The 72089-nt window shown below is 42.7% G+C and overlaps 2 protein-coding genes and 2 long non-coding RNA genes across 5 annotated transcripts; 3 read left to right on the top strand and 1 right to left on the bottom strand.

The window, feature by feature from the left end:
• Nucleotides 1-826: 826 nt before the first annotated feature.
• On the top strand, nt 827-5295 carry LOC138756823 (serine/threonine-protein kinase NIM1-like). Its single transcript, XM_069923213.1, has 3 exons — nt 827-1328; nt 2918-3186; nt 4549-5295. Exons 1-3 carry the CDS (start codon nt 1040-1042, stop codon nt 5293-5295), a joined length of 1305 nt encoding a protein of 434 aa, XP_069779314.1. The 5' UTR covers nt 827-1039.
• Nucleotides 5296-12750: 7455 nt separating this feature from the next.
• Nucleotides 12751-27078, top strand: ndufa11 (NADH:ubiquinone oxidoreductase subunit A11). Its single transcript, XM_069927942.1, has 4 exons — nt 12751-12923; nt 22650-22742; nt 24185-24307; nt 26911-27078. The coding sequence occupies exons 1-4, from the start codon at nt 12845-12847 to the stop codon at nt 27021-27023; spliced, it is 408 nt and encodes a 135-aa protein (XP_069784043.1). The 5' UTR covers nt 12751-12844; the 3' UTR covers nt 27024-27078.
• Nucleotides 27079-38802: 11724 nt separating this feature from the next.
• Nucleotides 38803-47619, top strand: LOC138758665 (uncharacterized). Of its 2 annotated transcripts, XR_011354384.1 has the most exons (3): nt 38803-41460; nt 42760-43022; nt 46303-47619. It is a non-coding gene; the product is annotated as an uncharacterized lncRNA (long non-coding RNA). The 2 variants fall into 2 exon arrangements; XR_011354383.1 differs by lacking the exon at nt 46303-47619 and having other exon boundaries at nt 42760-45041.
• Nucleotides 42791-46704, bottom strand: LOC138758664 (uncharacterized). The gene is made up of 3 exons (XR_011354382.1): nt 46509-46704; nt 43966-44927; nt 42791-43063 (listed from the first exon to the last, which is right to left on the bottom strand). It is a non-coding gene; the product is annotated as an uncharacterized lncRNA (long non-coding RNA).
• Nucleotides 47620-72089: the final 24470 nt, after the last annotated feature.

Genomic DNA, 72089 nt, shown 5'->3' with positions numbered 1-72089 from the left:
CTAAACATCCCAAACTTCAAATTTAACTCCCTGCCCTCAGCTCTATTGTTTTCCATGTGATCTTCCATTCTGCCCTGGTCCTGATCCAATGATGCCCTAATCAGTGACTCCTGATCAATGTTCTGATATCAACCACTATCCCAACCCCTACCCCAACACCCGTCCCCCCCCTCGACCATTGACCAGATCCTAGACTGGAGTTGAGCTGATGATTTCCAGTTTTATTCACCCAAAATGAAAGATCTAGCTGAGGTGTAAGCAGAATATTTTAATTCCTAAAATTTTAATGGATGGTCAATGTGTCTTGAGACTGAAGTTGTAGCAGTGATTGTCATAGAGTTGTCTGAAAATGCACGATATTGTGTGAGGAATCTCACATTCCATTTTTGTTCCCCAATTTCGGTTCAATTTAAAATGTGACTAATTTTTATATAAGGAGACTTAAGTGGGCATCCAATCTATTTAATTTCCAGGTAAGTCATTTCAGTTTACCAGTAACAAAAAACAAACTATATGCAAAATGGTTTTGGCTGTAGCCAATCACTTAATATTTTATAAGTGGTAGCATATATTTGCATGATTCTTTTCATATCTACTTCATGGAAATTATGGCACATGGCACAAATCTGCTCACCAATCATACTGAAATTAAGCTTATTTTTCTCTACAGAGCAATCTCAGTGAGTCTTCAGGTTTGGTCTAGCAGCAGACGAAGATGCTTCTACCATCTAGAGTCAACAGTCAATAAATAGAAGCTTAACTGAAAGTTATTCCAGCTGATTACTAACAGAAAGTAACAATAATTCACCCCATTGACAATGGGCAGTTTCTGAGCAGAAATTGTTTTGGAGTCTTTGAAGTGACTTTAAGAAGAGAGACTATTGGCTGATAAGATTGAAGATCATATTTCAATTAGCTTTTCAAATAAAAGGCCATAGCTTTGAAGCAGAGGTTTCTCCTTATGAGCTCCAAAGTGGGAATTGTTTTGAAGGAAATGGTTAAGGTGAACTGGTCACTCAAATATAAGAGGTGAATCTCAATGATGGCTGCACCACTTTCCATTCACAGTGAAGGATGGAGGGGGTACTTCAGCCCCATTCAAGGTATTCAACAGCAGATACAACACAAGATGGATGAAGATGAACTGGGGGAGAGGGAAAATACAGGACTCACACTATTTGAAAAAGTCATTAATGATATGAGGAACAATGAAAAAGTGAAAAATGAATTGATACTCAGAAAACGAGTTGGATTTTACCAGCTCCGTGGTGAGATTGGCATTGGGAACTTCTCGAAGGTGAAGCTTGGAATACATTCCTTGACTAAAGGTATGTATAACCTTACAAATTGCACCTAGAATATTTGAGTTCAGCCTCATATTATTAATAACTGTATGATCAATTGAGATTATGTAAGCAGGTTGCTTACATTTGGAGAAGAGGAAGTACTCAATGACATAAGGCTCGGGGAATAATGATATTGAGATTAGAAAAAAACTGTTGGCTTGCCATTTGATTCTGTGGTTAGGTAATGATGTAGTGGTGAAATTATATTTGAAACTAGCCATTAGGAAATAGAACAATGTTTAATAACTTGAGAAATGTATCTGAAAACTAAAAGATTATCAGATTTTGTAATTGATCACCTTTGAGGTTATCAAACAGACAGTTTGAAACCATTGACAATATTATAAACTAGTATGGAGAAAAAAGCCAAGGATTTATCAAAGCAAAAAGCCACTCTCAATGGGATTGGAATATTGATATTTAACAAAGTGATTAATTAATTGCAGATTGAGTAAGTTTAGTTTTTACTCACTTACTTTTAGTGATTCTGAATCATGGTGGCACTTTCACATTTAGTTATATTTGGAACTATTTTATTTACCTAAATTAAACATTGAACATTTTCAGCTGAAGATATAAATTAAATATATTCTATAAAATCAAAGCACTAATTTGCCTGATCTTTTATTGGTCTGTACAATATGAGTTGGTGCAAAATAATGCTATTTTAATTTTTTAAAAATTTATAGATACAGCACAGTAACCGGCCCTCTTGAGTCACCTAAATACATCCAATATGACCAATTAACTTTCTAACCCCATAAGTCTTTGGAACATGGGAGGAAACCAGAACACCCAGAGGAAACCCAAAGGACACAGGGAAAACTCCGTAGACAGTGCCAATTTAAAACCGGGTCACTGGCACCATAATAACTTTGTGATAACCGCTATACTAATCACACTGCCCCAAATATCCAAGTTATTAATGCATATTTGATAAATGGGCTGGAAGAAAGCAGTCAACACCATAACCTTTTTAATCTAATATTATATAAAATTAATTACAATTAAAAATAATTATAAAATAATGAGGCCTTGTGAAGGTTATTTTGATCAAACTGAGTATTATCGCATTACAGCAGCTTAAAGTAGTAAAACATGAAAGTCTTCAGACGCTGTGATTGTAATAAAAACAAAGAAATGCTAGATGAACTCAGCATCCACAGGAGGTTAAAAAAAATTATAAATATAAAAGCTCACAAATCGGAGGAACAACACCTCATATTCCATCTGGGCACCCTCCAATGGCATTAACATTGAATTCTCCAGTTTCTATTACCCACTCCCACCACCACCACCCCCCTCCCATTTTTCCTAATGTCTCTTTTCCTCTAGCTCTCTCTCTAGGTGTTTTTATGCACAAAATCCAATTATTGCCTACTCGTTTTTTTTTGAAAGTCAAATTTACCTTTTATGCAGAGGATGGAAAAGGCAAATAGTGCCGTGCCTCTGGCTGACAGCCCCCCTTCCCACTCCATTTCATTGACTCTCTTCTAGAAGTTAAGAAATCACATCCTTTAAATTGTTTGTTTGACAGAATGTAACTAATGTCTTTTACCTTCCCCTTGTAGAAAGGGTTGCAATTAAAATAATGGATAAAGCGCATCTAACCCACAAGAAATGGGACTTGTTCATTCATGAAGTTCTATGTATGGAGCAACTTCATCATCCAAATATCATCCGTTTATATGAGGTGCTGGAGACTCAAACTAAATTACATCTGGTGTTGGAATATGCAGTAGGAGGGGATCTGTTCACCAAGATCTGCACTCACGGACGACTCTTAGAACATGAAAGTAAATTTATATTTGTTCAGATTGTATCAGCTGTCAAACATATGGTAAGTGGTAAATATAATCCTGGCTTAAAAAATTGTATATCTCCACAGAATTGGACCAATATTACAAAGATTGTTCATGTGATCTTTCCATTGCTGTGATATTAGTTGCACCTGGCACATCCAAAAAATTCCCCAAATAATATAACCTTCCCTAATGCTGTTTTAACACATGTTATAACAGTAAGCTTCCTATTTCATACAAATTGTCAAGGTAAATTATTGTCAACATGGATTTACTTGGTGGATAGAATCTTGAAAAATTTGATTAAAGTCCTTTGTTTTTACCTTGAAAGACCTCTTAAAGGACATAGGTTTGTAATCTTGAGATGGAGATTAATTATCCAAAATAGAATGACTCTACAATTTTAATGCAATTCCAAATACTCTAAGTTAAAAATAAGCAGTACAGCAGGGGGTTTTAAGAGCAGCACCATTCTTATCTAAAAATGAGGTACCAACCTGTTGAAGATATAACACAAGACAACATGCATGCTATACCACAGAAACAGCATGCATTATGTAGAGTTAAATGCAGGAAAATAAAGATATATTCAGGCCATTTGGATAAAAGGCCCACATTGGTACAAAAGCAATAAATGCTCAAGACAGGATATATAATTGAGGAGGGAGACCGACAAGACAGCGACTGGAGGGGTCAATATTGATATTTATTTTCTATATAAACTCATTTACCACTCTTCACTTAATCATTGCTTTCATTACATGTCCACCTAGTTTTTTATTTACGATATCCTGGTCCACATTCTAAACCTTCCCTGGGTATTATTTTCCCCTGCATTCCTTGCTGTATTTCATAGGGACCATCTTCCATCATCTATCTCTAGTTTTGGTGTTCTCCAACCGCTGAAATATTTTGAGGTCCATCCTATGGAAAACTATCATAATTTTAAAGTCACTATCAATTATCCTTCAAACTTCTCATTTTTGGAGAATAGATCACCAGGTCCAATATTTTTTCCTGATGGGAATTATCTCTCTTTCTGGTGTTATCCTTAAAAATATTTTTCAAAGACTTGAGCTCTGTTGTCATCATTTTTACAATTATTTCAAATTATTACATGCCATGTCCAACCTGCCAGTTAGTAGTTACATGTGTTGATAAAGCATTACTGCAGTGTTGATAAAAGCGTTAAGCGTAGAAGTGTTAGACAAATTAAAATAAATTGATGGTGTTATCAAGTATATTGATCCTAAGCATATTTTGGAGAAAATTTATTACTATGATTGAGCAATGTAAATGGTATTAGCGGTAGCCCTGACATTTGTTGTTTTAGTGCTTTCGAGTTTATGTCTTGATTGCTTTTGATTTTTTCCAGCTTACCTTTCTACTTACTTTTACAGCATGAGAACAATGTTGTGCATCGGGACCTTAAAGCAGAAAATGTGTTTTATTCAGCTAATAACCACGTAAAGGTGGGTGACTTTGGCTTCAGTGTCCTGTGTCCTGTGAATGAACCACTACATCTTTGCTGTGGCTCCCCTCCTTATGCAGCACCAGAGTTATTTAGAGAGAAAGGTTACTTTGGAATCCATGTGGACATCTGGGCTTTGGGCATCCTATTATACTTCATGGTGACAGCAACCTTGCCTTTCTGTGCCGACACTGTCAGGAAGTTAAAAAAACGCATTTTATTGGGATCATATGCAATTCCACTTTATGTATCAGATCTGTGCCAGAAGCTAATCCATGGAATTTTACAACCCATCCCAACAAACCGCTATACCATAGCCAATATTATGGACTCTGCATGGCTGAGGGGAATGCAATTTCCAGAGCCCTACCAACCATTTCCAATGAACCCAGATCACTTAGCTGGTCATCTGCCTCTAAGTAGAGAGGAAAGGGAAGTAAAGAAAGCATTGACTGACCTAGGGATCACAGAGGAACACATCTACAATAACCACAATTGGGAGATTTACAATGCTATTATGGGAACTTATCGCATTATTCTTCACCAGAGCCAAAAAGGATATTATCCAGATTTTGCCATGGTGAGCAATGTCCCTGGTACCAAAAGGATGAATGAAAGGAGAAATCACCAGTTGAGAGCACGCGTACTAAACTCAAGAATGTGTTTGATTCTATAAAACCTGTCAACACATCAATAACATTGCAGCAAAGTAGCGAAAAGTGCAGCATTAGATGTTGTCAAAGCCAAAGGTACAGTGGCTAATGAGACAGTAAGCATGAAGAAATGTCTCCAGATTTCACTTACTCAGCAGCCAAGGAATTCTATCATTTCAGCATTAGCCTAAACAGATATTGCGTTTAATGAATCAATGAGAAAGCAAGGAATTTTTTTTTCCTACTCATATGCAAGAGGAATTCCAATAAATAGATAAAGATATGACTAAATTGACACATTATTGAATAAGTTGATTTAAAAGTAAGAATATGATTAGGCATGGGCATTTCCCCATTTGCACTAGGATCTTTGTTAAAGATAAATAAATATTTTATTCTTAATGAATAATGGGATAAAAAAATGATGGGTTTATGATACACAGCTGAAATACATGCCACCTGATGCATCAGACCTCTGCCAGAAAACAATCTGTGGAATTATGCTGATAATATCAACAAAGGAAGAAAAGTAATTTGTACTGAGACCATAAGAAGGCTTCGAAGGAACTTAGGGAAAACAACGAGAAGCTGAAGGGATTCAGCAGGTCAGGCAGGATCCATGAAGCTAAACGGACAGCTAACGTTTCAAATTGGGACCTTTATACATGATTGTAAAGTAATAAAGAAAGAATATAGATTGTTTAAAAGTGTGGGCAAATATAGGTGTGGCAAGAGAAAGTTTAAAAAAATATATCTTAGTTAAATAGCAAGAGATTCCAGAATCTGAAATGCAGAGGATCAGGGTGCCCTAGTTCATAATTTACATCTATTTAATTTTTTTTAAGGTTTAAAATTTTAGACAAACATCATGGTAACAGGCCCTTATGGCCCATGCTGCCCCAAAACAGCAATTAATCTACAAACCCCGTACATTTTCATAAAAACATATTATGTAGTTCAGCAAGTAATTAGGAAAATGATCAGAATCTCACTGTTTATTGGTTAGGGAAATTAACACAAAAGTAGGGGGGGGCTTGTGCTTCTTTGATAGAGGGCATCGGTCAGACCACATCAGGAGTACTGAGTACAGCACCGATCTCCTTATTTAAGGAAGGATGTTAAGGCATTTAGAACTATTTAGAGATTAATGTCTGGAATGGGCAAGTTGGACAGGCTACACGTGCTCTGGATTTTAAAAGAATTAAAAGAATTTACTGAACAACCTGGAGGAGTTTTGATGGCAGGTGTGGACTGGACGTCTCCTCTTGCAGGGGAATCTAAAATAGGGGTGATTGTTTAAAATATGGGTTACTAGTTAAGACAGATAAAGTGATACTATTTTTCTCAAACAGCCATGAGTCGTGGGAACTTTCTTCATCAACTGATGGTAGAAATAGTTTTTGAGTATTTTAGAGACAAAAAAATAGACAGGTTCTTGAAAAGCAAATGTGAAAATATACTGTAGATAGATTGGTGTTGTAAGTGATGGCATTGGGGGAGATCCTTGACTTGCAATCACCTACAAGCAGAAAGTGTTGCAATAAGTAATTCTCACATGGTTGAATTTTTTTGAAATACCTTCCTTTAGGGAAGATTCTTATATCCTGGAGAGATTGAATGTCGCTAGCTCTTTCCATAGGATTATCATTTGAGAACTAGCAGTGAATATATTTGTTTCTTATGGCTGCGATACCCACGGTTCTGCGGAAGGTTAGGTGCTAGCCCTTTGGATATGTCACTTTGAGTGACAAATCTTGCAGAAGCCTGAGCTAATGCTTTCACTTTAGCCATATTCATAGCACATTGTTCCTCAAGTTCTAATCTTTTCTTTTCTCTATTCAATGATCTATTTTGTTCTTCTTGCTATTTCTTGATTTGAATGCCCTTATCTTCTAAAGCACATCTTTTCTCCAACCACTGTTGTGCATAGACAGTAGTTTGTGTCTTAGCATGCATAGCTGATATGCTTCAACCACACAAAACTGTACTTGCTCTAGATACCTTGAAGACTTTGATGATTTTACTGCACTTATTACCTTGGAAATACTATTATCCGGATTCACATCTGAACTTTCAGATACCGTTGATTGAATCTCTATATTCTGCATTTCGCTTGGTACAGCACCAATGGGACTTTGCAACATACATTCATCTCTTCCAGTTCCACTAACTTTTAAACCAGTGAAAGAGGCCTGCAGTGTCTTGACAGTCTTATTCTTACCTGTTAGTTGAAGTCACTTCTTCTTTGGCTACTGACTCCAACCTCTTACCAAGTGTTGTTGGTCTACCTTGCTGGCTCAACTCATGATCAAACAATTCTTTGAGAGGAGCTGTTTGCTTGAGGCCTTTAGCTTGACAAGACTTCTTCTTATCCATCTTGGGTTCTTCACACTGCAACCTGGCTTCTGACCTTTCTTCTGGTTCCTAGGAACTGTAAACAAATTTTGCATCTTACTTGGTCCCTTTAAGAGAGTTGCTGCTGGATGAATTGTCTCTGTGGTTCTACACATAAGCGTTCTTATTTCAATGTTTACAACATCATATTCTGGGCTTCCTGCCAATTCTGCTACTATAGCTGGTTTATCTTTTTCAAGGATGCAGGTGTCTGGCCAGAGCTTGGGTCAATTTCAAACTGTGCAATTCACAGACAGGTTCTCACAGACTTCTGGAATATTCTATTAGTACAGTGTGGATGTCTCTTGATTTAAATCAAATTGTTAATTCTTTTAGACAAATTTTATTAGCTTTTCTTCCAACCAAAGTTCACAATTGAATATTTCTTTGATGCCACTTTCCTTATTCTTATCCTAATTTCAGAGTATCATCTTCCAAAGTATAAGCTATAATACCCCAAATTTAGATCTCTTTAATCCAACAAATCAAACTCTGTTGCTGTTACTTTATGTAGTTTTACCCATAGAATGGATAAACATTTTGCATAGCTTCACAATAAGACTTTTATAACAGTGAATAATAAAGCATTTACTGTGTGATAGAGGTACAAATGGTATTTAAAGAGATACAAAGATTTCTTGTAATCACGCTTCCATCACATCTTGTAAAATGCGAGACAAGTCGTTAGCCTGGGCAGATATTATGACATATTACATCATAGTCACTATGGTAACACTACAAACAACAATTCTCTTACAGAGACAGGCACAAAATTAACTAAGAATCAAAACACAAGGTTTTAACCTTTACAGTGACCTTAAATGTATTGTTGAATTAATTACACTGGTGTTAGTTGGTACATCCATTCATTCAAATGTTTAGCATTATGTTTGAATTCATTCAGTTTTCTGGTTGTGATGAATTTGGGCTCATGTGCTTATTCAAGAAATTATGGCTGAAGAGCATATAATAATTCAAACCCTAATGTGAAAACACTGAGTAAGAGAAATGAAGCAGCCAGCATCCCTCGGCTGCTCAAAGTGGTCCCTGACTTTCGATCATAATTGGGACTGATGAACTGGTCATAACTTGGATTGGTTGTAAGTTGGGTTTGCCCACCACGCATGATTAATTGAGATTACAAATAAAATTTTTAAAAGATTTTTAACAAATGAATCTTTAATGAAAAATATAAACATATGTACAGTACAGTACCTTCAATAAAGATACTCTCCAATCCTTATAAATTTCTGGTATATAATAGTCATTGGACTCAGGCGTTGGGCTGCTGTGGGGAGCAGGGACTTTAGAACTACCACAGAGGGCAAGGACTTTGGGCTGCCATGGGGAGTGGGGACCACTGTATACAGTAATTTTAATATAAAATATATACTTGTACAGTAGTTTTAATATAGATTTTTAAAAATTGGTTGTATGCAGGTGGATGAAACTTGTGTAGGTTGGAAATCGAGGACTACTTGTACAATAAAACCCCTGGTATCCAGCACCTATGGGGATTGGTAGGTGCCAGATAAGTTAATTTTCTGGTTGCTTGAGATTGAGTTTTGCGTGGATTGGAAAACTAACCGATTTTAAATTTCTGTATTTTTTCACCTGTTTAATTTATTTGATTTTTTTGCTTGTTGCTTGAATTTCACATGACAGGAGTTTTACTGTATTTGAGATATATTATTCAATTGATTTACAATTAATAAATAACAATTTAGTAAACATTTGATCATTTTCATAAAATAATATCTCAAGTACAAGTAAACTAGGATCAAGAAAAAGCTGCAACTGCTGGAAAACTGCAGCAACACACACAGTGCTGGAGGAAGTCAGCTGGTCAAGTAACACCCATAGAAAGCAAGAGGCATTGATGTTTGGGTTGAAAACTCTTCATCAGGAATACCAACTGGGTGGATGCCTGAATAGGAGGGGAGAAGCCCAGGCTGATAAGTGATAGGTGAATACAGGTGGAAGGGAAAGAAAATAAAGCAGCTAAGAGGTGATGAGAGGAAGAAGTACTCTGATAGGAAGAAGAAAGGGAAGGAGTTGGGACTGGAGGAAGATAGAGTTGGTGACAGGCAGGAAGGGAAGGGAAAAGGAAAAAAAAAGAGGAATCAGGTCAGAGATAAGAGAAGACAGGGAGAAATATGAAAAAGGGGACAGAGAGGGTGCTACTGGAAATTGGAGGTCAACAGTGATGCCATCTGGTTGGAGAATGCCAAGACAGAATACAAGATGATGTCCTGCTAATTTACACATGGTCTTACCCTGGCAGTCCATTAGGTAATGAACAGATGGAGTGGAATTGGTCCATGGCCACTAGGAGAAGCAATCTGGGTCCCATCTCCCCAAAGTACAGGAGGCTGGACCAGGAGCACTAGATACAGTTAAATGACTCCCTAGGGATTCACAAGTGGAATGTTGCCTCACTTGGAAGGACTATTTAAGGAGCCGAATAGTGGTGAAGTGGAAGGTGTAGCATTTTTTTTTTGCGGTCACAAGGAGGCAATTAACTGGAAGGGATGAATAGACAATGAAGTTGCAGAGAGAGGGATATTAGTTAGAAAACATCTATTAAGGAGCCTCTGTTATAAAAGGATTTCAGTACAAGAGAAAAGATATTTTGGTGAAATTATATTTGGCCCTGAAACAATGGGTCTCAGGTATGGTGTTCTGTACAGGTCTGTTCTTAATACATAACGGATAAACTTGCAATAAAGAGAGTGAAGCAATGAGTTCAACAGATCAATTTCTAGGATAGGAATATTGCCCCAGAGCAGACTGGGCTTACATTCTTCCCAGTTCAGATGCTGAATCATACAAAATTTTCACAGGGCTTGACTGAGCAACTCCAGGGATGATCTTATCCTGCTTGGCTTTAGTATTTATAACTGAAGATCAGCTTCCAAATAAATTAGTTGCTCAGAATCGGAATGAGTTTATTTTCTTCCAAAGAACTGTAAACCCACCAAAGTTGGTTGTGGGTGTTGGGATACCAAATAACTATATGTACCTTACGTGCAGATCAATGACCCTTTCCATCCATCTTCAACCCACTACAATCAAGAAGGTGGTATAGGAGCATCAAAGTCAGGAGTGCCAGGTTGAGGAATAGCTTCTTCCCACAGGCTGTGAGACTGATGACATGATCATAAAAACCATCCCAAAATATTGCTATATTTAAATTTAGACACACAGCACGGTAAATGACCCTTCTAGCCCATGCTGCTAAAATACCCCAATTAACCTACAACCCCTGTACTTATTGAAGGTGGGAGCAACCCGGAACGCCCAGAGACACGGGGAGAACGTGCAAACTCCTTACTGACATGAAACACCTGACAGAAATATATTTATTTTGATTATTTACATGATCATTATGTATGGTGAGGCCTTTCAATGGTGCCAACAACCAACAAGGTCTGGTCAGATACAGCAATGAGCTCTCCGAACCCTTCTCCATTGACAACGGCGTGAAGCAAGGCTGCGTCCTCGCACCAACCCTCTTTACTATCTTCTTCAGCATGATGCTGAAGCAAGCCATGAAGGACCTCAACAATGAAGACAGTGTTTACATCTGGTACCGCACGGATGGCAGTCTCTTCAATCTGAGGCCCCTGCAAGCTCACACTAAGACACAAGAGCAACTTGTCCATGAACTACACTTTGCAGACGATGCCGATTTAGTTGCCCATTCAGAGCCAGCTCTCCAGCGCATGACGTCCTGTTTTGCGGAAACTGCTAAAATGTTTGGCCTGGAAGTCAGCCTGAAGAAAACTGAGGTCCTCCATCAGCCAGCTCCCCACCATGACTACCAGACCCCCACATCTCCATCGGACACACAGAACTCAAAACGGTCAACCAGTTTACCTACCTTGGCTGCACCATTTCATCTGATGCAAGGATCGACAATGAGATAGACAACAGACTCGCCAAGGCAAATAGCGCCTTTGGAAGACTACACAGAGTCTGGAAGAACAACCACCTGAAGAAACACACAAAGATCAGCGTGTACAGAAACGTTGTCATACCCACGCTCCTGTTCGGCTCCGAATCATGGGTCCTCTACCGGCATCACCTACGGCTCTTAGAACGCTTCCATCAGCGCTGTCTCCGCTCTATCCTCAACAATCATTGGAGTGACTTCATCACCAACATCGAAGTACTCGAGTTGGCAGAGTCAGCAAGCATCGAATCCATGCTGCTGAAGATCCAACTGCGCTGGGTGGGTCACGTCTCCAGAATGGAGGACCATCGCCTTCCCAAGATCGTGTTATATGGCGAGCTCTCCACTTGCCACCGAGACAGAGGTGCACCAAAGAAGAGGTACAAGGACTGCTTAAAGAAATCTCTTAGTGCCTGCCAAATTGACCACCACCAGTGGGCTGATATCGCCTCAAACCGTGCATCTTGGCGCCTCACAGTTCGGCGGGCAGCAACCTCCTTTGAAGAAGACCACAGAGCCCACCTCACTGACAAAAGAGGAGAAACCCAACACCCAACCCCAACCAACCAATTTTCCCTTGCAACCGTGTCTGCCTGTCCCGCATCGGACTTGTCAGCTACAAACGAGCCTGCAGCTCATTTACCCCTCCATAAATCTTCGTCCGCGAAGCCAAGCCAAAGAAAGAAAAAAGAAAAATGTATGGTGAATGGTGGGTCTTTGTGTGTGCACCGTGGTCTTTCGTCAGGTTTACAATAAGATGATAATAACCTTGAACCTGAAATATAAAAGTGAGGTTAAAAACTGCATGATTTTATTGAAGGGCTTCAGTTTCTTGTGTTCTTATCTGCCACTCACTGTCCCCTGCACCACGGTTTTGAATTGACAGGTAATTCCAGATAAAGTCAGTGACAGACATGGCTGGAATTGAGGCAGGGCCACAACGTTTGCTTCAGTCGTGAAACACTCATGCGACTTGCCAGTCAAAAGGCACCCAATTCATCTGATGAGCCAACGCCACATATTCACCCGGCGCGCCGCATGCGCTTCGGTCCGCCCACGCGCCCATTCCGAGAGGTTGGACTGCGCACGCGCCTATCCCGAGGGCCTGGACTGCGCACGCGCCCTGCGGGTGACGCGGAACAGATCACGTGCCTCCAATCCCGCGGGGTCTCGCGGTGTTTTGGCTGGTTTCCCGAGTGACCGGTGTCCTTGAGGGCGCGGCGATGGGGTTTTGGGATTCGCCCGACGGCGAAGACTGTCCGAAGAAGCTGTGGGAGACGACGCGGCTTGGTGCTGGCCTCGGTAAGGTACAGGCCCCGGCCTGGCGAGAGTGGAGGCGGCGGCGGCCTGAGGAGAGAGGTGGGGTGGGGGGGAAGGAGGGAGGGAGCTGGAGAGAGGAGGGGGCGGAGCCGGAGAGAGGAGGGTGGGGGGAGGGAGCCGAGAGAGGAGGGTGGGGGGAGGGAGCCGGAGAGAGGAGGGTGGGGGGAGGGAGCCGGAGAGAGGAGGGTGGGGGGAGGGAGCCGGAGAGAGGAGGGTGGGGGGAGGGAGCCGGAGAGAGGAGGGTGGGGGGAGGGAGCCGGAGAGAGGAGGGTGGGGGGAGGGAGCCGGAGAGAGGAGGGTGGGGGGAGGGAGCCGGAGAGAGGAGGGTGGGGGGAGGGAGCCGGAGAGAGGAGGGTGGGGGGAGGGAGCCGGAGAGAGGAGGGGGGGGGAGGGAGCCGGAGAGAGGAGGGGGGGGGGAGGGAGCCGGAGAGAGGAGGGGGGGGGAGGGAGCCGGAGAGAGGAGGGGGGGGGAGGGAGCCGAGAGAGGAGGGGGGGGGGAGGGAGCCGGAGAGAGGAGGGGGGGGGGGAGGGAGCCGGAGAGAGGAGGGGGGGGGGAGGGAGCCGGAGAGAGGAGGGGGGGGGGAGGGAGCCGGAGAGAGGAGGGGGGGGGGGGAGGGAGCCGGAGAGAGGAGGGGGGGGGAGGGTGCCGGAGAGAGGAGGGGGGGGGAGGGAGCCGGAGAGAGGAGGGGGGGGGGAGGGAGCCGGAGAGAGGAGGGGGGGGGGAGGGAGCCGAGAGAGGAGGGTGGGGGAGGGAGCCGGAGAGAGGAGGGGGGGGGAGGGAGCCGGAGAGAGGAGGGTGGGGGGAGGGAGCCGGAGAGAGGAGGGTGGGGGGAGGGAGCCGGAGAGAGGAGGGTGGGGGAGGGAGCCGGAGAGAGGAGGGTGGGGGGAGGGAGCCGGAGAGAGGAGGGTGGGGGGAGGGAGCCGGAGAGAGGAGGGTGGGGGGAGGGAGCCGGAGAGAGGAGGGTGGGGGGAGGGAGCCGGAGAGAGGAGGGTGGGGGGAGGGAGCCGGAGAGAGGAGGGTGGGGGGAGGGAGCCGGAGAGAGGAGGGTGGGGGGAGGGAGCCGGAGAGAGGAGGGTGGGGGGAGGGAGCCGGAGAGAGGAGGGTGGGGGAGGGAGCCGGAGAGAGGAGGGTGGGGGGAGGGAGCCGGAGAGAGAGGAGGGTGGGGGGAGGGAGCCGGAGAGAGGAGGGTGGGGGGAGGGAGCCGGAGAGAGGAGGGTGGGGGGAGGGAGCCGGAGAGAGGAGGGTGGGGGGAGGGAGCCGGAGAGAGGAGGGTGGGGGGAGGGAGCCGGAGAGAGGAGGGTGGGGGGAGGAGCCGGAGAGAGGAGGGTGGGGGGAGGGAGCCGGAGAGAGGAGGGTGGGGGGAGGGAGCCGGAGAGAGGAGGGTGGGGGGAGGGAGCCGGAGAGAGGAGGGTGGGGGGAGGGAGCCGGAGAGAGGAGGGTGGGGGAGGGAGCCGGAGAGAGGAGGGTGGGGGGAGGGAGCCGGAGAGAGGAGGGTGGGGGGAGGGAGCCGGAGAGAGGAGGGTGGGGGGAGGGAGCCGGAGAGAGGAGGGTGGGGGGAGGGAGCCGGAGAGAGGAGGGTGGGGGGAGGGAGCCGGAGAGAGGAGGGTGGGGGGAGGGAGCCGGAGAGAGGAGGGTGGGGGGAGGGAGCCGGAGAGAGGAGGGTGGGGGGAGGGAGCGGAGAGAGGAGGGTGGGGGGAGGGAGCCGGAGAGAGGAGGGTGGGGGGAGGGAGCCGGAGAGAGGAGGGTGGGGGGAGGGAGCCGGAGAGAGGAGGGTGGGGGGAGGGAGCCGGAGAGAGGAGGGTGGGGGGAGGGAGCCGGAGAGAGGAGGGTGGGGGGAGGGAGCCGGAGAGAGGAGGGTGGGGGGAGGGAGCCGGAGAGAGGAGGGTGGGGGGAGGGAGCCGAGAGAGGCGGGTGGGGGGAGGGAGCCGGAGAGAGGAGGGTGGGGGAGGGAGCCGGAGAGAGGAGGGTGGGGGGAGGGAGCCGGAGAGAGGAGGGTGGGGGGAGGGAGCCGGAGAGAGGAGGGTGGGGGGAGGGAGCCGGAGAGAGGAGGGTGGGGGGAGGGAGCCGGAGAGAGGAGGGTGGGGGGAGGGAGCCGGAGAGAGGAGGGTGGGGGGAGGGAGCCGGAGAGAGGAGGGTGGGGGGAGGGAGCCGGAGAGAGGAGGGTGGGGGGAGGGAGCCGGAGAGAGGAGGGTGGGGGGAGGGAGCCGGAGAGAGGAGGGTGGGGGGGAGGGAGCCGGAGAGAGGAGGGTGGGGGGAGGGAGCCGGAGAGAGGAGGGTGGGGGGAGGGAGCCGGAGAGAGGAGGGTGGGGGGAGGGAGCCGGAGAGAGGAGGGTGGGGGGAGGGAGCCGGAGAGAGGAGGGTGGGGGGAGGGAGCCGGAGAGAGGAGGGTGGGGGGAGGGAGCCGGAGAGAGGAGGGTGGGGGGAGGGAGCCGGAGAGAGGAGGGTGGGGGGAGGGAGCCGGAGAGAGGAGGGTGGGGGGAGGGAGCCGGAGAGAGGAGGGTGGGGGGAGGGAGCCGGAGAGAGGAGGGTGGGGGGAGGGAGCCGGAGAGAGGAGGGTGGGGGGAGGGAGCCGGAGAGAGGAGGGTGGGGGAGGGAGCCGGAGAGAGGAGGGTGGGGGGAGGGAGCCGGAGAGAGGAGGGTGGGGGGAGGGAGCCGGAGAGAGGAGGGTGGGGGGAGGGAGCCGGAGAGAGGAGGGTGGGGGGAGGGAGCCGAGAGAGGAGGTGGGGGGAGGGAGCCGAGAGAGGAGGGTGGGGGGAGGGAGCCGGAGAGAGGAGGGTGGGGGGAGGGAGCCGGAGAGAGGAGGGTGGGGGGAGGGAGCCGGAGAGAGGAGGGTGGGGGGAGGGAGCCGGAGAGAGGAGGGTGGGGGGAGGGAGCCGGAGAGAGGAGGGTGGGGGGAGGGAGCCGGAGAGAGGAGGGTGGGGGGAGGGAGCCGAGAGAGGAGGGTGGGGGGAGGGAGCCGGAGAGAGGAGGGTGGGGGGAGGGAGCCGGAGAGAGGAGGGTGGGGGGAGGGAGCCGGAGAGAGGAGGGTGGGGGGAGGGAGCCGGAGAGAGGAGGGTGGGGGGAGGGAGCCGAGAGAGGAGGGTGGGGGGAGGGAGCCGGAGAGAGGCGGGTGGGGGGAGGGAGCCGGAGAGAGGAGGGTGGGGGAGGGAGCCGGAGAGAGGAGGGTGGGGGGAGGGAGCCGGAGAGAGGAGGGTGGGGGGAGGGAGCCGGAGAGAGGAGGGTGGGGGGAGGGAGCCGGAGAGAGGAGGGTGGGGGGAGGGAGCCGGAGAGAGGAGGGTGGGGGGAGGGAGCCGGAGAGAGGAGGGTGGGGGGAGGGAGCCGGAGAGAGGAGGGTGGGGGGGAGGGAGCCGGAGAGAGGAGGGTGGGGGGAGGGAGCCGGAGAGAGGAGGGTGGGGGGAGGGAGCCGAGAGAGGAGGGTGGGGGGAGGGAGCCGGAGAGAGGAGGGTGGGGGAGGGAGCCGGAGAGAGGAGGGTGGGGGGAGGGAGCCGGAGAGAGGAGGGTGGGGGGAGGGAGCCGGAGAGAGGAGGGGGGGGGAGGAGCCGGAGAGAGGAGGGGGGGGGGAGGGAGCCGGAGAGAGGAGGGGGGGGGGAGGGAGCCGGAGAGAGGAGGGGGGGGGAGGGAGCCGGAGAGAGGAGGGGGGGGAGGGAGCCGGAGAGAGGAGGGGGGGGGAGGGAGCCGGAGAGAGGAGGGGGGGGGGAGGGAGCCGGAGAGAGGAGGGTGGGGGGAGGGAGCCGGAGAGAGGAGGGTGGGGGGAGGGAGCCGGAGAGAGGAGGGTGGGGGGAGGGAGCCGGAGAGAGGAGGGTGGGGGGAGGGAGCCGGAGAGAGGAGGGGGGGGGGAGGGAGCCGGAGAGAGGAGGGGGGGGGGAGGGAGCCGGAGAGAGGAGGGGGGGGGGAGGGAGCCGGAGAGAGGAGGGGGGGGGGAGGGAGCCGGAGAGAGGAGGGGGGGGGGGAGCCGGAGAGAGGAGGGGGGGGGGGAGCCGGAGAGAGGAGGGGGGGGGAGGGAGCCGGAGAGAGGAGGGTGGGGGGAGGGAGCCGGAGAGAGGAGGGGGGGGGGAGGGAGCCGGAGAGAGGAGGGGGGGGGGAGGGAGCCGGAGAGAGGAGGGGGGGGGAGGGAGCCGGAGAGAGGAGGGGGGGGAGGGAGCCGGAGAGTGGAGGGGGTGAGGGGAGGGAGGGAGGGGGGGAGGGGAGTGGGGGAGGGGAGTGGGGGGGAGGAGGGAGGAGGGAGGGGAGGGGGATGCGGGGGGGGGCGGAGGGGAGGGGAGGGGGATGCCGGGGGGGGGGGGTGCGGAAGGGAGGGCGCCGGAGAGGGGGGAGAGAAGGATGAAGATTTAAAGGATTAAAAAATGCAGGATGGGTTAGAATTTACTTTGCATCTGGCGTGGGGAGGATTCAATAAGAACGGTTTATCCCATTCCCTTTGAAGGTTAAAAGATAAAGCTGTAAAGCCTCTAGGAATAGGCCAGGGAAATGACACCAAGCCACTGTCTCATGTACTCTCTCTCAACTTATCACTTCTGGTCTGCTCCAATGGCTTCTAACCTCATTGCTTCCTAATCCACACTGCCCTGTTCTACCTCTTACCCCAGATCCACGAACTCAGTTGTCCTGGCAGCCCGATTGTTTCTGCACGCACTTGCCCTACTGAACTGGTATTTACTTACCTTGACTCATGTTTCCCTGGTCTGTCCTTCTCCACCAACATCTGGGACACTGCACACACCCTCTATTACTTCAACTATTTCTAGTTTCTTGAACTCAATTGCCTCATGTTTACCTTTGCCATCCAATCATGATACACCTCCATCTACTGTAGACCTCAAGAAGAGGTTGCTGCCCGCCGAACTGTGAGGCGCCAAGATGCACGGTTTGAGGCGATATCAGCCCACTGGCCATGGTCAATGTGGCAGGCACCAAGAGATTTCTTTAGGCAGTCCTTGTACCTCTTCTTTGGTGCACCTCTGTCAAGGTGGCCAGTGGAGAGCTTGCCATATAACACGATCTTGGGAAGGCGATGGTCCTCCATTCTGGAGACGTGACCTACCCAGCGCAGTTGGATCTTCAGCAGCGTGGATTCGATGCTGTCGGCCTCTGCCATCTCGAGTACTTCGATGTTAGGGATGAAGTCGCTCCAATGAATGTTGAGGATGGAGCGGAGACAACGCTAGTGGAAGCATTCTAGGAGCCATAGGTGATGCCGGTAGAGGACCCATGATTCGGAGCCGAACAGGAGTGTGGGTATGACAACGGCTCTGTATACGCTTATCTTTGTGAGGTTTTTCAGTTGGTTGTTTTTCCAGACTCTTTTGTGTAGTCTTCCAAAGGCACTATTTGCCTTGGCGAGTCTGTTGTCTATCTCATTGTCGATCCTTGCATCTGATGAAATGGTGCAGCCGAGATAGGTAAACTGGTTGACCGTTTTGAGTTTTGTGTGCCCGATGGAGATGTGGGGGGGCTGGCTGATGGAGGACCTCCGTTTTCTTCAGGCTGACTTCCAGGCCAAACATTTTGGCAGTTTCCGCAAAACAGGACGTCAAGCGCTGAAGAGCTGGCTCTGAATGGGCAACTAAAGCAGCATCGTCTGCAAAGAGTAGTTCACGGACAAGTTGCTCTTGTGTCTGGGTGTGAGCTTACAGGGGCCTCAGATTGAAGAGACTGCCATCCGTGCGGTACCGGATGTAAACAGCGTCTTCATTTTTGAGGTCTTTCATGGCTTGGTTCAGCATCATGCTGAAGAAGATTGAAAAGAGAGTTGGTGCTAGAACACAGCCTTGCTTCACGCCATTGTTAATGGAGAAGGGTTCAGAGAGCTCATTTCTGTATCTGACCCGACCTTGTTGGTTTTCGTGCAGTTGGATAACCATGTTGAGGAACTTTGGGGAGCATCTGAGGCACTCTAGTATTTGCCAAAGCCCTTTCCTGCTCACGGTGTCGAAGGCTCTGGTGAAGTCAACAAAGGTGATGTAGAGTCCTTTGTTTTGCTTTCTGCACTTTTCTTGGAGCTGTCTGAGGGCAAAGACCATGTCAGTAGTTCCTCTGTTTGCACGAAAGCCGCACTGTGATTCTGGGAGGACCTTCTCGGCGACACTAGGTATTATTCTATTTAGGAGAATCCTAGCGAAGATTTTGCCTGCAATGGAGAGCAGCGTGATTCCCCTGTAGTTTGAGCAGTCTGATTTCTCGCCTTTGTTTTTGTACCGGGTGATGATGATGGCATCACGAAGGTCCTGAGGCAGTTTTCCTTGGTCCCAGCAAAGCTTGAAAAATTCATGCAGTTTGGCATGCAGAGTTTTGCCACCAGCCTTCCAGACCTCTGGGGGGGATTCCATCCATACCTGCTGCTTTGCCACTTTTCAGTTGTTCAATTGCCTTATATGTCTCTTCCCTTAGAGGTCCTTAGTGGTGCTAGTCTTGTGGTAACTCTACCTCTTACCTGGTGGCAGCAGCGAGAATAGCGTGTGCTGGGTGTTATAGATCCTTGGTGATTGTGCTGCTCTCTGACAGCAGCATTCCCTGTAGATGTTCTCAATAGTGGGGAGGATTTTGCCTTTGTCCTGGGCAGAGCTTTATGTTCAGGGGTGTTGGTGTCCCCATACCAGACCATGATGTAGCTGGTCAGCACACTTTCCACCACACAAGTGTAGAAATTTGCCAGGGTTTCTGGTGTCATTTCCAAACCTCTGCAAGCTCCTGAGAAAGTAGATCTGCAGACATCCTTCCTTCACTTCCACATCGCATTCCATTGCCAACATGTCTGTCCATGTCTCGTGTGCTGCAAAACCACATATTCCTTCTGGGCTTCCTCGAACCGGATGACATTAAAATCAACTTCTTCGGTTTCTGAGGATGCCACCCCCACCCCCATCTTTCCTTGGATTTCTTTTCCTCTAGCTCTGTCTTCTCTTTTCCCTCTGTCTCTTTTCATAGAACCAAAAACAATCCCCTCCCCCAATCAATTCTTGCTATTCCTCTCCTGTCCTTTTTGTCATCCAATTAACACCCTTTGTTGGTTTGCACTCTTTCCCATTCTTCCCTTTTAACAGCTTTTTAATATCGTCCCTTTCCTATTTTTTACTCACATCTTCAGGAAGGGTTCAAGCATGAAACATCGGAAATATATCTTTACCATCTATGGACGATGCGAGAACTGCTGAGTTCCTCCAGCATTTCTGTGTTTTTAACTGAGATGAAAGAAATTGCTCTATAAAAGTTTACACAGGTCACACCTTCTACATAAACAAAAAAAATTGCTGGAAATATTTGGCAGATCGTGTAGCACGTCTGGAAAAAGAAACCATGGATGTTTCAGATCTCGTGCTGGAGGAAGTTGGCAAGGCCATGGGAAAGAAATAAACAGCTGACATTTCGGGCCTGAGCTCTTCTTTGGGTATGCCAAAAATCAGGCCAATATCCAAATGAGAAAAATGCTAGATGACCTGCTAAGTTCCTTTAGCACTCTGTGTTGCTCTAGTCCTCTAGAATATGCAGACTCCTTGTATACCTCCAATCCAGGACTCGTCATCGGAATTGACTCAGTTCTGACAAAGGGATCTGGACATAAAGCAGTAACTGTTTCTCTTTCCACAAAAGCCTGATCTGCTGAGTGTTTTTCAACATTGGTGTTACCAGATCAGCATTTGTTAACATTTTCATCCAAAGACTTCAGTTTTGTTACAAATAAGGAAAATATTTGTTGTATTTTGTGTATTGTGAGCATGCCTATGTTTATGGAAACAAAATGTTGAGATTTTAGAATAATTTTATAAATGTGCTTGAAGATGTTTCACTGATTCATTGATAAACAAACAAATCTAATTTCTGGCATTGAATGTAGGTGTGGTTTTCTCCTGCCTCTGTTCATGTCTGAGTGTGTGTGTGTGTGTGCGCGCATGTCCACATTTATCTTTAAACTACAGTTTTAGCTCTTCCATTCCTTCAAATTTGCTTCTTGGTAAATTTGTCTGATTTAAAAGAAATTCCCATGCAAAAAAACTTGATAAATACAAATAAGACAATAAATTACTCATTTGCTTTTTGAGCTGGGCCTAAAAGAACCATGTCATTATTTTAATGAAAATCAAGTCTGTTATCACTGCTGTCCCCAATAATATTTAGCTCACATTTTATGATTTTCAAAGTCTCTTAATATTTTGCTACTTCTTTTAATATAGATTAAAACATTTCCAAACTTTTTCATAACTTTTTCACCATGACCTATTGGCTACCTGAGCTGCTTTCTTTAGTATTATCTTACCTTGATTATGACTGTTTTATCTGGGGAATTTTGCTGTATTCAAGGTGTTAATTCTGATTGAGCATGGATCTACAACTTTTCAGAATTTGAATCTTAATTGAATCAAGATGGTTGGTGCTGGAAATGGAATGAAACATTTGTGGGTCATTGAAGTACAAGTCAAGGAGGGGAGCAAAGGTCAGGACCTGTTTGCAGAGGAGGTCTTGGTTCTTGTGCTTGGAAATTGGATAAATATCATAAAATGTTGTGGCGTCAGAAGTGAAGTCCTTGTTGTCACTCTCCATTGATAAATCCTTGTCCAGTTTAAAAGTTGTCATTTACTCTCTGTTTTATTTGCAACTAGTTCCTCAGGAGATACTAGTTCCTCTAATATCTCTCACTGGGCGACACAGTTAGCGTAGCGGTGAGCGCAATGCTTTTACAACGCCAGTGACCCTGGATCGCATCCATTGCTGTCTGTAAGGAATTTGGATGTTCTCCCAGTGTCTGTGCGGGTTTCTTCCAGATGCTTCAGTTTCCTCCCACCCTTCAAAATGATCGGGTGCTTAGGGCTAATTGAGTGTAATTGAGCAGCACGGGCTTTCTGAGTGGAAATTTCACCACCACTTCTCATGGTACTCAAATTGACCAATGCAAGCAATATATTTGTTCCGAACAGACAATACCTACATTTGCATTGGGAAACAGGCAATAGAGAGTTCTTTTTAATGCTGTGAATTTACCAGATTTAATTTCCATTTCAATGCACGTAATGTCAAAGCAAGGTTAATATCATCGGTGTAAACTTTCCTACAATAACTCCAATAATAAACATAGGCTTGTGGGCAGGAAGGGCTTGTTGTTATGCTTATTATATTTAAATTAAATTAAAATAATTTAAGAATTTATGAATAGAATATCCATCTATCAGCTATTTGATCATTTGAACTCAAAAAATATATTTATGGGGTGGAGTGAACTGAATCCAGAAATAATGTAGGCAGTTTAGAATGAGACCTACAGTATGTGTGGGACAAAGACACTCTTTTCCTTTATTTGCCCCTGTGCTCCACAGTTTTACATTTGTAATCAAACCATTCACATGTAATTAAAGTGCACATTGCAGATTTTATCAAGGAGATTGGTATAGATTTTGGTTTGACCCTGTAGAAATTACAGCACTTTTTAATACATAGTCCCCTCATTTCAGGGCACCATAATGTTGGGGACATTTGGCTTCACAGGTATGTTTAATTGCTTCATTGGTGCTGGTATGAAAGAGGGATTTCAGAAGCCCTTTGGCTTGGGGGGGAAAGCTGTCTCGTAATCTGGTCATGAGAGCCTGAAATCTTCGGTTCCTCTCCCCGGATAGTAGGAGGGAGAACAGATTGCGGGTTGGGTGGAGTCCTTCATGATGAAACCTTTCAGGATTGTTACTGCATGATTGTTAAGAGTCATTATTGTGTCCTTTTTATAGGTCTTGTTGGTTCAGCATATCATATTGTGGCATTGCCACCTAAAAATGCATTTGATGCTGTGCAACGAGGAGTCAATGGGACCATGACAATGGGTAAGGATATGTTAAATGCTCATTTCATATTTTTATTATGATTTTATTATGGAACATGAATCTGTGGGAGGCTTTCTGTTAAGGTACTTGAATCCCAAGCCCATTTTGAACTAGTGAGGGGATTATGGTAGAATGTCTAATTACACTGTAGTTTATTGACTTTTTGACCATTTTGAATATGGACTTTAAATCATGAGAATGTGCTTGTTTGTCTAGTTTTATATATACTTTTGTAGTAGATGAGATGATTTAAGTTGAGTTTAAGCATTGAAACTACTTGGACCAAGGGATTATAAACATCAGAGGAATATTACAAGTAAAGAGCAAAAGAAATGAAGGCTTCCCTTTAAAGATGTGAGTCTGATTTTTTTCAGTGGTTGATGCCCATATTTGTGCCTGAAAAGGACCTGGGGCAGGTGAAAGTTCAAATTTATTATTAACATACAATTGTATAAATATAACTGGATGAAACAGTGATCTTTAGTCCTTGGTGTAAAAACATGCAAACACGTATATAGACATAGCACACATATTTACAAGTGATTTATAAAGAAGTACATGTATAAAAATAAATATATTGTTAAATAAATAGTGGAGTCTTGGAGGGATTATCTGAGCTGTTCATCAGTCGTTCAGCAGTCTCACTGCCCATGGGAAGATGCTGTTTTTCAGCCTGGTGGTTCTGGCTCCGATATTTCGGTATCTCTTTCCCAATGGGAGTGGCTGGAAGATGCTATGTGCGGGGTGTTAGGGGTCCTTAATGATTTTTCAAGCCCTCTTCAGACAATGATCCCAGTAGATAACTTCTGTGGAGGGTAGGGAGACCCTAGTGATCCTTTCTGCAGCTCTTGTGATCCTGTGGATTGACCTCTGATCCAATGTTCTACAGCAATCATACCACAATGTGATGCAGCTGGCCAGGACACTCTAAATAGAGCTACTGCAGAAAGTTGACAGGATGGTGGGCGGTAGCCTGCCTGCCTCAGTCTTCTCAGGAAATGATACTATATCAGTTTAATGGAGAAAGTGAATTGAAGTGCAAGAGAAATTGAATGTCTAATATTTAAATCACTGTTGAAAGCTGAGAAGATTCCTTTTATTAACTTCTAGATAATATAATAATTTAAACTATTATACAACCTGGTAATTGCAATTATGTTAAACCCTGGGGAAGACTTCCATTGCAAAAAAAATTAAGCATTAAGCGGTTTTCATCCATGATTATGGTAGGATATTAGTGATCCATGCTGCATTCTACTTTTGAGGATGGAATTTAATTTGTATAATTAATGCATGTTTGGAATATGCTCAATCTGGCTATTTTTTTTGATGTGCTTTTTAATGCAAAATCACCCACCTAATTAGCAGTACCTGAGTTTACAGTACATGTTAAAGACTATTCAGAAGAATGTAATAACCAAATCCACTTTCTTGCCTTTCAGCTACACTTGGTGCAATATTTGGAATAACCACCTGCCTAACTGCACATTTACGAGGAACAGACAATGATCCGCTGAATTATTTTATTGGAGGCTGTGCTTCAGGAGTCCTCTTTGGAGTAAGAAGTGCGTTCATTGGTGTTTCAGTTCAGTAAATTTCTAATACAGGTTCTAGAAAAGATGTTTCAAACCCTTTACCAAGCTTCAAGTTTATTACCACTGCTGCACTGTAGAAGGGGAGTGGAATTTGCAACCTGTTACCACTGTGGACGATGCTAGTCACTGATCTCAGTTTCTTGCCTTTTGTGATCTTTCTCAACAGGAATTTGCATGAAGTTCTGGGAAGAAAGCTTTTTGGATGAAAATGCTTCTCATGATGTAGAGGGTTACCATAAAGTCAGACCTAGTCAGAATTGTTAAAAGCTTTTAAGGAAAAAAAGGAAATATTTGACATGTATTTTTAAACTAAAAATCTATTTGAAATTCTTTTTAAATTACCAAATTCTGACCTGAGACTTCTGATGCCACTTCCTTCTATTACAATCATTATGAGAACACCTCTTGTATCTTTTCGCATTCAGTAATGTATTGCTGATAGCAGTTTCTAAATTCCTGATATTGCACATGTCTAGAAGCAGAAGTTGCTGTCAATTACCAGGGATACTGGTTAACTCTGAGGATTTTACCATTGTTACTCTACAAAATTCTGAGGTTTAATGTAGCATAAAAGTTGATTAATAATGATCACCTAATTTTATAATATTGTTACTTTTTTTGGTTACTTTTTTGTTAAGTATGATGGTGAGTGGGGAGATGTAGCTCAAGGACTTGTGGGTCATTTCACATTAAAAACTCAGGCAAGTACTTTTGAATACAATGAATGATTGACTCTACTGTCCTTATCTATCATCTTTCAAAGTTCCCTTGCAGTGTGCTCCAGACACATTTTTATGTGAAAGAGTTAAACAGTTACTATAGATGTAACTACAGTTGATTGTAATTACAATTACTTCAATATGAACACGAGATTTTCACATGAATTGTCACCTAACCTGCTACCAAATTTGTACATATTTTCCCAACATATGGGTTTGGAGTTCTTTTTAATTTCTCTTGTGGTCCAGCTGTGACTATCCTTTCCCATGAAGTTTTTATGCTAAGGAAGGGAATATGTTTGTTGTAAGCTATTGACTTTTCAAATTAGGGTTGTTTGTTTTTGTCATCTTAGTCTATCATAGCCCTGTCTGGTACTGCTGTAGTTTCCATTCCATTTGTCTTGTGTATTCAGATATTTTTGGAGGCTAAAGACAATTCTCACTTGTATTTTCTGTCCCATGATGTTTCTTGATTCCATTTAAATTTGGATCTTGATTTTTATCAATTTCTCTCGTGGGCTATCCTCCTTTTTCCATTTTACTCATCTCTTCTAAAAGTTAGTTAATTCCCAATCTCGGCTACTTCTAGCCATGTTTCATTTAATTTAGACATGTAGCATGGTAACAGGTCCACATGCCCTTGCTGCTCAATTACACCCAGTTGACCTATATCTGTGGTACGTTTGATAAAACCGGACGGAGCACCTGGAGGAAACCCATTCAGACACAGGGAGAACATACAAACTTTTTGCAGACAGCAGTGGATTCAAACCCCAGTCGCTGGCACTGTAACAGTGTTGTGCTAATCAGGCTGCCCATGTTGGGGAATGATGAAGTCCTATCACAAAGGGTGATGTTTAGTTAAGTATTGTGCATTGAAAAATTGCTTTCTAGTAGATGAAAGGTTAAAAGAATTTTTTCTTTAAAAAAAAAAAGTTTCCCAGGCATAATTTTAAAGAACTAAAGAGTTATCTATGGAACCTTGACCAATTTTTAGTTCTGAGGTTGTGTAAAGCATAATTTTAAATGCCTGTTTTTTTAAAACCATGCAGAGACTGACTTATGGGTGCTGCTGTTTCAATTGTTGTCCACTAGATGGCACCAGATGTTTTTTTTTCTTATGGCCTCATGCAAGCTTATTTACTGAATTAAAGTAAAATTTTAAAACCTGGTGATTTCTATATCCCAGTTTGTTTCTTCATTGATTTTGATATGCATTGAAACAATGGCCTCTTTTAGCCTGGATACTGATATTTGAGGCATGGTTAGCATCATCCCAATCTACCATACCTATATAGTTTCCATTGTTTAGATTTAAAATCCTAGTCTTGTGGTGAACTACCAGTAATTTGCTTTCAATTCTCCAGAATTTGCTTGGTCTTTCTTGAAGCCTCTTAATGACTATGTTAGCATTGGAGCAGTGCAGTTAGGATAGGATTTAGCAACCTGGATTCAAATCTGTCACTATCTATAAGAGGTTTGTGAGTTCTCTTCATGACTGCGTGCGTTTCCTCCGACCCTCCAAAAATGTATGGGGTTTGTAAGTTAATTGTTTGGGGGGTGCGGGTTCATGGGCAGCAGGGCCTGTTACCATGTTGTATCTACATTTTTTTTTAAATTGCAGTTTTTGTGTTTTAATCTTGCTATTGTGTGTGCATACAGTGCTGTCTGGTAAGTTCGTAATAGGAAATTAATGTTTATTTCTTCCTATCAGTGGTTTTGCAGAAAGCCATTATAGCGTGAAGAGTTGAATAGCCTCCTGTGTAATAACTATTCTCTGATTCTGTAGGATTTTTCTTATGAGGCAACGGACTGTTGCAGTTCTAATGGAATGCTTTTTTCCCCCTTCCCCAGCTCACAACTACCTGACTGGCACTGGAGCTTGTCTGTCTCTGGGTGCTGTCGCAGCTCTCACAAAGATTGGGAAAATGGAAGGCTGGCGTATATCTGGACCCCCCAGACTTTGAAAACAGTTGAAGAGGCACAAATTTATCTTGTCCATTAAAAAGAATCTAAATTCTGCTTCAATGACTCTTCATGCTGATAGTTTTCGCTATTAAAGCAGAGTCCAAATAACTAAATGAGTGGAAATAACTGTGTCCTCTCTTGGTCCCTCTTGAATTTCCTTTTGGAGAATTTTGAGTTTTTTTTTCCTGACCTTGAAGAGTTATTTTGCTGTATAGAAATTAAGGTCATTTGTTTTATACTGAGAGTTATCCATCAGAAGCCTATATCAAATCTTCTCCATCTTTAATTATCAAGTAGCCTTGAGGACCATTACACTGTTGAACCTATGATCAGTTTTCGATCCCTCACCTTTCCCAGTTCTGTCAAAGAATCCAAAACTCTGTATTGTCTTTCATTTTCCACAGATGTTGCCTGACTAGAATTTTAACAATGATTTTTGTTTTGGTTTTAAATTCTCATACTTTACAGTGACCACCATGGCTTTGATCTACTCTTTCCATAAACTCCTCTAATCTCCTAATGATAACTCTGATTCTCTAATTCTGGCCTCCTACATAAACCAGCTTTAGTTATTGGAAATTATGTTGTTGACAGTCTATGTGATGGTTGAGGAGATAGGTTTGAGGTTTGTTTCATTGACCATTGCACTAAATATTAGTATGAACAGCAGATGGTAATATCCATTGTCACCATCTTAGTATTATTGCTTTGGTGGTTGATGTGGGCTGTAACTTGGATTGGGACACAAGAATTTAAAAAAAAAGCACAATATGGAATGTGTCATCAACCCCTTGTCATTAAATAGATTATTTTTTTAACCTGAGTGGTTCCACATCCTTTGATTTCCTTACGGATTCAAAAGACTTGGGTACATACCTGAGTATTGGTAAATGAACAGGCATAGATATGCTCTTTCCAGGACCATAAATAATTGCAGTACTCTGAATCTTTTATTAAAAACTAAACATGTAATTTTACATGTTAAAAGGTTGGTTGGTTGATTAATTCAAAAAAGTTTCTTTTTCAGCAGGTCAAAAATGTAAATATAAGTAGGAGGAGGAGTCAGGCCCGTCGAGTCTGCTCCGCCATTTAAAAAGATTATGGCTGATCTGGCCCTGGACTCTACTCCACCTGTCCTTATCAGCCATAAATGTCATGTGCAAAAATCGAACTGTCTTGAATGAGGCAGCTACTGCTTCTTTGCACAGAGAATGCCACAGATTCTAAATTCAGAAGTTTCAAGAGATGCAATAAGGGCGGATGGAAAAGAAATCAAAAGAGAAAGTATGTAATTAGATAGAGGTGGAGAGAAATAGACTGGAATAGCTGTTCATGGAAAGAATGTTAAAGACCAGACAATTACAAAAGCTATTATAGATGTAAATGGATGACAAATGCTATTTAAGGTGCCAGAGGGAAAAAAAATGGCTTGAACATGGTGCGAATCATTCATCCAAAGATTGCTCTTGGCTGTACTGGAAATGGGGAGCTGGGGGGTGGGGTGGTGGTTTTAGGGTTGAAAATACAAGTAGCTCAGTCATCATGTTTTACTGGGCATGCCAGGGGACCTCCAAGTTATGTCAACAGCTGATGGAGTTCTGTGGACTTTGAAAAGAGACAGAAATTTATCTGTATGCATAATTGTCTTAATAGCTGGTCAATTTTCACGGCCATCTGGACCTCCACATTCTCTCATCCCCTAAACAAGTCTCCATTGTGTAGCAGTGTTTAGAAATAAGTTGATTCTGCCAGCCTATGCCAAGCAAGTCTCTGGAAGTCCATGAAGGAGACTTAATAATTAACACAGTTGTGAAATTTGCTTACCTTGCACTCCTGACCAGCTGGCTTCCCCATTACCCACCTGTCATCATAGACAGACTTCCTCAACTTTAACATAGTTTAATTTGCAAGGTTGTGTATACAATGATGATATCTGTTGACTATTTTTGAAATCGCTTGGGTTAATAATGACATATCTAATAGTAACATCTCACACAGGTACACAAGTTTGTCCAAATGTTTTAAGGTGATGTAAAAATGTTGCAATGCATTCCAAGTTGGAATGATACGGAATGCAGAATCGCTGGGATCTGATTAATTTAGTGTTAGATTCTATGCTTTTTTTTAAACTTTATTTATTCGTTCAAAAAACAAATAATATGACATATGCAGCAATTAAACATATACATGAACTTTTTTTATATATAGATAAAAAAGAAAAAGAGAAGAAAATCCGCCCCCCTTCAGCCAACTCTCCTAAGGAGAGCCATAAAAAGAAAGAATATTAAAGAAAAAATTAAATATACATATTAAAATTTAATCAATATAAATTGAAATGTAAATATTCTGAGTATAACAGCCATTTATTAATAAAAAAATTATAATTATGCAAAACATGTAATTTTTTCCATTATTAAACAATACTTCATCTCATTATGCCATCTATTAATATCAATCATATTTGTATCTTTCCACGTACTAGCAATACATTTTTTCGCTACAGATAAAGCTAAATATACGAAAGCAAGCTGGAACTTATCTAATATCAAACCTTTCAGAGGTTGCAAACTACCCAATAAAAATACTGTTGGATCTAAAACTATTTTAATCTTATACAGGTATTCTAAAAATGATTGAATTTTCTTCCAAAAAGATTGTATATGTATACATAACCAAACAGCATTAAAAAAAATTTCCAACTGTATCACCACATCTAAAACACAAATCTGATTTCAGGTGTCAAATATAATTGATGTAAAAAATTGTAATTAATCATTGCATAATGTGCATTTATCAATCTAGTTACACTATCATAACAGATATCTAACCAATCATCTTCAGAAAAAATAAAACCAATATCCGCTTCCCATTTAATTTTAGATCTATCCCAACCATTTTTATCCATACCATCCTGTAAGATTTGACACATAGATGAAATATAACCTTTCTCTGGTACCTTCATAAGAAAAGTCTCAAATTTAGGTAAAATCATATCTCTACCAAACATACATTTTACCAAAGATCGAATTTGATAATAAAGAAATAAAGAGTTCTTATCAATACCAAAACCTTCCCTCATCTGATTAAAAGATAAAAACTTACCCTCTTTAAAACAATCTCCCAAATTTTTCACATCTTTAAATCGCCAATGCAATAAACTTTGATTATGTATTGAAAAAGAAATAAGTTGATTATACAATGGAGTCAAAACTGATAATTTACCCCTAGAGCCTGTCATTTTATTTTTCTTTATCCATAACTTCATTAAATGTTTTATTATAGGCACATTATATTGTTGTAACAAAAATTGATGTATTTCAAACTCAGAAATACTTGCCATCTCAATTTTAGCCCAACTAGGAGGCTGTACCAAATCCATCAATAAACTAATAAATTTAAGTTGGGCTGCTTCATAATAATTTCAAAAATGTGATAAACGTAGTCACCCTAACTCGTATTTCCAAGTTAATTTATTCAAATCTTGAAATTTTTTTTTATCAAATACAGAATAGATTGAAACAAATATTGAAAAAGTGGAAAGATATTCATCTTAATTGTATTTATCCTATCCATTAAATTAATAGGTAAATCTTTCCATTTAATTAAATCAGTTTTAATTTTTTTCATTAACAGCATTATTTAATATATATAAAGATTGATAATTAACATTCAAAATTATACCCAGATATTTAATTCGATAGTCCACTTCAAATTTATATTCTTATAAACTGAATAATCTTCACTTATTGGTAATATTTCACTTTTTTCCCCAATTAACTTTATATCCAGAAAGACATCCATATTGTGTTAAACATTCCTTCAAGTGCAAAAGTGACTGAGCTGGGTTTATTAAATACACCAATACATCAACAAATAAATTAATTTTATACTCCTCATCTAAAACTTCCATACCTTGTATCTGTGTATTTTGACTTATCAATTGTGCTAAAGGTTCAATCACACGCAAACAAAGCTGGTGATAAAGGACAACCTTGACGAGTTGATCAAGTTAACTCAAACCATTTGTCAATACTCTAGCTACCGGTTTACTATATAGAGCCCTAATCCAACCAATAAAAGAAGGACCAAACTTAAATTTCTCCAAAACTTTAAACAAAAAATTCCATTCAACTCTATCAAATGCTTTTTCTGCATCTAAGGATATCACCATCGGTTTATCTAAAGATTGCCGAAATCTATTAAACTAATCACATGCAAAATGTTATCTGAAGCATATCTATTTATAAAACCTGTTTGATGAATATGAATCAACTTAAATCTATTCGCTAATATTTTAGCTATTATTTTATAATCTACATTTAACAACAAATTGGTCTATGTGAACATACTTTCAAAGGTTCTCTATTTTAGGAATTACTGTAATTAAAGCACTAGAACAAGACTCAGGTAATTCATAATGTTCTCCAAGTTGACAATACATTCCCAAACACTAGATAAATCATCATAAAAAAATTTTATAAAATTCAACTGAAAATCCATCATCACCAGGCGATTTACCGTTTGGCATTTCCAGCATAGCCATTTTAATTTCTGAATCAGTAAATGGTTCTTCTAACTCCTGTATATCTGCATCCTCTAATATCGGTAAATTCAACTGTGATTTAAAAAAAAAACAGATCAATCGTTCCAGTTTCTTGTTTTCTTCAGATGTATATAACTTTTTATAAAATGAATAAAATTCATCATTAATCTCACGAGTTTATAAGTAATAAGAGAATTACGTCTAACAGCATTAATAGTCCTTGAAATCTGTTCTTTCTTTAATTGCCATGCAAATACCTTATGTGCTTTCTCTCCCCATTCGTAATACCATTGTTTAATCCTATTAATCACACATTCAAATTGATAAGATTGCAAAGTATTATATTTCAATTTCAACCTAGATAATTCTATTTTCTGATCTTCTGCAGCATCTTTCTGAAATTCCTTTTCTAACTCATTGATCTGTTTCTCTAATTCAAGACTCTGATTTAATTGATTCTTTTTTTTATTTTAGAAGTATAATTATTTCTCCTCTCAAATAGGCTTTCATAGCATCCCATAATACAACCTTACTTTGAAAAGAATTAGAATTTTCTTCCAAAAAAAATTAATTTGTTTTTTCAAAAAATCAATAAATTCCATATTTTTAACAAATAAATCTCCAATGATAAGCCATTTGAATTTTCTCAGAAGTTGCATATGTAAAATATAACAAGGAGTGATCTGAAATCACCCTAGTTTTATATTCTGCTTGTTGTATTTTCCCTTGTAAATGTGCCGATACTAAAAAGAAGTCAATCCTTGAAAATGATTCATGTCTAGATGAATAAAAGGAAAAATCTTTCTCTTCGGATTAAGACGTCTCTAAATATCTACTAAATTAAGATCTTTCATCAATGCTTGGACCTGAATTGCCATCTTGGATTTTTTAACTTTCTTCGGAGATTTATCTAATAAAGGTTCCAAAACACAATTAAAATCACCACCAACTAAAATATTATAATTAGCCTGACCCAAACATAAAAATGCATCTGAAATAAATATTTCATTACCTGCATTTGGGGCATAAATATTAAGTAAAAATCTTACAATTCAATTTAAGAGTACATCCTGCCTTTTCCTCCATTGATTGTAATTCAAAAGATAAATTTTTATGTATCAAAATTGCTACACCTTTAGCTCTAGAATTAAATGAAGAATATATATGCCCAACCCAGTCCCTTTTTAATTTCATGCTTTCCTTCACATTCAAATGTGTTTCTTGTAAAAAAGCAATATCAATTTTCATTTTCTTCATGTATGCCAAGACTCACTTACGCTTATTCGGACTATTTAATCCTCGAACATTAAAAGTAGCAAACCTCAACTTTGACATACCTACTATTATTACTAAATACCAATAATATCTTTATATAAAAACTCAAATCAATGTATAATAGGCCCTCCAATAGGAAAAAAATTGCAAATTAAAAACTAACTAAAATAAAAATAAAAAAATAAAGAAAAAAAAAATAAACCCCCCAAAAAAAACTACCAAAAGGTAGTAATCCCCTAAACAAAAACAGTGGTTGATGACTAATAAAGAACTTAGTGCAAATCTCTCCCTCCCCAGCCAAACAATCAATAACATCAAAATATCATAATAACAAAAAAAAATAGATTAAGAAAATTCTTCTTTTCATCCAAAAGATTCCAACCTCGGAGATCCCATTTCAGAAGGAGGTAGACTCTTTCCATTCCCGTTTTTCCCATTTCTTCCGTTTCCAGAACAACCAGATACGTCTGTCCTCTTACATCTGGCAATGAATCAGCAAAAATCATTGCTTCACGATCATTTTCAAAAATCCAAAATTGATAGTCTCCATAAAACACCTTCAACACTTCAGGGTAGCGAAAAGTAGACTTATAACCTTAACGCCACAAAACTTCTTTAGTTGGATTGAATCGACGTCGACGTTGAATAACCTCTTGACTCAAATCAGGATAAAAAAAATTCTGCTGTTCTGAATCAATAATGGAGTTTGTCGTTGTCTCGCATTTTGCACTGCAAGTCGAAGTATTGCTTCTCTGTCCAAATAACTCAATCATCGAATTATTACCGGTCTCAGTGGTTGACCAGCTGAGGGTGTTCTTAAAGCTCTATGGGCTCTTTCCAGTACCAGTCCCCCAGAGAAAAATTCTTGCCCTAATATTTGCGGGATCCAGTCTTTAAAGAAACAAAGAGGAGCTTGTCCTTCTATACCTTCTGGCAAACCAACAATTTTCACATTATTCCTTCTGCTTTGATTCTCCAAGTAATCTATGACTGATTTTTCCACCTTCAACACTTTTTCTGTGTTAGAAGTCACTTGTTGTTTACAGTCCAAAAAAGCAGTCTGAAATTTTTTAATTCTTCATAAGATGCATTCACACGTGTCTTAACCATATTTAATTCTGAACTTATACCAGCATTCATTTGAACCATTTCATTCATTTGAGATGTCAACAAAGGTTTTATAACAGCTTGAACAATAGCATTTAATCGCATACACTGTGATTCGGTAAAGCTCAGACCTGCTCTCTCTGACGTAGTGGCAGAACAATGTAACTGCAGCTCCTGCTGCAACTCAACAGAAGGCATATTAAAAGTTTTACTGCAGGTCTGGACTCCCAGCGACGGCACCCGACTTCCTCAGGGGGTCGCTGCTGGTCTCCCCCCGCATCTCGTTTTTTCATCAAATCACGAAGAAAAGCGATTTCTTCAGATTGAAATGCTTCCTGATGCATTTCCAACAATGGAGTCGTTTTCCTGCGTGCTCCCTCCGTTGAAATCAAAAGGCTTTCCAAATCTGGGTCCACTTCTTGGGAACACGCACCTTCTTCCGGAGAACGGGTAATTCCAGCGCCATCCTTCACTTGGTGAGCAATAGACATTTTTTTTTAAGCTCCCACAGGCAGTCTTTGAGGTTTAGACAATGAAGAGATTGAGTCTGGGGCTGTATCAAGTCGTCTAGGCCCCAAATCTTCAGCACTTCGAAAATGTAACTTCTTCTGCACTTGAGGTTTAATCTTTTAACCATTAGTGGCCATAATAATTCCTTAATACTTTAAACTAAAATGTAAAAAGTTTAAACTTGAAAACAAAGGATTAAAAAACAGGTACTTAAAAGTCTGGCCAGAGAGGTTGAGATTACACGTCTAGACTCTACACCATCTTGCCACGCCCCCCGTGTTAGATTCTATGCTGAAGAATTTGGGTGGTGTTGATTGGAGTAGAGTTTTGCTTGAATGCTGGACAAGGGTTTCCTCATGCTCTGTGTTCCTGGGGTTCAGTGTTTCAAAGGTTGTATTTAGTAGAATAATACATCTCACACACAGATGTTAACACCATCTGTAGATCTGGAATTAAGTTGGGATCCCATGGTGGGGTTTTGAAACAAGCAAAAGAGGGTGCAGTGTGTTGCTAGAGAATTTCTGGCCTGATTTCAATGGTAGATGCTGCATATTAATTCCTTCTAGCACAAATTACTCCCTAATATAATTGTTCACCAAGCTATATTAGTTGAGTGATTTTTACCCAACCTCACAGCAGTAGATATGAGACATTCGAATCTTCAACACTCAACTGAATTCTGGCTTCATTGGACTTTGAAATCCAGAATATCCACTTACCATTAGTGGTCATTGGACTTATAGGTCTATCTGTAGAAAATGAACCTTTAGTCAACCAAATATCATGCCTTTCACCCTCTCTAGTCAATCTTGGGGCCATAACTGTTGAAGTTACAGTTGAATTAAATATTGACTGCCCACCATCCCTCCCTTATCTGCTTCCACTCACCACTTTCTCATCAGAATTCATAATCTGCATCCTTTATCTACAGTCATTACCTCCCAGCCTCTCACTATTTCCACCTTTCCTTCCTCCACCTTGCTCTACCTGTCCAACTCTTCCTCGCCTGGATCCATTAATTGCTTGTCTGCTCCAGCCTCAAATTCTTCCTATTTGGTTAACTCCTCTTTACACACACTTTCCTGATGCAGTCTCGACCCAAAGCGCTGAACTTTCCTCTGCTTCTGCAACTCTGACCAACTGAGTTCCTCCAGTACCTTGTTTCTTTTGCTCCAGATGCCAGAACCTGCAGTGTCATCTATCTGATCTTTGGAAGTGGCCTTTTGAATCAGAGATAATATTTCAATTACTAAGACAAAATGTAACATGTAATTGTATCCCGGTTACACAGCTCTTGCTCTCTTCCTATATCTAGTTCATGGAACTTGTGAAATGAGCCATGAATACTGATAAGCTGTCCTTAAGTTCTTTTTACTGTAATTTGCATCTGGGACTATGTAAATTGCCAGATGCATACAGTTTTCCTTTGTTAAGAGTAGAATGAGACAGCACAGAAAGTTTGGCCCCAGTGCACCTACGCTTGTATGAATAAATCAATGTGGTGGAAATTGTCTTATTCTAATATCTGCATTCAGTTTGAAAGCAACGTGTCATTGGGTAGAATGTAATGAGTTCACTCTCTTTCCACAAATGTTGCTTCGATATTTCCATTTTCTATTTAAAATTCAGAATGCACAAAGTCTTTTGAGCCTATTTATCATGTTTGAAAGCTGTACTGATAAGTATAGAGTATTGCAGGTGCAGAATATTAATTGGTATCAGAAAAGGCCAATTAAACAAATTGATAGGAATAAAAGTCAGAATGAAACTACCATCAATTAATAAGTAACATCAAATGTTTTCCTTAGGAATTCAAAACAATAAAACACTAAGCAGTTTGTCAAGGTAAAACACTAAGAGCAAGTTCCACAGACAATGCAGTGCTGCTGCCTGTCTTCTGTAGCCAGAAATAGATTGAAAATTATTGCACTTTCCTTCAGAAGAATAAGATCAAACATGGAGAAGATTGAAATCTTAACTATTGGAGACAAAAATAGAAATTGTCATGTAATAAAACAGGTGTAATATTACACAAAATTGACTTTAGTGTGCCATAAATCAGACAAACATTGCTTCTTTGTCTGTAAGGGCCGCCATTTCTGCAGATGGCAAAGAGACCCCCCTCCCCCCCCCCCCCCCCAGTTCCAGAGTCATTGAGGGTTTGTGGATTCTCCCTCCCTCGGCATCGAGCTCCAAATCCAAATCTCTGACACAGTCAGGAAGCCTTTAGTGCCCTCAGCACCTTTGTGCATCCTGGTTCTGTTACCTGTCACCCCCTTCAGCCAGTCTCCAGCAGTGGGCAGCCTGGTGCATGTTGTTTGACAACAGCAGCCCGCAGCCTGCGTGGGTTTCCTCACCTCGAGTCCCCAACAGCCTGCTGCCTGTGTTCTTCAGCCTCTGAGTCCCTCACTGGTCTCAACACTTTCTCTGCTTCTCCAAAGCCTGCAACCCCTTGAGGCTGCTGCCGAACACAGGCGCCGCATTTTGGGCTCAGCCCCTGTGGGCGCAGGAATTTAAAATAAGCCACCATTGACTCCTTTAACCTGTATGGAATCATCGATATTTTGACTGGGCGGTAGAAACCTGCAGAGGAGTGCTGTGTCACCTCTCCTTGCTCTCCATGCTGTCCTTTCTTTTAAAAAAGTGTTCATTCTCTTTTCCAATTGGTTAAAGAGTCATTAGCTGAAACATTGATTCTGTTTCACTTTCCACACACTGAAAATTTCTAAAAACCGATTTTTTTTTTTCAAATTTCTGGCAGCTGCAATATTTGGCACAACTATCAGAAATGAGGTTAGCTGAGAGCAACTTGATAGGAAAGAATTGTATACAGTGTAGACCAGTGTGCATCTTGTTATTTCAAATGACTTGTTCTCTGAGGTCTGGTATATTTGGCGACGCAGATTTCAGACGCTGGAATCCCTAGCAGAAAAAGCAAACTGCTGGAGGAACTCGGCAGGCTGAGCATCATCTGTTTAGGCAAAAGGATGGCTGACATTTTCTGTTGTGATCCTGCAAGTGGGCTGAGTGTGGAGGGAGATGTGGAGTGGTGAGAAGGAGGGAAAGATGGGCTGGTAGGCCACAGATGGGACCAGTTGAGGTGGGTTGAGATAATAGAGGCTTGAGGGCGTGACTGGTTGGTGGTCTCGCCCACCAGTTTTTGTTTCTTCACAATTCCCACCTAACCTGTTTCCCCCTATGACCTACCAGGCCCTATCTCAGCCCTCCCTCTAGCCTTTTGAGACTGGCTATCCACATGACGTCCTGATGCATGATCACAACTTAAAACATAGACTACCCTTGGCTTCCCAAATTCTGCTTAAATCATGAAGTTGCTCTTGCAGTTTGTACCCAGTATATCTTGCCGAGCAGCTGAGCCTAGAGGTTTACTATTACATTTTGTTAGTTGCAACATTTTATTAGAGGTGCATTACTTGTGACAGCTTTCTGGCATTGAGTAGCAAAATAGCACAGCCTGCAGAACAGCCAAGCATAGATCTTCAACAACCTTTCTGATTCTCAGTGCCCCAGGCTGCATAAAATAAACTAAACATAGGGGAGAATGGAAAGTAAAAATATTCCTATTCGAATACAGTATTAACGTTTTGAAATCTCTGGGACTTTGGAATGGCATGTTATCTTAAGCCAGCCATTTCTGCTGATGTCCTAATTACAGAAGTCTACGCTTTGGGGGGAATAAATAACCCATCTGAAGAGAGCTGACATAAACTGAGAGGTGTAGTGGGTGCATTCTTCATCTCAACAGTGTCAGACTGACAGAATGACAGTTTTTGGTACTCTTTAATTCTACCATCAAGTTGTGAGCTCTGAAATGGATGCTCAGTGTTTTTGTGGATTTCTGAAGACCTGTTAGAAGGTGAGGCTGTGGTCCATCTTAGGAATTTTGCCTTGCATTTATTCATGTATGGATTGCAAAGTGTTGGCTTTCACAGGAAGTAACAACAAAATACGGTTTCTTCTTAGATTGTTGTAATTTTGAATAATGGGATGCACAAACCAATCTCTGGCCTTGAATATCTTTTGTGTTGCCAGTTATTGGTGCATTGACTCCTGCACTAGATATATGGATAATTCCATTGTGAAATTGTGCAGATTTAATTGCCTCTTACACCAGGGTCTTATTATTTTATTTCTGCCTCTTTTTCCATGGATTCTTTAAATATCATTGCGCTCTTTGGATTAATTTCTATTTAACTTTGGTTTAAATGTTATTTTATTTGGCTCTGGATTTTTTATTTCTAAAATTTACTTCTGTATATGCTCATTTTCTTGCTGGCCATATCTGTGTTGTAAAGTCTTGCACAATAGAGCCCAAGGAAGTCTGGGCTTGTCCACAGAGCCAGCCGTTATCCCAGAGGTGAGGAGTATGAGATCCTTCTCATTAGCAGAAGTGGTTTATTTGTAAGAAGATTAGAGGCAGAAGAAAGCTACCTGGGTTACCTGAACGCTAACTTATTGGACTATTTCAAACTGCATGTCAATGAGTACTCTTGTGGCAAATGTTGGGTTTGCCCCTCAATCAGATATAGTGCCGACAACTCCTATAATGAACATGTAGGGCATCTATTTGTGACCTGGTGATACAGCAATGAAATCTCCAGTGATCTGAACAACATTGGGATTATACATTAGCTAGAATTTTGGCCTTTTCCATGTGTCCCCTTGCATGCTGACTCAACAGGTGGATTTGAAGCATTTTAATGACAAAACAGAAATTTAGTTTTATGAGGTAAACAAATGCAAATAAATTGTCACAATTTCAAGACCCAGGCCCTGCCCTCTTCACTCTACTACCATCGAGGAAAAGGTACAGGGGCCTAAAGACGAGCACTCAGCGGCACAAGGACAGCTTCTTCCCCACTGCCATCAGATTCCTGAATAATCAATGAACCAAAGACACTGCCTCACTTTTCCTGCACTAATATTGTTATTTATCTTTTGTAATAATGTCCTAAGATGGTTATAATATGTATATTTGCTCTATGATTCTGTTGAAAAACACGAAATTTCATGATGATATATCTTGATTCTAATTCTGAGATGCCCTTGATAGAGAAGTCTAGTGCCTGTGATGTCGCAGGCCAAGTTAACCCTCTGGAGTTTATTCTTCTCCTGAGTGTTGGCGCCTTTATATCAGGCAGTGATGCAATCAGCCAGAATGTTCTCCATGGTACTCCTGTAGAAGTTTACAAGAGTGACATACAGAATCTCCTCAGACACCTCACAAAATATAGCTGCTGGCGAGCCTTCTTTGTGATTGCATCAACGCAGAGGCTCCAGGACCGATCCTCGGAGATGTTGACACTCAGGTATTTGAAGTTCTCAACCCTCTCCACTACTGAGCCCTCGATGAGGACTGGGTCATGTTCTCCCAACTTCCTCTGAAATCCACAATCATCTCCTTGGTTTTGCTGATGTTGAGTGCAAGGTTCAGATTTTACAAGTACTGTATTCACATTTTACAGGCCTTTACAGGCCTTGTTAAATTATTAAAAGGAGCACAAAATTATCTGGAGGACAAACTATATTCTGAGTTGAAGAGTAATAGCAAAGAATGGGAAGGAAAGTATAGCGCAGCAAGCTATGTTGCTTTTGGGAGGAGCAGCGCAACTACCATAACCCCCTCCACCCCAGTTCTGTTCGACAGGATGAAGCAGTACATGGAGTTTTACCTGCACAGCACATTCCCTAGTGAAGTGTACTTAGCAGGAGGTGGCAGCCAGATGTAACATCTGTAGCATCTGTAGATATGAAGCCAATGGCAGGTGTTGAGAAAGCTACAACATAAAAACCACGCTGTCGGAATGACATCAGGTAGTGTGGACTTATAACAGAGGTCACAAATTACATCCAACATCAACTTAAAAGTTGGGTATAATAGAGGTGAGTGCAGGAAAGATGTTCTATGTGTATGATAATATATTGAAGATTATGTGAATGATACCTCACTCTTTAACTCTTCACAACTTCTGCTAGTTTGGACCAATCGTTTGCAGATAGAGTACGCGTCTTTGAAGCAAATGAGTAGTTGAGACAAAATCATGAGGAATATTGGCTCCATGACCTGGACTAGCTATGGATTAGCCTTGGTTGTAGATTTTAAAGCAGTTGCTATGGTTTTCTTTGTTATACGGAAGTAAACCAATGTGCTAATCAAGGCTGACGGCAGAGCAATTACATCTGCTTCCAGATTGACGAAGAACCGATCCAAATGCTAATTTCAAATAACCACCTCACATGCCAGTGATGCTTTTCTTGAAAATCATTGATCCAAGCATAATATTGATATGCAAAATCCTGACCCTAAGGATGGAAGTTTTCAAAGTCTTCTGGCATCACGCATAGTTATACCAACTGTTATCACTGGAGAGCTTATCCCATCGGAAGCTGAGCCAGATCATTGTGCTTGTTCAGTGTTTTGTTTTCCCTTTGGCTATGTAATTACCAAACTTGACATTTTTCCCTGCTAATATGGAGAAATTTTAATCATTTCTTGACAATGTCATGGATCTGAAATTCTGCAACTTAGTTCACAATAAGCAGACTGTACTAAATTTTGCATTTAATGTAGGATGAAATGGTAAGAAAACACAGTGATTTTTTTTTCCCCCAATCCAAAACCTGAACGAACAGACTGAGAACCAATGAACAACAGTTCTCCTGGACATTGGGCCAAAGAGAAAGAGGATTGGCAGAGAAACAGAAGAGGGGAATACTGCCACATTCAGAGAAAAAAATCCAACAGAGAGCCCAAGAGAGAAAAGTCAGAACTGAGAAGGAATTGAGAGAAGTAAAAAAAAAACACACCAAAATGCTGGAGTAACTCAGCCGGTCTTTTCTGTGTCCAAAGGAGACAAAGATAAATGTTTTGGGCCTGAGCCCTTCAAGTAATAAGCAGAATGATCCTGAAGCAGGAAATCTTAGAATTCAGACAATGGGGGAATCCAGACCAACAAAAGGTGTTAATTGGAAGGAACAAGGTAAGAATTTATTATGTTTGTGCAAAATTAGACAGGGAAAGGAAAGACAGAGCTCGAGGAAGGTGGGGGGGGGGGGGGGTGGAATTTAACGAAAGACCAAGAAGTTGATATTAGTGCCATCCGGTTGGAGGGTGCCCAGTCGGAAGATGAGGTGTTGTTCCTTCAATTTGTGGGTGGTCTCCATCTGTACACACCAAAATGCTGGAGGAACTAAATTAAGAGAACAGAAGGCAATGAACAAGGTTATTGTACAAAAAAAATTTAGAAAGAAATAGTTTGCGTGAGTAAAATAGAATTGTATTGATTGTGACGATGAATTTGATCCTGAGAAGTCATAGAATGGCAAATCTAATGCAGGAGAAATAATAATGCCTTTTACAGGAGCTCTATCGAGAGCGTCCTGGCCAGCTGCATCACAGTATGGTATGGTTGTTGCAGAGAAATGGATTGGAGGTCAATCCACAGGGTCATAAGAGTGGCAGAGAGGATCACTGGAGTCTCTCTTCCACCATCAACGTGATCTGCTGAGATTATTGTTTGAAGAATGCACACAAAACCATTGAGGGCCCCCTCCGCCCTGCACACAGCATCTTTTAGCTGTTCCCGTCAAGCATAAATTTCATCATGGAGTAATACAAATTTTATTACTTATTCATGTGAGTAAGTCAGGTGGATGTGCTTGATGGATTGAAGCACTGAGATGACAGCTGCAGACACTAAGGAGGTTGTTGGTTAGTAATGGCTGTGGAATAGAGTCAAGAATGGGGCTGAAAAACAACCTGATGTTTTCATTGACATGCAGTTTATGCTCTGTTAAATTTCTGTTCCTTAATGTGCCAAATTATATCCCAGTCAAGAGGTATAGAATTTTCTAACACTTAACAAGCATATCTTGTCTAGTCAGAAGAGATAACGAATCAGAAATAAACAAAAGAAAGTTGGTGAAGATCATTGAAAATAACATATCAAGTCTGAGAGTCTTCTGGTCAAAGTGGGTTCTTTGACCCTTTGCCTCAGTCAATAATAAACATTATATAGGGCGGCACAATTGGCTTAGTGGTTAGTGCAATGCCTTTACAGTGCTAGTGACTGTCTGAAAGGAGTTTGTACGTTCTCTCTGTGTCTACGTGACTTTGCCCTGGGGGCTCCGGATTCCTCCCATTGCTCAAAAACATACTAGGGGTTGTAGGTTAATGGGGTGTAAATTGAGTGGAATGGATTTGTGGGCTGAAATGGTCTGTATGTCTAAATTTAAATATTTAAAAAATGTTTCTTCCCTCTTTTTTCTTTTGTTTGTAGTGGCGGCTACACTGCTCCTGCAAAAACACACGCAACCAGATGGGTTGAGCTCAGTGAGCAGACTAGTTTATGGAAGGCTGCTGGGCTGCACTTATACTCCCAGCCCGGACCTGGCTGAGAACCGCGCTGGAGGGTGCTGACGTCATCCGGTCCCAAAGCACGGGTTTCTGAGCCCCGAGCTGGAAGGAAGGGAAACCCCCCCGATGGCGCTATTTTGACTCCGCTGTATGGCTTACAAGCGGAGCTGGTTCGCCTGCCTTGTGGTGAGCTGCCACATGATCTTATTTTTGTTCTTTTTCTGTAACTAGAAAAGATTGGTCTATATAGATGTTCACAATGTATATCTCAATATTAGAATATGAGGTGAAATTCTCATAAGGATTTTTCACCTTTTTCAATATTTATAAGATATATAATTTGTATATGACTCCTATTCTGTATTACTTTATATAAAAGCTATATAATTAATTAAAATCTAAACAATATATACATGTAATGTTTCTCTATCAAATTAATAAAACTATTTTAAAAATAAAGAAAAAAATTAACAAGAGGGTGAAGAGGTAAGAAGGGTTTAGTTTTTTTAATTTTGGCACAACATCAAGGGCCCAAGGGCCTGCGTTGTGCTGCAGTGGCCTATCTAAGTAGTGTTCTTTCCTACACCAACTATCTTGAATATGCCCATTTGGTAACCAGCACACCGTTCAGTAATGGAAATGGGCAATGGAAGATTAAAGGATGAATGTTCTATTGATAGAAAAATGCGATACAATCTGGAAGGGGGTTAAATTAGAATGTGGAGAGAATTAAATTGGACTAATGCACATGAGTGCTTGACTGTTAACATTTGGTGAACTGAAGGGCCATGCTGTAAGACTCCATGATTATAATCCCACCCATGATAAGGTGCATCTTTTCTTTTTAAATTTTCTCAGTTTTGCTGTGGTCTAATACTAGGATGCTTGGCTATCATTGGTTCCTAAATAATAAAAATATGTTTTCACTGTTGCCCAGGATTTCCCCACAGGTTGCTAAATTAGTGCAATACATGTCATGTGGGGTGGATAGGTCTCCAAGATCAGTGTCTGTTGGGCGGAGTCAGACCAGTGCCTTACTGAGAAACAGGAAGTGAGATTGTTGAAGGGTATAGAGGGAACCATTATTAAGCCCAGGTGCTCCATGATTCAATGTTCTGGAAGCACTTACACAAAGCTCACAGAATTCCCAGAATGCTCCACTGGTTGTTTGCCTTAACAGAAAAATAAAGTAATAAAGTTAGAACAAATTTGATTTGATCTGGAAATGTTAGTCACATTTCTTCATTCAACACTATATTTTATTTAATCTTTACGGAGGTTGCAGTGAGATTAAATACATTTATATTTTTCTGGTCTGCTGCGAATTCTAAAAGGGTTGTGGCTCCACAAAGTGCTGACAATGCTGTAAAAGCTCATCCAAGTGACCATTTTTTTGTGAGTTGGGAGAAAGAAAGCACAGCTCTATCCTTATCCAAAAGCTGCACACACACAGTGTCTAGGAGAGATCACTCAATTGTAATGATTTATCTCCTTACTTTCTCCAGTGGTGGGACAATATAATTGCCCAATTAAAATGTAAAGATGCACATAAACAAGTATGAAACTTTGTCTATTGATCATTGTTTGTAACTCCTGAAGGGATAGTGAAGAGCCCATCTTTATTTAACAGTCAAGGAAATTTTGCATGATCTGTGATTGACCCTAATCTTGTAGCTATGCAAGATTAATTGAAACATCCAGGTATCCACCCTACCACTCCTCCTATGGGTCTTGTATGTGGCAGTAAGATCACACCTCATTCTTCCAAGCTGCAAAGAAAATAGATCTTATTTCTTTAGCCTTGTGACAGGGCATCTCAGAAACCCTTGGGACTGCCTCCAATGCCAGTAAAAGGTACAAGTTGGGTCAAGATCAGGAAGAAGTTGAATATTATCAAGGTTGCTGTCAAATTTATCTTGACTGGTTAAGGATATAGACCCATAAAACTCAAATTGATCATTTGACCCCACACTTGCTCTGCTATCCTGCAAGATGTCTGCTGATTTTTCATCTCACCACTCCTTCCCAGAACTTGATCCCTTGAAAAATCCATCCTTTCCAATGAAAGGATTTTGAAGCAGGTCACAGGAACTGTAAAAGACAAGTTAGATTCACTTCACCTAAAAGGAAAACAATAAGAAGTAACTTGTGATGTTATTTAATATCGTGATGTTTATGGAATTAAACACGTGATTTGTCATTTAATGTTTCAGAGATTCTTGGATATTGTACTTTGTTTCATGGCTTTTTTGTTCTGAATGTCAGTCTGTTATTTGTAGAAAGCCAAGAACAAGTCAGAAAGTCATTCCATTTGAAGAGGCTTTCAATATGCATTATGTATTTGTGAACAATTCAACGTTGAATTATTCCACATCGAGCTCCCTCAGTAGTTGTGATCTTGTGGAACATGTACAGGGCAAATCAATAAACAAGAAAAGATGAAATGGCCTATCAAACAATCCTTATGGCTGACAGTCTGAGCATTAGGAGTAAGCATCTTGCACCCCTCCCCAATCCTAACTATTATAATCTTCATGAAGAGCAATTAAAATGGAGGAAAATCACATGTCCACAAAAGAAAAGTCCAGTTGAAAGTTCCTGTCTTATCTCTGTCGATGGGTCAAAACTCGTCTAAAGATGAAATGGACAAAGTGATTAGGGCATTTAGCTGCCAGGTAGTATGATTTCTCCCCTGGCAAAAACCAGTCCATCTTTGTTGATGATAATGAATTATTCCCCCATTTTGGAGACCAAGATGATTATGACAGGAAAATTTAAATTTTTTTCACTTAATGGTCTCCATTGTAACCCTTTTACAGAGCCATATAAAAGTAAGCAATTTGTTGTATCGATGCTTCTTCCTTGTTTTCGAGCAGGGGTTCCCAACCTTTTTGTTCCTCTGTCCCTTGGGCATTTTTATAGATTCCCATGTACCCCTAAAAGTTAAGGTTTAAAAAAAACACGACATTGTGCAATCTGACTGCAGATTACAACACCATGTATTGTACAGTAGTGGTTATTCTCTCAGACCCAGTGTACCCCCTGAAAAGTGCAAATGTACCACTGGGGGTATATGTACCCCAGGTTAGGAACCCCTGCGATATGGCATGGAGAAATGTCCTGTTCTGATCCAGCTGTCTCAATACATTGTAACAGGCCATTTGAGTCCTCAAGTCCGATTTGACAGAAAGAAGTATTTTCTGTAACCTTCATTGAAATTGAGTGGAATTAGTTCTTCCCTCACCCATGTGCATGTCCGGAAACTAATCAGGCTCAGGCCTGGTCAGTACTTGGATGGGAGTACTTAGGTAAATCAGGTGCTGTAGGTTTCTGTGAGGGGCTCTGGTGATTCTCTGTCTATCTTACAGTAGACAGAGTTAAAGAATTTCATGTATGTTACATTCTAAATGTAGTATTACATGAATAATGGAATCTTTACTTTTACTTTACCCTTTGTTTGCTGTAGATTTCTCTCTGACCCTTATAGCCATGCAAGCAGCTGCAAGAAAACCTCGAAGCAGCATTCTTTCCCTAACGATGCCCTAGCGAGAGATTTCAGCCAACATGAGTGTTGACTGCATGAAAGCCAATGGACAAGAACACCACACATTTCAAAGGATTTGAGAAGCGGAAAGTGAAGATCGCTTCAGTTGATCTGAAATGGTTACTTACCCACATGGAGAATGGTTGGAATCTGGCGCATGCTGCTTGAGGAGGTGTGGGAGTAGGTGCTCTCACAACTTTTACGAGGCATTTGGACCTGCCTTTCTCAACCTGTGATCCACAGACCACTGGTGGCCCATGGGTTTATTTGTAGATAGTCCTGGGCAAATATACTGATGTATATCAGTAAAGATGTCTATCGGTAAAGACAAATATACTGATGTAATAAACAATATGTAAAACAGTTTGTAAATTTGACAACAAAATATGAAAAATTTCAAATAATTTTACCACTGAAATACAAGTCCTGTTGGTTTCAAGGGAAGGAACTTGTATTTGGCAAGATTTCTCCTGTGAATGTGATAAGAATGAAAGGCAGGGGTACCATGTATATAGATAGAACTGTCAATTGTTATGGCCAGTGTTATGGATAGATTGAGTTTTTTTCTCTCACTGGAGCATAAGAGGCTGAGGGGTGACCTTACAGAGATTTATAAAAGATTATGAGGGGCTGGGGCTAGATCGGAGAGAGTATCTTTTTCCCAGAGTTGAGCAACATAAAACTAGAAGGCATAGGTTTGAGGGACATGTTTACATGGAATGAGCTGCCAGAGGAGAGATAATTTTGCTGGGACTTGTAGGCTTAAGTTATATGATTTGGTTGGATAGGCTAAGACTTTTCTTGCTGGAATGTAGGAGGCTAAGGCAAGGGGCCTTGTAGATGTGTATAAAACCAAGAGGGGTTATAGATGAGATAAATTGTCATAGTTTTTTTACACGAGTGTAGGGGGAGCTATAACTAGAAAGCATAGATACATGGTGAAAGGAGAAGATATAAAAAGTCAAGTTTATTGTCATCTAATTGTACAAGTTACAACCCAATGAACCAGCGCTCTCCAGTCCTTGGTGCAAAACTTGCAAACACGCAACCAGTCATTACATAACATACAAACAAATAATTCAAATACAGGACAAGAATTTTTTATCTATAAAAATAAATAAATATTGTTTAGAGTAAATGAGAGTCTCAGATGGTCAGTGTGAGCAGTTCTTTGGTCTTTCAGCATTCTCAATGTCCTTGGGAAGAAGCTGTTCCTCAGCCTAGCGGTGCTGGCTCTGATCCTCCAGGGTCCTCAATGATTATGAGCGGCCTCTTCAGACAATTATCCCATTAGATCACGTTGATGGGGGTGGGGTGGGGGGAGAGAGAGAGGGAGGGAGACTCCAGTGATTGTCTTGCCACCCTTATGGTCCTGTGGATTCACCTCTGATCTACTTCTCTGTGGGTATGTGGGGCATCTTCACCCATACAATGGTGGGCATATGGAACAGCCTGCCAGAGGAAGCAAGGATGATCATGAGATATTTAGACAGGAACATGGATATGAAAGGTTTAGAGGGATGTGAAAGGTTTAGAGGGATATGGGCCAAATGTAAGCAAATGGGACCAGGCAATTTGGGCTAAAGGACTAGTTTCTGTGCTGTAGAACTCTAATATTCTAAACCAGTTGTTCTTAATCTTTTTTAAGCTATGGGCCCTTAAGACTCTTCTCAAACTTTATGGGCCCCCTTCCCCATGAAACAGTCAGGTTTATTTGATTTCTTCTGTACTTCTCTCTTACGTGAGACCATTTGGCCCTTCATAAAACATAATGATTACATTAAAAATATTTTATAATTACAGTCCATCAACCCCCCCCCCACCTTAAATTTACTCTGGCCCCAACATTCATAAAGCATTTGGACAGGTACTAAGATAGGCAAGGACTGGATGGGTGTAGGTCAAATTAAGGCAATTTGATTGAGCTTAGATAGGCTTCACTGTTGGCATGAAAGGCTGAAGGGACTATTCTGGTGCCCTATAACAAATTAGTTTCTGTAGAATGATTTTCTGATAAGGAAAGAAACTTGGGCATTTTAATTACTAAGACACCCAGCTCTACGACAGCACAGACTCAAAATCCTGTTCTCTGCAGTCTCTACGTAACAAAGACTAGAAGTGTCAGCTGATAGACTGAGATGGGAATCTGAGATGAGGTTGGCTTCTTATCTTAAAACTATTTCTCTCATTCACAATTCTCTCAGTGGTGAGAGCATCATTTCATCTACTTTGTCATTCCCCTTAGATGGAAGATCATCCGTTATTCTTCTAAAATCCAAGGAGCCATCATTCATTCAGGTGCCTTGCCATTTGGCGTGGGCGATTGTGTCTCTCCATCCATCATGATCTCTGACCCTCCGAATTATACTTGCTGCCTCCCCTGTTCTTCTTTTGTGAAGGCTCCATCTTTGAGCTGAGACTTCAGTTGATGTTGAGTTAATTATTATACAAGGGTAAAATACTGAAGTGGTTTCCTGTTGCCTCCTTCAGTTGCAGTGTCCATACTGGATGGGTAACCCTGGCCATTGATCAGCAGATTATCTGCCCAGTGTTTTTAGTTTTACAACCATAAATTCCAATTTGTTGAATCTGCTTGTAAAAAAAAAACATCCACTGTGGGCAATCCTTGGCTTCACATGACCCTGAATGGGAGGCTACACCTTACCAAAGGGTGACGTGACCTATATTGGCCTTAATTGTGTGAGTTTGAGCATAGCAATAAATATCATCTTGGAGAGACTGCATCTAGAGTATGGTGTGCAATTTTTGACCCCTCATCTTAAAACCATATACCTGCCATGGAAGGAATGCAATGAAGGTTCACTAGGTTCCAGGATGATGGAAGGATTGAGTAGATGAGGACCTTATGCTCCAAAAGGATGAAAGAGATCTCTTTGAAATTTACAAAATTCTTAACAGGGCTTGATAGCCTGGAGGTAGGGAGTCTAGAACCAAGGGTCACAGTCTTATAAAAAGGGCCAGGTCATTTAAAAATGTCTTCATGCACCAGAGATCCTCGGCCATTGTGTTCATTTCAAAAATGATAGATTTCTGGACATTAATGAATCAAAGGGAAATAGGATAGTGCAAGTAAATGCAGTTGAGGTAGAAGATCTTGATGAATGGTAGAGGGCTAAATGGTCAACTCTTGCTCTTAGGTTCTTGCATTCTTGTGTCTGTTTTGATTCGAGCAGTTGCAGAGAATGTTTTCACTAGTGGGGAAAGCCACAGCTGGAAGCCATCGATATGAGGTAATTACCAAGAAATCTAGCAGAGAATTCGGAAGAAAGCTCTTTGTCCAAAGATTGCTGAGTATGGAGAATCGACGGTGTTGTTTGAGACAAGCAATAAAATAGTATTTAAAGAGGAGGCAAGATAAGCCTGAGAGGAATGGAAGTGAAGGATCTTGCTGATAGATAGCAGAAGGCTCGAACAAAGCATGAATGGTGACTGTGCTTGAATGCTTCATCTCTGTGTTGCACAGCCTATATTACTGGTAATCAAAAATAACATCTGGAAGTCCTCTTAAGAAAGCAAAAAGTGCAGGTGAGGATGAGAGTGATGGATTTGCAGTTGATTCCTACAGTGACACTATATTGCGGGAGGGAGGTCATTGATTAAGACTCTCTGGTTTTAAATCATGTAGCGATATTTATAGACAGTCTTCCTAGATTGAAAGACAGTTGTCGAGGGACAATGATGTGGTTAAACATATCCTAGGGAGCTGATAAACTGAGGTAAAGGAGGTCATTAAAGTTAGGGCCCAATGTTTCCTTTGGTGGGGGAGACAGGAACTAGGGGACGTAGCCTCAAGGTTCAGGGTAGTAGATTTAGGGCAGCAATAAGGAACCAAGAGAATAGTGAATCTATGGAATTTGTAGCCCATTAAAGCAGTGGAGTCTATCTTAGTAAATATATTTATGACAAGGTTGGATAGATTTTCACATAGTCAGGGATGTAGGGAAAAGGCAGCTAGGTAGAGATGAGCCTACCATCAGATCAGCCATGATCTCATTGAATGGTGGAACTGGCTCAATGGGCCGAATGGCCTACTCCTGCTCATATTTCTTATGGTCTGAGAGAGAAAAATGGCAGTGTTGCCAGAGCTATTGTAATGGACCTATGGAGTTACAGCGCTTCTGCGGGGACCAACCGACCAGACCGACCCGTCAGCTTCGTACTGGCTATGAATGGCCTCCGTACTGGCTATGAATGGCCTGTAAAGAGCTGATGATGGTTTTATTTAAAATTCCACAACTGTGGGGTCTAGACCAAAGATGGCAGTGCCTATGATTGGCAGCAGTCATGAGGGGTTCCAGATGCCAGGGAAATGGAGGACTGGCTCAGGACGCCAGAGAACAGGGAGACCAACCTCCGACTGAGAGAGAGAAGCAGAGGAGATGACCCACGAGGCGGTGACCACGGAAGCGGACCAGTGAGGGGTTCTACAGCTGAAGGAACCAGACAGGTTGTTGGCAACTCGAGGTGAGGAATTGGAGACTGTAGTCAAGGGATTCGCACCAGGCTGCAGACAGCTGGAGACAGGTTCAAAACTGGCTGAAGGGGTAGTAGGTATCGGATCCAGGATGCAGAGGCACTGAAGGCTTTCTAATCATATCGGAGGTTCAGATCTGGAGCTTGGGCTGCTGATGGTTTAGACTGGACTCTGTGTGGCTGTGGAGGCTGCGGGAGCACTGGAGGCGAATCCACAGACACTTGATGACTCTGTGGGGAACTATCTTTTGATTCTCTTTCTCTGGCTGTAAGAGACGCTTCAGGCAATTTCTGCTGATGGCGATTCTGTCTGCCTTACAGCAGAAAAAAGCTATTTTGTGTACTATAGCACTGTTTTTATTACATGACAATAAATTGAATCTTGTATCTTGAAGGTCTTGGGCTAGGTCAGGAGCATAATACCCCAGAAGAAAAAGAGAGACCATATAGGAACGACACCTTACATTCCATCTCGACAGTCTCCAATCACAGGGCATTAACACTGACCACCAATTTCCATTAATCTCTATCTTTCCCTATCCCTCTACCTCCTCCCGCCCCCCTGCTCTCCACCCACTTCCCTTCCTTCTCCTATTGGAGAATGCTCAATGCTCTCCATGTCAATTCTTAGCCTTTTTTCTCTTCTTGTCACATCTTCTCTGTGCTCCTTCCTCTGTCCCTTCTTCCCTCCTCCTCCTCCAACTCCCCCCTCCACCTTTCTACTCAGGCACCTGCCTAATTTTTGCTGATACCTGATGAAGGACCCAAGTCCCGAAACGCTGGTTACCCTACACTTCCTCTGGATGCTGCGTGACCTGCTGAGTTTCGCGAGCACCTTGGTGCGTTGTCCTCTACTCCAGAATCTGCAGACTTGCTCGTTTAACTCTATCTGGGAAAATTCCTAGCTTTCCTCAGTCAACAAGCAATTTTAAAACTTAAACAGATGCTAAAAATAGATGCTTAATTTTAAGTACTTAAGGATCTTGAAAACATGACAAAAGCTTTATGTGAACAAAATAATTCACATCAGCTTTGAGTAACATTGATGTTTTTTTATTGTGTCGGAATGGCTTCTGGTTTGGATCATCCCTGGCCAGCCACAAACCGCTACTAACGGGCAGTAACTGAGATGAAGATGACCCTCAATCTCCCCCACCTAATCCTTGTTAACTATATGTAAGGAGATAAGGATAATATGGTTGTAAGGTGAAACACAGGATTCTATTGACACTGTAAGTAAGTGGAAAAAACACACCAACACTGGAGAAACTCAGCAGGCCAAACAGTGCCTTTATGTAGCAAAGGTAAAGATACATCACTGATGTTTTGGGCTTAAGCCCTTCATCAAGGTGTGAACAAAACGTAGGCAGCGCCTGAATAAAATGGCCAACAAACGAAAGCCCATAATTGGACAGGAGGACAGGAGAGGAAAGTGAGAATTGATGGGGGGGGGGGCGGTGGGGGGAAGGGGTGGCTCTGTGAACGCAGAGTTAAGGAGACAGAGGGAAAGAACTAGAGAAAAGGAAATATAGGGATCTGGGTGAGGGAGGCAGGGATGCTATTCAGCCATGGACGAGCTCCCAATCAGAAGCATTCCTTATTCCTGGAATTCGCCCAATTAAATAAAGTCAGACTGTCAGTGATTATGTCTCAGGATTGGTGCAATTTGTACTTGACCAGAATTCTGGATGGGATTATGCCTAATTGGATAATTAAGCTTGTTTTGTTCCATATGAAACATGCCTAGTCTTTCCGGTGGTGTTAGTTCCTTAAAAATGCAGAGACTGATTTGACAGTAAACACTTTTATGGTTCAAACTTGAACAAAATATCCATTTCACTTTAAAATGACCTTACTTTAAAATCAACTGTTATTGTTTTATAATTTTAACTCTTTGTTTCCATTGATACAGCTATCATACTGCCCCAAGTATTCGTGTGTTATTATTGCCATCTATATTTTTTTACTGTTCGAATGATTCTTACAAAGGAATATTATTAGATGTTCACCTTTTATTATTAAAGTTATTTCAAGGATCTCAGCTGAAGTGAAGGCAGGAGATCAACTTTAATAAGACAAAAATCACTTTTTTGAGGTACAATAACCTAAAATATTGGTCCCTTCCAATTATTGGCTTGAGTTATGTTGAGAGTTTCCTGTCATGTAATGTGGCAGACATCAAAACAATCACTTCAGACAAGTCCTTCCTGATAGGCTTGTGGGGAGATACAGCGCAGAAAGAGGCCCTTCTGCTCACCGAGCCATCAACATCCACCACACATTTCCTACACTCTTTCTTTGGCTTGGCTTCACGGACGAAGATTTATGGAGGGGTAATGTCCACGTCAGCTGCAGGCTCATTTGTGGCTAACAAGTCCGATGCGGGACAGGCAGACACGGTTGCAGCGGTTGCAAGGGAAAATTGGTTGGTTGGGTTTGGGTGTTGGGTTTTTCCTCCTTTGTCTTTTGTCAGTGAGGTGGGCTCTGTGGTCTTCTTTAAAGGAGGTTGCTGCCCGTCGAACTGTGAGGTGCCAAGATGCACGGTTTGAGGCGATATCAGCCCACTGGCGGTGGTCAATGTGGCAGGCACCAAGAGATTTCTTTAGGCAGTCCTACACTAATGCTACATTAATCCCATTTTCTTTTCTCCTCACTTCCTTCCCCTACCAGATTCCACCACTCACCTAAACGTTAGGGGCAGTTTACAGAGGCCAATGAACTTTCCCACCCAAATGCTTTTCGGACATGGGTAGAAAATACCCAGTTACAGTAAGAACGTAGCAAATCCACACAGACACCACCTAAGGTCAGGCTTGAACCAGAGTCTCTGACACGGTGAGGCAGTAGCTCTAATAGATGCACCACTGCATTGCTTTGATGTTCTTGCTCACTTTTTGCATAAATTGTGAAGTTACAAGGAGATTGTCAAGAATTATTTCAAAATATTAAAAGCAAAAGGCTACACATTGCTGGAAATCCTCAGTGGATAAGTCAGCTTCTGTGGAGAGGGAAGCAGAATTTAATGTTTCAGTTCAATTATGTTTTGTTAGATTTTTCATGGGAGGGTGAACTGAGCTGATGGTTGTGGAGAGCAAAACAATAATCCAAGTGCAAATGACTCTTTCCTATGGGCAAGGACCTGTTTGTCTCCTTAATCCCATTCAATGAGCAGGATTCCTGTTCTCAGTGCATGTAGTTCAGGACTTTATAGGGAAACTCACTGTTCTCCCATAGCTAAAACACCTAAGGTGTGTGCAGAGGGGGATGAAGGTAAGGCCTCTACTGAGGACTGAGTGCTCCGTTTCAGAGACGGGAAGGTCAGAAGGGATGGTAAAGACCAGAAGGCCATGACTCCCCCCCTTTTTTTTTTCGGACGCCTGTCGACATTTTTCCATCCCTTGATGAAGGGCTCAAGCCTGAGACGTCAGTTATGTATTTTTATCTTTGCTATATAAAGGATGTTTCTCCAGCTTTAACTTCAACCACAGTGTCTGTGGACTTTTGTGTTTTACTTGTTCTCCCATAGCTTCCTGTTTTGTGTGATGAGGGGCAATAATAGCACTTCTTCATTTTCAAGACCCTACACTTGAGTTGTTACCTGCTCTCGCCATTATGATCTGCTCCTACATAATATTAAGGGGTTCATTGTATGCCCCAAGGTCACTAAGGGTCTATTACTTCATCTCCATTTGTAGGCCAGAGGCCCTTTAAGAGGCGTCAATCCTCAAATCGTACCATCAAGCCTATTTCTACAGTACTCCCTGAGCCTCAGTCACTATATGGTGGGAGTGGAAGGTAAAAACTGATCCGCGCTGGCATTACTTCGAGATGAAGACCGATCGTTCTGTCCTGGGATTTAAATGTTTATTGCATCTCTGACAAGATCGAGTTTTGGGCAGAAAGAAATCACAGCCAATGGCAGCCAGATGACAGGAAAATGAGACAAAGCAAAGGGTGAATGGAAAGTTCATAAATTGCTGATTTTCTGGCATATTCTCAGACAAGTTTCATCAATGTAACTAATCAACCCAAACTCTGTGTGATTGCAAGGAACTAAATGGAAAGAAATATGTTAAATGGAGCAATGGTACAGATTGCCAATTGGGATTATAGTTCAAAGATTTAGAGAGCATCAGAGTCTGCCTGGAATAAAACCAGAATTAAGCAGCAAAGCTGCAGATGTTGATCTGATGAAATGTTCATTTTGGGCCTTGTGTCAGGATGGCCTTATCCTTGGCTGCTTGTAGATTTTGTCCAGCTCCAATGATTGGATTGGTGCTGTGAAGACGTCATGTTCAAGTTTATCATCATCTGATTGCACAAGTACAACCTGACAAAACAGCGTTCTCTGGTCCTCAGTGTCAAACACACAGACACACAACCAGACATAACACATACAAACAATAAATATGCAGGACAAGTATTTATATATATAATTTTTTTTTTTAATACTGGGTCATGAATGTGAGAGGCTCCTTTAGTCATTTACCATTCTCACTGGCTCTGATAACTCCTGTATCTTTTTTTCCTGATGGGAGCAGCTGAAAGATGCTGTGTGCAGGGTGCTCAATGATTCTGATAGATCACATCGATGGTGGAAGGGGGGGAGGGGGTAGGGGAGGTGTAGGGAGACCCCAGACATCCTCTCTGCCACTCTTCTGGTCCTGTAGATTGACCTCTGATCCATTTCTCTGCAGCAACCGAACATTGTGATGCAGTCGGCCAAGACGTTCTCGATAGAGCTCCTGTAGAAGGTTAACATGATGGTGCCTTTTAGCCTTGTCTGCTTCAGTCTTCTTGGGAAGTGAAATCACTGTTGTGCCTTCCTGACAAGTGCGGATATCTCTCCATGTTGACCACCCATCAATAAGGATATTGTCTCTACTTTGTCCCATTGCAAGGGAGAACTCCCAAAGACAAGCACAGATATTCAGTTGCACATGAGTTTTGAGTCGTCATGCATGGTAGAACAGGCCTTTCCCCCATCACCCCCATTCTCTGCCAGATGGATGATTCCAGAACAAGTGAATTGGAGAAATTATTGTGAGAGGAAAGATCAGGACAAATTATGGAGGTGAGGCATCGAAGAGTTGATCCAGAGGTGGATCAGGCTGACGTTAGGGGATATCGATGTGGGCTTTCACTGACGAGTTGATTATGATGGAAAGTTAAAGAGATGTGATGAAAGAATCTGGCCCAGGCCATAGCAAGTCACACCACTGCCTCACAGTGCCCAAAACATGGGTTCAATCCTGACCATGTGGCCTGCTGGGGGTTCGTTCGTTCTCCCTGTGACTTACTGGTTTCCTTCCACATTGCGAAGATGTGCATTGGCCACTGTAAATTAGTTTGGAATTTGTGGTAGATCTGCGAGGAGTTTATTAGAATAAGAATAAGAAAAAGGGGATTAATGTAGGGCTGACATAGATGGTTGTTTGATGGTTGTCATGGACTCAGTAGGCTGAAGACCTGTTTTTATGCAGAATCTCCCTATGACAAGATGATTCTAAGGTAGAGGCCTTTGATTCTTCAGTAGCATCCAGATGATGCTGTTACTCCACACTAATGCTGAATTAGGCCTCAATCTCTGGTTATAACCACATACAAGTCAAGCCAAATGAGCACCAAGTGCAGAGGATTGCCAGCAACAATTTTCACCCATTGTCTTCTACGTAAAACTGAAAATGGCCTTCCAACCACAAGCAGTTTGGCCTTGGAACTTCTCAGATGAAATGGATAAATGCGAGAAAAAGAAGGGAAGAAACAGATAAGCAGACAAAGAGTTGTTTGATGGGAGGAAATGTCCGGTGCATTTGAAGAGTGTTGTTCAAATGGCCATAAATCCTGTGTAATACAGTGTCATTACTGGACTGATGTATTATGTACCTCACTGGTCTGGCAGGTTTAAAATTGCCAATACAGTAAAACTTTTGTTATCCAGAATTCAAGCAATTGGCAGCCTCAAGTAACCGGGAAAAGAAAATAAATAGGTAAAAATACGGTAGTTTAAAATTGGCACACCTCACTATTAGTTCACCAATCACGCAATCTCAAGCAATCAGAAAATTCACATCCAACCAACCCCTACCAATCCCCATAGGAGCCAGATACCAGGGGTTTTATTGTATTATTTGGAAATTCAGCATTGATGTTATCTTAATTACAAACAAATCTTTTCCTATTGAGGAGTCTAGTCTGCAAGGCAAAGCTTATCAGTTTATTTGGGGCTTTAGTGACTTGCAGTGGCATTCTGGGAAACAATCGACTAGGGTAATTCCTTTTGCCTGCTACCATGTCATTTCCTCCTTATTGAACAATTGATGAAAGTGTTAGGCTTCAGGTTGGCTCTGACAGGCAAGGGAACTGATGAGTTGATAATTGTCCACAGAACGTCCACAAGCATCGCTACAGCAGCTTTAAAGGTAAGAAGTTCACTTCGAGTCATAGAGTCATTCAGGATGGAACAGGCCCTTTGGCCCATCATGTCTATTCTGGACAAGTTGGCATTCTGGCCTCACTCCATTTGTCTGTATTTGATCCACATGCTTCTACACCTTTCCTATCCATTTATCTGTCTAAATCTTTTGACCTTCACAATTAGGCCTGTTTCTATAGCTTCCTCTGACAGCTAATTACAGTCTACTCTCTGGGTGAAAATATTGGTCTTAGGTCTCTCTTAAATCTTACCCTGTCAAGTTAAACCTATGCCCTATAGCTCTAGAATCATCTACCCCTGGAAAAAAGACTGTGAGCATTTACTTTATCTATGCCCCTCATTGTTTTGAATACCTCCATGTTCACTACCTAGCTTCCTACATTCCAGGGTATGGACTGTTCTTTCAGCATTCCTTGTGAGCAATAATTCAGATCCTTGCTCCAGACCTGAAACTTGAATCTTGTGGAAGGCCCAGTTTCTGCCATGCCCAAATATTCATTTGTGCCAGAGAGCCATAAGACTGTGTTTCAGCCCAGGTGAAGGCAGCATCAGAGAGAAGACATGGGATCAAATTTCTCATCTTCTTTCTGTATCTCCATCTCAAGGGGAACACTGGTACTGTGTTGCGAAGAGTACAGATATCCCCACTGTCTGAAATTAGAGCATTCCTATGAAACCTTTTGTCAGCCAAAATGGTGTAAAGCAAAGAAGCAACTACCGTTAATTTATATAGGAAAAATCTTTGAGCATTCCCAGACCCAAAAAATAACCTACCAAACGAAGCATAAAACCTAAAATAACACAACATATAGTAAAAGCAGAAATGATAAATATAGAAAGTAGAAATAATGTATGTACAGTGCAGTTTCACTTACCAGAATTGGGAAGACATTGAGCGCACTGGAAGGCTGAGAGGTGGTGGTGATGGTATGTTAGGCTTTGTCGGAGGTTGGGGTGGTGGGAGGTACAGGAATCTGGGGTGTAGGAGACAGAGGAAGATGGTCATCTACTGGTCAAAGGCTATGGTGGCTTGATACTGAGTGTAGTTCCTGGGAAGGAGCTTGGCGGCGCCACTCTCACTGCTCATAAAAGTGAAAATCCTCTTTGGATTTCTTTCAGTTTGCGAAAACAGGTACTAATGTAGGCCTTTCGTAAAAGCGACGTGGCTTAAAGCGAACTTTCAAAAGTGGGGGATACCCGTATCAGGTTCGGTGGACTCACAGAGAGACGAGTCTGGACACAAGTATTACAATCGCACGTAACTTTTATTAACACACGGGAAACAAATTAGAGAACGTTAAATGATTGCTAATTGACATAAGCGATGATGCAGATATTTACCTCAGACATCAGTTGGACTCCGACAACGGTAAACCTATATTCAACCCTGCTCTCACACTGTAAACAGGGACTCTTACACATGCTCCCGGATTCCTGATCAACAGTGGTGTGGCTCTACTGCAAGTACTGAACTATTGCAATACTACGGGTCAGCTTCGGTGTAGTGCACACCTCACCCGCAACCCTTCCAGCAATGTCCACAGTAGTGACCTGGCATGGACCGACCGGTGTCCTGGGCTTGGACCACGATGCAGAGAGAGAGAGAGAGAGAGAATGTGGTGTGCATTGGTACTATATATAGTGCTAATCTGTGCTTCGAGCCATTAATGACTCTAGGTGGTTTAAAATAGCCAACAGAAAAGTGTGCACTAATGGGTGGCCGAGTCCAACCTTGATTGACAGGGGATGTGATTTCCAAATAAGTTCCAGACGGGGAGGACACCTATTCCAGATAGGCAGGGAGGCCATGTTTCCTCCACACATTATGGGAAACAATCTACTAGGGTAATTGCCCTGGGAAAAAGGCTCTGGCTGTCCACCTTATCAATGCCTCTCAGAATCTTGTTAGGTTTGATTTTTGAGGTGAACAAAGCTTTTCTGATAACTACTCATGACTATTCCTATTAAGTAGGCAGTTTAAATCGAATCAATGTCAGCGAGCTTTATATTTAAGCCTCCTCAGTATGAACTGAACTCACTTCAGGGCAAGCTATTCAAAGAACAAAATATCACACTTCAGTGTGATCTACACTGTGATCCCACCACCAGACGCATCTTCCCCTCTCCTGCAGGGCTCTTGTCCACATCCCTTCCCACTAATCACCCCCTTGGTACAAACCCCTATGATGAAAGAAATGCTACACTTGGGCCTACACCTCCTCCCTCACCATCCTTTGGCGCTCCAAACTGTCCTTCCAAGTGTAGCAACTGCACTTGTGAATCTGCAGGGGTCATCTACTGCATCTGGTGCTCCCACAGTGGTCTTCTCTACAATGGAGAGCTGGACTTCGATTGATTCATTGAGCACCTTTGCCCTGTCCGCTGCAATAGCAGGGATCTCCCAGTGGCTACCCATTTCGATTGGACATCCCATTCCCACACCGATATGTTGGTCCATGGCCTCATGCACTGCTGAAGTGAGACCACCCGCAAATTGGAAGAACAATACCTAATATTCCATCTGGGCACTCTCCAACCAGATGGCATTAACATCGACTTCTCTGTCTTCCTTTAGACCCCTCTTACCCACCCCCCCCTCTCTCTCTTATCCTTCTGTCTCCTTTCCTCCAGGTCCCTACCCCCTTCCCTCTCCATTCAGAGAGCTACCCTTCTCACTCTCAGCTTTTTTTCTCTTCGCCCCCCCACTCACTCCCGCCTATGACCTCCTTCCTGTGGTCCTGGGCTCCTTCTCCTGCCCCTTATTCCCTCCTCCCCTCACCTTTTCAGTCAGGCGCCTGCCTGTTTGTTGCTCATCCCTTGATGAAGGGCTCAGGCCTACAAGGTTGGCCATACATTCTTTGCTTCCTGTGGAAGCTGCATGACCTACTGAGTTTCTGCAGCACCTTTGTGCATTAAACTGCTTATTGCAGTGCTGTCATTTGGCTGCTACAGAGAGAAATTAATCTTTGACTGCTGGTGTTAAATTCAAGCAGAAATATGGGCTGCCTGTCATAATCACTTTAGCACATTTGATTCCATTAACTACAATGTGTGGGAAATGAGTGTAACTGCTGGCTCAAGACATCACACTTGATTAGTGCAAGAGCCAAGAATTAATTTTTGGACCTGCTACTGAGTATTAGCTTTTTGACCATAGTTTTTCTTTGCTTTTATCCTGGCTGCAAAGTGCTGGTGGTATTTTATAATTAATGAAGGTGACAATGTGAGGTTCTGTGCTACCTGTTTGTTTTGGGGAGTGGTCCAGTGAGTAGGGCTGGGGGAGTTTCAAAGTGTCCATAGGAGGTAAAGATATATTACTGACGTTTCAGGCCTGAGCCATATTTTAAGTATACAAAACCCATAGAGTGCAACATATCGTTGAAAATTCATTTCCTGCATTTGCACTTGGATGTCTTCCCTGCTGATCTTGGTGCAGCCAGTGACGAACACGGTGAATGATTTCACCAGGACATTGTGACCATGGAAAAGCAGTATCAGGGGAACTGGAATCCATCAATGCTGGCCGACTATTGTTGGACACTGTCACAAGGGGCATCAGATGCTGAGTACAATTGAAAATCAGCGGCGAAACATTTTTAGGTCAGTTGAACTAATGCAATGTGTCAACATCATGATGTAATTAAACATGCTAAATTCAATAAAAGTTAATTTAATGTTTCCCCAGCTTCCTTCGTGATACAGCAAATCCCAAATTATGTTTGTGTTCAGCTTGAAGTTGTCTATCATAATGGCCAATTTTTTTTCAGGAAGCAAACTTTTTGGAAAAAGTTTATTACACACTCATTTTACCTTTTATTTTCTGGATGACTGTGGTTGCATTTAATCGACGTGTTGGGGTTTTGTGGGCATTCTAAGCATTGAATATCAGTAAAACCTCCCTGCTTTATCTTTCTTGGAGAAGATGATTTTATACTTCCACACAATGCATCTCTTCTTGACATAGTTTTACCCCACTTGATGTTAAAACTGGTATTGCGCGATGTTAAATGGACTTTTAAGCAGTAATCTCATTGCTCACATTTTAAATACGGACCAGAGCTAGCAATTTTCCATGCAGGGTCACACTCCGTGAATTAGGGGAGCCTTGGGGAAATTATGGCTACCACATCTATCACATCTTCCTTTTCTTTTAATATCTTTAGGAATCCTAAATTTCCGGTGTCCTGTCTTCTTCCTGTATCATCTCTGCTATCATATTTTAGAAGTATCTAAAAATGATTTCTGTTTCCCCAATATCCATTTCAATACTTGCATCCAAATATGGGAGACTTGAATTTTCAAAATGATCAAGGAACATCTGTTCACAGGCCTTCTATGGAACCTCATTGTTATTTCTCTCTCCGTGAGATTAAAACAAAGCAATTTCTAGCGGGGAGTGATTTAACCCCTTTCTTTTCAAGCAGGTCCAAGGCCTATGTAAAGTCCCTATTAAAATGAATTACCCATAACCTCCTCTGACCATCACTCACCAAATTTCTAGCACCTTCCCTTACTAATTGCCAGTCTCAGCTGGTCCTGGCAGTGACTGCAGTTTAGATTCCAAGTCAGTAAAATATATTCAGAATGATTCCTCATTCAATGTCTCTGCTTTGTTTGTTGCACAGAAAAGCGGATTTTACCTTAATTCCCTCATTAATCTCCAGAGTTAGCTGGCTTTAGGACCATAATTGTGAAATTTAAGTGAGATTTTGGGTAGGTTTTGTAAAGTTGTCCTCAATTCTGAGCGTGAAACAGCAATTTTTAAAATCTGTTTAATTGTTAAAAAGCATTGCTTAGATTGCAGTGGTATTCAAAGTGCAATTAAAAAAAGAGATAAACAACTTTCTTACCAACAGCTTGGTTATGCCCCTGAAAACCTTGTTAAAAGCAAATGTCATAAAAACTATTATTAATCCCTCGAGCTCAATATAAAAGTACTTTACATTCCAAAGTGCATTGAGATCTGGCAATCATTAATGGAAAGATGGGGAAGATTCAGAATTGAAAACAGTGCCAAGATCTGCCAAGATGTGTATCTCCTTCTGAGTTCTGAAATAAACAGAGGGTACTGGACAGTTAGACAGATGTCAGGTGCTACCTTTCAGATGAAATTAGGTAAGAACCGTCATGACTCTCTGCATCGGGGAGATTGGAGACAGACTGGGAGATTGCTTCGTTGAGAACAGCTTTAGCGCAGATCTCCCAGTGGCTGCCCATTCCAATTCCCCACCCCATTCCCTTGCTGACCTGTCTGTCCAGACTATGACCACCCACAAATTGGAGGAACATCTTCCATCTGGGCACCCTCCAACCACATAGCATTAACATCAACTTCATTGGTTTCAGTTAGAACCCCCCCCCCCCCCATTTTCTTTCCTCTAGCTTTGATCTCTCTCTTTTCCCCTTTTTCTTCTGTCTCCTTTCACAGAGCCAAAATCAATTCTCACCCCTCCTCTTATCATATCTACTGTATATTTTGGCATATAGGTCAACCAGCAGATAGGGAAAACTCCCTTTTTCAGCCTCATTTTTATGGTTTTATGTTATATCCGGTTTATAAGTCAACCCCCATTTTTTGGGTTGTCTGGGCCTCTCAGGAACAACCCAAAATTTTTTAAAACACCCCAATCGCAAAGTTACAAAGCTGTAAATTAAGTAGGTTTTAAAAAAACCTCGCCCTACCAGGCAGGAGCAGTGACAGCCCATGGAGCCGAAGAAGAGATGTGGTGCTCCTGGCGAGAGCAGGAACCTCGGCTTACCAAGTAGGTGCAGTTATGGCGGCGCCCAGCGGTGGAGAGGTGTCAGGGAGTGGCAGTGCCAGCGGTGGAGAGGTGCTTTCAGCTTATACGCCGAATTGAAGCCAATCTGCTTTTATTCTGGTGAATTGGATGTCTCAAAAGTATATAAGTCGACTCCACCTTTTGAGAATTAAAGGATTTCACGACTCGACTTATATGTCAAAATATATGGTAATTGTCTGTTGGTCTGGACTCCTCCCCCTCCCATACTTCCCCAAGCCTTTAATTCAGATGCCTGTTTTTTACCACTTATTCCTTGAGGTTGGGCTCAGGCCCAGAATGTTGGTAATATATCTTTACCTCCTTCCCTGCGAGACTGGCTGAGTTCCTCCAATATTTCTGTGTTTCGATCCATATGAAGAAGAGCAGTGTAATCCTGAGCATTATGTTACTTCCTCCACTACCAGGAAGAGGTATTTGACTTATCATATGTCGTATCAAGATGCCACAAATTTGAAACTTGGTGTTTTGAATTGTTGCAGCCATTCCCTACATTACAACATCAACCAGACTTGAAAAATAGTCTATTGGTTGTGAAATGCTTTGGGTTTTTTTCCCCAGACAAAGAGCACGGTAACGTTTCAGCCCATGAGTCCATGCTGCCCAATTTATACCCAATTGACCTACAACACCCGGTAGGTTTCGAAATGGGGGAGGAAACCAAACCCCCTGGGGAAAACCCATGCAGACACACAGAGAAGGTACAAACTCCTATAGACCCCGGTCCCGATCGCTAGTTCTGTAAATACGTTGCACTAACCGCCATGTCAACCATGCCACCCAGGTTATGAAATCTGGTAGAAACGGTGCCAGTTCCTTAGACTGTGATCCCTGGTCTGCACCTCCCCAACATCAGAAACACATTTCCTGTGTCTCATCTGCCTGGTCTCATCTTGGATCGGTAAGTTTCAATGAAGTCACCTCTGGTACTCCCAAACTCTGGTGAATGTAAACACAGTACGCTCTTTGTACATGGGTTCTGCCATGCAAGGAATCTGTCTCCATTTGCTCAATGTGATAGTACAGATCTATCACCAGTGTATATAGTGTATATAGTTACAGTATCTAGACTGTGCTTACAGCGATTGGCTGAGAGCTTAGCCACGCCTACTGTCTGGGCCTTAAAGGGTTGTGTCCCTAGCCAGGTCGGATCATTCCGGACTGGTCGGCCACCTGTGAAGAGCTCCTGTCTTTTGCTAATAAAAGCCTTGGTTTGGATCAACATCACGGATGTGGTGAACCAGATCGCCCAATACCGCATATTCTCGACCATTGATCTACGTTCGGCCTACCACCAGCTCCCGATCCGCTGTGAGGACCGACCATTCACGGCCTTCGAAGCGAATGGGCAGCTGTATCAATTTCTCAGGGTACCATTCGGGGTCACGAATGGTGTCGCGGTCTTCCAGCGGGAAATGGACCAGATGGTGGACCAGAACGGGCTAACCGCTACCTTCCCGTATCTGGACAATATCACCATCTGCAGCCACAACATGCAGGACCACAACGCCAACCTAAACAAATTTCTTCAAACTGCCCGTCGGCTGAACCTGACTTACAATTTGGACAAGTGTGTCTTCTGGACCACACGACTCGCGATTCTAGGTTGCATGGTGGAGAACGGGATAGTCATGCCAGATCCTGACTGCATGCGTCCTCTAATGGACTTACCCCCCCACCCCACCCCATACCCAGAAAGTGCTTAAATGCTGCCTGGGCCTTTTCTCATATTATGCCCAATGGGTTCCACACTACGCCGACAAGGCGCGTCCTCTTATCAAGACCACCTCCTTTCCCCTCTCGACCGAAGTCAGAGCGGCTTTCAATTGAATCAAATCCGACATCGCTGCTGCGACGCTGCACGCGATTGATGAGTCTGTCCCGTTTCAAGTCGAGAGCGATGCATCCGACTTCGCCCTGGCAGCCACCTTGAACCAGGCCGGTCAGCTTGTAGCCTTCTTCTCCAGAACCCTCCAGGGTCCAGAGAGTAGACACTCCTCGATCGAGAAGGAGGCCCAGGCCATAGTTGAAGCGGTGCGTCGTTGGAGACATTACCTCACTGGGAGGCGCTTTACACTGTTGACTGATCAACGCACGGTCTCCTTCATGTTCAGCAACACCCAGCGAGGTAAGATAAAAAACAACAAAATCACCAGATGGAGAATCGAACTCTCCACCTTTAACTATGACATCCTGTACCGGCCTGGTAAGCTCAACGACCCGCCTGACACTCTCTCCAGGGGGACGTGCGTCAGCATACAGATGGACAGACTACAGAAACTCCATGAGGCGCTCTGTCATCCAGGGGTCACTAGGTTCGCCCACTTTGTGAAGGCGTGCAACCTATCCTACACAGTCGAGGAGATCCGCTCCATGACCCGAGCCTGTTCGGTGTGCGCTGAATGCAAGGCTCACTTCTTCCGTCCGGATAACTCCCATGTTATCAAAGCCACCCGCCCCTTCGAGTGTCTTAGCGTAGACTTTAAGGGGCGCCTACCGTCGACCAACCGTAATAACTACATCCTTACGGCCATCGACGAGTACTCCCGCTTCCCGTTCGCTGTGCTCTGCCCAGACACCACTGCCACCTCAGTGATACAGGCCCTTCACAATATTTTCGCCATTTTCGGGTACCCCAATTCCATCCACAGTGATAAGGGGTCCTCATTCATGAGTACAGAGCTGCAACAGTACCTTCTGGAGTGTGGTATCGCTTCAAACAGGACCACGAGCTATAACCCACGCGGTAACGGCCAGGTCGAGAGGGAGAATTCCACCATATGGAGAGCAGTTACACTGGCTCTCCTGTCTAAAGGTCTCCCCACCTCTCACTGGCAGGAGGTTCTCACTAGTGCCTTACACTCCATCTGCTCCCTCCTATGTACCGCAACAAATGCCACCCCCCACGAAAGGATGTTCCTTTTCCCGAGGAAATCTGAATCAGGAACCACTGTACCGGCATGGCTCACCATCCCTGGCCCCGTCCTTTTGCGACGTCACGTCCGGCACTCAAAGAACGACCCCTTGGTTGACCGGGTGACTCTACTCCACGCGAACCTGCATTACGCCTACATTGAGTTCCCAGACGGGCGGGAGGACACTATTTCGGTGCAGGTCCTAGCTCAGGACGCGGTAGACCCAGCAAACCCCCCAACCCAACCTTCCCCAACTCTTTATTCCCCAGGCCCCGTGCCGCAACAGAAGGACCAACAGAACCCCAACGACCCGGGCCACCCTGCCGACAACACAACTGGGGAATTGAGCGAAGGAGCGGTCGCACCCGACGAGCCTGCTGGCGACACCACTCCAGCGACTCCAATCCCGGCACCACGGCGGTCACCCGGATGATCAGACCCCCTGACCGCTACAGTCCTTAACCTACCCCTTCCTTTCATTCTCTCCCTCGTTTTTTTGTTTTTTTTTCCAGGGTCAGTTCTCCAAGAAGGGGTGAATGTGATAGTACAGATCTATCACCAATGTATATAGTGTATATAGTTACAGTATCTAGACTGTGCTTACAGCGATTGGCTGAGAGCTTAGCCACACCTACTGTCTGGGCCTTAAAGGGTTGTGTCCCTAGCCAGGTCGGATCATTCCGGACTGGTCGGCCACCTGTGAAGAGCTCCTGTCTTTTGCTAATAAAAGCCTTGGTTTGGATCAATGTCTTTGATTCTTTCGATGAGGACTACACTCAATAATAAGACAATTCTTCAGAAATGGGGCACTGTAAAATTGCCATACGACATCTCGACTCCTGAACTCAAATCCTCTCACTAACCAACTGGTGCACAAGGTTGACCAGGCCTCCCTGTGCATTCCAATGCCTCCTTTTGTCACATTTGCCCACTAATGCAACCTATCTCAATCACTCTGAAATCCTTTATCTTCTTCATCATGGACCTGTGCACCCAGCTTGATCTGTCTCCAATCATGGTGATACCACATTTAATTCTCTTAATGATGTCAATCGGGGGGTCCAAACACTGAACCCTGCAGAGACCACTTGTCACTCATGAAAGGACCCATGTGACCTCTTGCCGTTGGCCTGTGCACCTCCCCATCCATCTTTATTCTCTCCTGCACCCATCTTTTTTATTCAACCGCCTGCTTGCTTTTTGCTCCTACCTTTCAAAATGGCTCTGGCCTAATATGTGTCATATTCCTTTACTTCTAAATGACGCTCCATGACCTGCTGAGTTTCTCCAGCACCTTTGGGCATTGCATTTACTCCTAGTCTTGGTTTCCTACTTGCTAACCTACTCTCCATTCACAATAGTACATTATCTCCAATCGATCTGCTTTAAGTTTGCACATTCACAACAGTACATTATCTCCAATCAATCTGCTTTAAGTTTGCACATGTGGGAGATCTCTGAAAGCTGCTTCCAGGCAGCAGCTTTTGTGGTTGCCTTTTGCTGAACTGTCCAGACGCGATGGTACCAAGCCTGACTGGCTGTTGACCATCTTCAGTGGATGCAACAAAGTTCTGTTTCCTTGGCGCACAGCCAGAACAACCATTTTCTGACCTTTGTCACAATTAAGTAACATGCTAGCAGATAGAGGAGCCTGAAAGGATCAGATTCCAGTAAGCTCCTTAAATCTGGGCATGTTGATCGCTAAGTGGTGAATTGAATTAATGGAAGCTATTGGAAAGCTACTTCTGTTTGCGAGTAATCCAGACAAGTCAAGTTTATTTTCATCTGATTGTATAAGTGCAACCGAACGAAACAGTGTTCTCCGGTCCTCGGTGCAAAACATGCAGACACACAACCACACATACAGACAAGCAATACATATGGAGGACAAGAACTGTATTTTATCTATACAAGTAAAGATTATTTTGTACAAATGAGCGTCTCAGATGGTTAGCGTGAGCAGTTCCTTTGGTTGTTTAATTGAAAGCCTCAAATATTTACAGAAGGAAACATAGGTTGTGAATTTTTATAGTGTTACCATAGGCTATGTTGAACAGAGCCACATTGATGCATTTGGGTTTTACAACGCAAGTTGTCCTAGCCTCAGCCCACCTACTGCTAAAATCATCATGTGGAGATTTATTGCCTCCAGGCTCAGCTATTCAAATGGCCACCCTCTCTCTTCCACTTTCCATCAACTTGAATATCCAGAATTCAGCCTCCCTTGATTTAATTCACACATGGTTCACCTTCCGGTCATTAACCTTCGCTGGCTCTCAGTTCATCAACACCACTTGCATCCTGTGTTTAAAAAAACCTTCCTTTACATCATCTGCAACATTCCTTCACTGTTGCACCATCCAGGACTGCTGAGATTTTTTCCAATTCTAGGATTCCAATTCGAGTCTTCCTATTTGTGCTCCAGCCCTAAACTTTCTGGTCAGTGGTCACTTTAAGAAATTTATTTTGGCTCAGTGTCAGTTTTTTTTTCTCATTTTGCTGCTGTTTAATGCACTTCATTGAAGGTTCCATACTCATTCAAGTTGTTGATGGTGCAGGCTTTGTAGCTATGTTGTGTAAAAGATTTTGATTTTGCCTGATCACGTTTGTTGTACCTTCATGCCCCTCCACATCAGTTTCCAATTCCATTTTGGATACAAGTTGTAGCTTTCCTCCTGCTGGCAATGCACGATCTAGGATTTAAGTATAATATTTTTCACTTTACTCAATCACATGTGTCTCTCTTTTTATTTCGTGTCTTCACAACTTTTAATGTAGTCTCACTGAGAACGCCTCAACTGGTTCCAGTTGCAATAGGTAACTTATTTCCTCCATGTTCATGCCATTTGTGAATATTTTGACATAAGTGTTGATATCATGTAATGCAGAGAGTTCCATCCTGAAGCCACGTGAAGCCAGTTCTCTTCAGAATGTTTCTGCATCTTGGTATAAAGTGTGCACACATCTTGGAGCATGGTCCAAAGAGTATTAAAATTACAACCCTGATGTTGCTCCCCCTACCGCAGATTGGACAGCAGCATCAATCTGGTGCCACATCTAGTGGGGCCCTGTCTCTTTATCTTCTCAGGAGTAGTGGAAAGGGAAAAGAGGGCGCAGCTTTGCAGAATGTGGCCTTCAGTTTCGTGGCCCTCTGATTTCAAGATTCACGATCTCATGGAAAGTAAACAGACCTTGCGGCCCAAAGGACAGGTGGGGTCCCGAATGGAATAGATAAGACCCCACTCAAGAGTTCTCACTCAAATCCTGTATTCCGAGAGATTCACAGGAGCAAGGACCAACACACAATATCAGTGCCACTAGCGAAGGGCACTCTTGGCTTGCTCTGAGGGTGCACAAAGCCAGATAATCCTGGGGGCAACAAAAAGGGAGAGCTGGTGTCATTTTGTTGATGCCTTTCCCTGGCCAATTGATGTTACCTTGAGATAAAGGTCTTCAGAGAGCGAGAGAAAAATAGGGCCTTGCCCAAATATAATTCATAAGTCAATTTGTTTATGCCATGCAAGTGTAAGGAGCAATTGTTCCTTTAAAATGTATTCCTGTACTAAGCTTTCCATCTTCTTAAACCAATTACATTCAGTGAACTAACATTAATACTGGCAGGATTTCTGAATTTGCAATGTAGCCTTCATGTCTCGCCAACTGTTTTACTGGGAAGCAATAAGTTGGTATAAAAACGATTGGGAGTCTGAATACAGTTTCTGTCATTTTCTCATTATGAAGGCTGCACCCTTAATGATTTTCAGACGGAACAACCATTTCCTCTTTGACTGAACTGTACCTGCATTACCCTTTATTTTCTGGGTTCCAACTGCCTGGAATCCTGCTCTTAATTTCCTTTCATGCAGAAACTTTCCTGACAATAGCTGCTGGGCTTTCCTTAACTCCGAGCAGGCTGTCTAAACCTTGGGTGCTCCAAAGAGGCCTCTTGGCATACTTAAGAGCTGTAGGAAATGTGGATTATGACACAACGTGTTGGGACCAAAAGAACAAGCAAGGGCAGCAGGTTGTATTCATCCACAAGAGCGAATAACTACACAGAAGGGATTTTGAATGAACAAACATTTGGCTAGCATTTACCATCAATCATGCCGGAAGGCCCTCGGGGTTTAGACCAGTGACTGGTAATCCAATGCTCTTCTACAAACCTCATGGTCTGGTGGAATCATTCTGCACAAACAACTCAGGCGAAGACGTATTTGCAACCAGGCTGCAAGGGCGATTTAAACACGCGATGCTGATGGAAAACCTCAATGGGGGTTTTCGGGGGAGACGGGAAGGGGGAGTTGGACTCCTCATTGCATCGCCCAGTGGATAATAGGCCAACAGCTGCAAAGCATATTCATGCTGAATTTCTTAAAGCTGTTGAGTTGATGGGTAGAGATGGGGTAAGTGAGAGGGTGGGCAGTGAGAAAGGACTGAAGTGTTTTTGAGTATCGAGGTCAATATCTGTTGACTTACTTCGCCATTGCCTAACAATGTAAAACTTTCAAAAAATTATTTAAAAATGAATGAAATTTTAAACCATTTTTCCTTAAAAGTCAGAATACTTGAGTTATTATGTATCTTAAGGAAGCAAAATATTTTGATATGGTAAGACCTTCATTGTAATATGCCCCTGAATGAGATTACTCAGAAAGAAGAAAGCAATTTGTTTTAATTATGAGATTATTTTTCCCTCAAGTCCCACACATCCCAGATCACTGTCAGCCTTTCCCAATCGGCATTTCTCCTGTTCTACAGGAGATGGCTGATGTCATCCACTTTGAAACCAAGAAAGCAGATAGTCTTTTCTTCAGAGTGAGAAGGGATTTGGATATCAAAGTTGGTGACCAGGTGTGAAAAGTAATCATGAAACCAAATGCTATCTCAAGATGGCTGGGAATACAGGCAAGAGAAAATATGCATCGATGGTCAGATTCAAGGCCATTTGCAGTACTGTGTGGGGAATGTAGAAGATGACAGATGGGTACCTTTCATGTCTTTTCAGTGGTGGATCCATGTGGCATCCAAGAACTGGCTGCAGATTGGGAACAGAGGGCAGAACTCAGGAACATGACTATTACCAGGGATGTGGACATGAGCAATTTGCTGCTGCTGGTGGGTGATGGTTTTTGCATCTTGATGTGCTCCATTTAAGAACTGGATTAGGTGATCATTGATGGTTTTCATTTTTCAAAACTCAGGAAGTTTATATCAGATGGGAAAATAGTGAATATAAACTCCTTTATTCAAAAAAAATCAGATGCATTGTGGAACGTATACTGACTGGTTGATTTGGCAATTCGTGGGTGCAGAAGATAGCAAACATAGCCTATCCCATCTCAAGCTCTGACCTCCCACCCATTAAAGATGTCTATGAGAGGCGATGCCTCAAGAAGGCAGCCAACATCACAAAGAACCCCCCATCACCCTGTTCATAACCCCTTCCCACTGCTACCTTCAGGAAGAAAGAACGGAAGTCTGAAGATCAGCACCTCCATGTTCAAGAACAGCTATCGGGCTCTTGAACCACCCTGTTATACTGGTTCAAAACCACAAGAGGACTGTCTGCATTATTGTAACACCACTTCTTGTACTATTAGTAACTATGAATATTTAATATCTATCACTCTTTTGTATTTATTAACTTTTTAAAATTAATTTAATATACACTATTGTAGTTGCATTTTCCCTTTACCAAGTACAAGTGCAGCAAATAAGAATTTCGGTGCATATGTACATTGTTCAATGTATATGACAATAAACTCATCTTCGTAATCAGGAAGCAGGAAATGACAAGCCAGCTATCTCAACATCATCATAGAGAAAATGTGAGAATATATTATCAGAGTGTGTTATAGCAGGTCACTCGCAAACATTTAAGGCAATCAGAGAATGTCAACGTGACTTATGAAAGAATAATCACATTTTACCAATGTTTTTTGAGTTCTTGAAGTACTAGCATATGCTATGAATAAAGGGAACTGACAGAATTATGTTATTATTAAATCCTTAGTTATAAAATATATTACTTTTAATAAAGTTATTTTTGTGAGTTTGGAAACT

This window comes from Narcine bancroftii, chromosome 3 (genome assembly GCF_036971445.1).
Source record: "Narcine bancroftii isolate sNarBan1 chromosome 3, sNarBan1.hap1, whole genome shotgun sequence".
Taxonomy (NCBI): Eukaryota; Metazoa; Chordata; class Chondrichthyes; order Torpediniformes; family Narcinidae; genus Narcine; species Narcine bancroftii.
Note: the sequence above shows the minus strand (reverse complement) of the source record. Positions and strands in the feature narration are given on the sequence as shown.

Excerpts from the sequence above, each read along its gene's own strand:
- ndufa11 (XM_069927942.1), top strand. The coding sequence starts at position 12,845 with ATGGGGTTTTGGGATTCGCCCGACGGCGAAGACTGTCCGAAGAAGCTG. Across the intron at positions 22,743-24,184 it reads CAATGGGACCATGACAATGG|CTACACTTGGTGCAATATTT; the intron begins GTAAGGATATGT and ends CTTGCCTTTCAG. Across the intron at positions 24,308-26,910 it reads AGTCCTCTTTGGAGTAAGAA|CTCACAACTACCTGACTGGC; the intron begins GTGCGTTCATTG and ends CCCCTTCCCCAG.
- LOC138756823 (XM_069923213.1), top strand. The coding sequence starts at position 1,040 with ATGATGGCTGCACCACTTTCCATTCACAGTGAAGGATGGAGGGGGTAC. Across the intron at positions 1,329-2,917 it reads AATACATTCCTTGACTAAAG|AAAGGGTTGCAATTAAAATA; the intron begins GTATGTATAACC and ends TTCCCCTTGTAG. Across the intron at positions 3,187-4,548 it reads TATCAGCTGTCAAACATATG|CATGAGAACAATGTTGTGCA; the intron begins GTAAGTGGTAAA and ends TTACTTTTACAG.